Genomic DNA, 63,848 nt, shown 5'->3' on the forward strand with positions numbered 1-63,848 from the left:
GTCTAATAACTTACGCTCGGCTAAATAATTATTCGCCGCTCACTAAAATAATAAAAGCCAATTAATAAATAAAATAACATTCAATAAAATATACGAATACGAAAAATGGGTCGTTACAGTTGTCGCGTGTGTGTTGGCTATATCCTCGTCTGGATTGTAGGGTGTCTTCGAGCTGGGACTTGTCTGCCTAGGTTCTCATTCTACCGTTGTCTCATCGGCTTTTAGCCTGAAGGGCTGTTTTTTGGATTCTTATTGGCCAATCACTTTTGATTCAAGATCGGGAGTTAGTGTCGATCTAGTGACAACTTTGGGGCTGGGTTGGTGGTCTGAAATCTGAGGGGTGCCTTTCTGATTTTGGGATTAGAGGGTGGATGTCTGTAGGTGGTGTTTGTTTTGGTGTTTATTTTTGGCGTTCGCATATATACGGCGCCCTGTTATGTAGTTACTTTTTTTACCCGTCTTTGTTCGTCTTGTGCAGAGACCTGATTAATAATATATTCGCTGTTTTAAAAAAAACATTACCATATATTAAAAAAAAATAATTAAGTCATTAAGTTTAGTCTAGTGGTGAGAGACTTGAGTAATATGAATGAGGTTCTAGGTTCGATCTCCATTGACAACATTGTAAATAAATAAATAAAAAGATAATTAAGAAGTTCATGTGAGTTTAGCTCAGTTCATAGGGACATTGACAACATTGTAAATAAATAAATAAAATGATAATTAAGATGTCCATATGAGTTTACCTCAGTTAATATGGACATCGCATATATTACGGAGGAGCTGAGGTTTGAACTCCAAACACTCCACTTATTTACTTTAAGGCGGGATTTCTAGTCACCGATTACCGGGAAAAAGAAAAAAAATTAAGAAGTCCAATCCCAAAATTCTGCTAATTGTACAAGTGAATCATCATTAGAGCTGGGTATGCGGGCTAGCCCGCCCCGTTTAACCCGCCCAGCATAAACCCGCATATTAAACGGGGCGAACAAGCTCGTCGGCAAATATAAACGAGTTATAATATTAAGTCCGAGTTCGGCCCGCATAAGCCCGCGGGTTAAACGGTTAACCCGCGGACTATTACCAAAAAAAATAAAAAATCACTTTTTTCAAAAAAATAAACTAAATTAGTAAAATATTGATATAATGAAAGCTTAAAAAAATATATTATTAATAATTTTATGTTATAACATATAAATTGTAACTAACAAATAAAAATAAATAAAGTTTAAAATAAATAAAGTTTGTGATATCATTGAGTTTATCTATCTTCTTTTTGCAAGTAATGCAACTAAAATCAAATTCAACTGATTCACATCGTCATTTTGTACCGTCCATTTTAGTGAGAAAAACTTTCTACATGTACCCAAAAAAGCATAAAAAGATTAACAGATTCAACTTAATTAAATCACATCAAGGTAACCAAATTATTCAAAACATAATAGCGGAAAATACCCCCAAGAAAAATAACTACCCATTTGAACATGTATATTTTAAATACTAGCAAATGTATATACAGCTAAGACAAAGTAATAGATAGTGAAAAAGAACAAAAGATTATAAGTAGAAGAACATGTCTGAATCCTGATGTTTTGTGTTGTTGTCTACTTGATTAAAATTGGAGTGCATGTGTTGTTGCTTTTTATAATAAGTGTTTAGACTAAGTCTTTTTTTTTTTTTTTGTGGTTAAAAAAGGTGAATTTGGACATGGACCAAATTATTTATATCTGATAAATTTTGTAATTAAGCCTTAATTATATAAAAAAAAAAGCGGGCCACGGACTAACCCGGGAACCCGCGGGTTTAACCCGCATAACCTGCGATTTTAACGGTCCAACCCACACGGGCAAAAATGTAAACGGGCCAAAAAAAATTGGTCTTAAGTCCGTACGGACTGCGGGTTAAACGGGTCGGTCCGCGGACTTTGGTCCGTATACCCGGCTCTAATCATCATGATTACCTTAATAAACTGAAAAAACAAAAGTCAAGCTTAAGGTCTTAATTAATCAATTAAACTCAATAAACCTCTTCCTACTTTATAGCCAATATTTATGACTTTCTCTCTCTCACTCTCAATCAAACACACTCACATTACATATGCTCAACCCCACCAACTCTTTTGAATAAGTTACTCATCTTTTGATGCTTAAAGTATAGTAGCCTTATACTTTTTTGTTTCATATGTTTCTTAGATTTTTCTCTCAAAAACAATGATCACACTATTTTCAGTATTTTCACACTTCTCATATCTTCAAAGATTAGAACTTTAGTTCTGAAAAAACTATGAAACTTCAGTGTTTTCCTCAAAAATCATTCTTGTACTATCATTGAGCAGTCTTAAAACTTATGTTTATGTTTTTACTGTGACATGCATTCATGTTTCTACTAGATTCTCTTCAATTTGTTCTGTCATTGGTTTTTTGGTGAAAGCTGAGAGATTTTCTCTATTGATCTAGCTTTTCTTTAGCAGAAAATGGGATTGATGATAATTTTTCTGCTATTTAAGCTACATTTTGTTCTCAGTAATCAACAGCTTCATGAATTTGCAGGTATGAATAAGTATAATTCATGTGTTTTTAGTTCTTCATTTATTGATTAAAATGTAATGTTCTTCCTAATTTTGGTTCAAAAGTTGTTGTAGTTAACATATTCTTATAAAATTTGGGTATTTATAATATTTAATGAAATGGGTTATATTATGATGTTTTGTCTTTAAGATTAATGTTAGTTTAATTAAGTTGTTAATTTATAGTTTTATACCATCCTTTTATTTAGTACAGTTTATTTTTTATTTTTTGGTTTTCACCCCCTGTTCCTAGGGGAAGGGGCCTAGTAGTCCAGAGTTCAGGGGCAGAGTTCGGGGCGAGTTCTGACATCAAGTGTTTCCAGTCCCCTTCCGAATATAGTTGCGGGGATCGAACTGTGGTCCTCCTACCAAGTTCAGCGTCAATCACCACTGAACCAACTAACATTTGGTTTATTTAGTATAGTTTAGTATGAAACATTTCAACAGCATTGGACAATTTTATTAATTTATTACATAGATTTTAAATTACTTTAGAAATATATTTGAAGTGAAATTGAATCAAGATCAAAGATCTAGTTGGTTTGAATCCAATGCTGTCAATTGCAAAAACAACGTTTGTTCAAATTCTGTTAGGCATTCCTATAATTGTTGTTTGACAATATTTTGTACTAAATCGCGTATCATAGAACAAAAGCTGTTTGTTAAAATTCCTCTATACTATAGCGCTATGTCGCCGCTATGAATATGATATGACCACTATTTTACAACATTGGTTTGATCTTTGACTAACACCATATGCTTCACACATGTATTCTAAGAAAGAAAATTAAGGGTAATCTAATCGCTGTAGTACATTTTCGTATTAGATGTATGCATTTAACATTAGGCTTCAGAACCAGGTTGACGATCATGAATAAGGTCGAGAGAAGCTGATGAATTTTATGTTAATGATCATAATTATCCAAAATTAAAGTTAATTTGTATACTTGTAGATACCAATCTACCCCATTTCAGAACCAGAAGTCATTTAAGTATTGCAATTCCACCGTCAGTGTCATCTTCTTACGCTCCTTCAAGTATTGCACAACCACCCACTAAGTCATCGTCAAGCGTTCCTACAAGTATTGATTTACCACCTTCCAAGTCACATGACAGAGCTCCTACAAAGATATGGAAACATGGTTTTGTGGATTCTCCAATATCACATCATAAGCATCACTATTCCGGAAGAAAGAACCGCAATCCAACTCCACTGCCGACAGCCCCAATCCAGGCTCCTACATACAGCAGTCAAGGTTTGATTCTCTCACCTTAAGTGTTTAATGTAAAAAATTATACAAATTTTACTTTGAATCTAAAATGTTGATATTAATTTCATTTATGAATAATAGGTCCTTCAGTTTTCAAAGCACAACCTCCTTTCTCTTCACCAAAGATCAAGTTTATCCATGGACCTGCACCTGCACCATCACCAGCATTTCGGTCAAGCCATCTGGGTGGTATACATCCTTATTTGTTAGTGTAATTGCTTTTGATTGTACTCTTTCATTTCATCTACCTTTTCTTTTAATCAGCACCTGATTATTTGCTTATCTTTGTTCATCAATCATCAGTGCCGTCTCTTTCACCTAGAATTTCACCTCTAGGTTCATCATTGGACAAGATTAAGACTCCACCACCAGCATATACATTGGTTCTTCCCCCTCCACCTCCTAATAAAGGTATTGTAAACATAATCCTGCATCTATATTAGCTCAAAGTATTATTTTAATAACGCTCGCTATCTGATGTTGATCTTCGTGCAGATTGCTTGTCCATTACTTGCTTAGAACCGTTGACATACACACCTCCTGGATCACCTTGTGGTTGTGTATGGCCACTTCAAGTTAAACTCCGCGTCAGCATTTCAATATACAAGTGTTTTCCTCTGGTTTCAAAGCTAGCCAAGGAAATTGCAGAAAGTGCTTTGCTGAACCATAACCAAGTTCGTATTGTGGGAGCTGATGCAGCTAATCAGCAACTAGAGAAAACCAATATTCTCATAAACTTGGTACCTAAAGGAGTTAAATTTGATGATGCCACAGCATTTTTAATATACAAAAAATTCTGGCATAGGGAGATTCTAATAGATGATTCCCTCTTTGGTGCTTATGAAGTACTATATGTTCATTATCAAGGTATCAAGGTTATACATTGATTGTGATTTGCTAGGACTATTTGTGTTATAAAGTGAATTATTATTGTATTCTTGGTTTCATTGGTAAATATATCTCGAGATTAATGCCTTTTGGAAAATGCTTGCAGGTCTTCCACCATCTCCACCTTCAATTCCCTCAGGTATTTCTAGTATAGATGATGGACCAAATCCAGGTCGTGACAACAACGGAATGATGATGAAACCTTTAGGAGTAGCTGTACCAAAGAAAGAGAAAGAAGGGAGCAACGGAAGAATGATTTTTATAATTGCAATGTCATCAATTACTGCTTTTGTTCTATTTCTTGGACTGGCTTGGCTTTGTCTGTTGAAATTCAGTTCTTGTATTCATCAACGTGAACAAGTTTCAGATAGCTTAAAGTCATTGTCTTCAAAACCGTTAAGTAAGTCCAATTACCGACTCGGTAAAAGTTTTATTGATAGTTGGATACAGTAAAAAATAAAGATATTGTTTTCTTTAAGCATCATAAAAATGGAAGCAATGGATGTTATTTGATAGAAGTTAGTTTTAATGTGGCAGGGATTGCTGGGCCGTTGAATAATGGGATTGTGTCGGGATCTGGACTGAGATCCTTCAACTCTGGAACAATAGCATATACAGGGTCTGCCAAGAATTTTACCTTGAATGACTTAGAGAAAGCAACAAATAACTTTGACTCTTCCAGAATATTAGGAGAAGGTGGCTTTGGACTTGTTTACAAAGGTGTTCTAAATGATGGGAGGGATGTAGCAGTGAAGATTCTCAAAAGAGATGATCGGCGCGGTGGCCGTGAATTCTTGGCAGAAGTTGAAATGCTTAGCCGCCTGCACCATAGAAATTTAGTTAAATTGATAGGTATATGCATCGAAAAACAGACCCGTTGCCTAGTCTATGAGCTTGTCCCGAATGGAAGTGTGGAATCCCACTTGCATGGTAAGAAAAAGCACACTTCAAGAATTTCATCCACACTTATGTAAGTCATTGGCCATCGCTTCTTTTCAGATGTTAACTTCTGAATAATCTCTATTTTACCAGGTGCTGACAAGGAAAGTGATCCACTGGATTGGAATTCCCGGATGAAGATTGCTCTTGGTGCTGCTCGAGGATTGGCTTATCTTCATGAAGATTCCAATCCATATGTCATACACCGGGACTTCAAGTCCAGTAACATCTTGTTGGAATATGATTTTACAGCCAAGGTTTCAGATTTTGGATTGGCTAGAACAGCACTGGAAGATGGAAACAAACACATCTCCACACATGTCATGGGTACATTCGGGTAAGAATTGATCCCTTGCTAGCACTTTCATGTTGATACTTTGATGAATGAAATATTTATACATGCTTGCAATGTACTCATTTTATTTCAGTATCTTGGGTGTTTATCTAATCACTATGAATTTTTTTTGTATTGGCACATTACATTTTGTCATTTTCTGTAGGTTTTTAATCCCAAATTGAGTTAATAACTATACACTAGTAAATGAATAATGCTGTAAACTAGATCATAGTATGTAAGCACAAGTTGTACTCTGAAAATCGTAAGCTGTTAGTGATAATAGAAAGGTACTGCAACTCCTCTATAGTCAGAGTCTCAGAGACGTTGGCACAGTTGGACGAACTCCGTGATCAATTATTGTGTTCTATGTTTGAATTTTTCATATCTATTTACTTTTGAACCAGTGTTTCTGCTCTACCGCTCACTCTTTACACATAAGTTTCTAGATAAAAGCATTAGAATGGTTTTATTAGATTAACGATTCCTCAGGATGAAAGCTGAACTTATGCATTGGCATCTTATTTTTGCAGCTACTTAGCTCCTGAGTATGCAATGACTGGTCATCTTCTCGTCAAAAGTGATGTTTATAGTTATGGAGTTGTACTCCTTGAGCTTCTTACTGGTAGAAAGCCTGTGGATTTGTCACAACCGCCAGGTCAAGAAAATCTTGTCACATGGGTTCGTCCACTTCTCACGAGTAACGAAAGTTTGCAGACGATCATAGACCCAGTTGTAAAGCCAAGCATATCCATTGATACTGTGGTAAAAGTCGCAGCAATTGCATCCATGTGCGTGCAACCAGAAGTATCTCAACGACCTTTCATGGGAGAAGTTGTTCAGGCCTTGCAGCTTGTATGCAGTGAGTTTGAGGAAACAAACTATATAGAACCAAGTAACTTTCAAGAAGAGGGTCTTGTGACAAATGTGGAAGGCAAGTTTTTGGACTTTTCGGGTGAGAGAGAGCTTTCGGATTATCAAAAAACACTTTATGGCTATCAATCTGGCGAAGAAAAGGTAAGATTATCAGCTTCAGAACTACTAAGTACTTCAGGCCAAGAATTTGAGTCATTTAGGAGAAAATCTACTTCAGGGCCTATTACCACTGAGAAGAAAAGACACTTTTGGCAAAATTTGAGAGGTTTGTCTAAAGGTAGTACCAGTGAACATGGATTTTCAACTAAACTATGGCCTGGATCTCATTAAGGTTCCACCTCTTCCTGAAAACAAATCATGATGAAAATGGATTATGTTCGTTACTATAACTAAACATCAGGGTCCAACGGAAGTGGTTGGTGCGAGTGTCATAAACCCTGGGGTACCGAGTTCAATTCCTACTCATAAAAAAAGAAATAAAAAAGAACAGTAGTCTATGATTTGTTTGAGTAATATATGATTTGGTTGCTCTTTCTTAATGTTCTAAAAAATGGCAATTTTTTTAATTCTCAAAACCAAGAAGTAGCTATCTTTGTTGGTTACATACTTATGGAGCAAAATGAATAAAGTTGTTTCCATGTTACCATTTAAGTAAAGAAACTTAAGGTGTGTTATGTATTTCCTGAGTTCTTGAAGTAATAGTCAGATATGAAACACCAACAAGTTTATTCTTGAAGTACATGTTTGTAAGATTTAATTCTCTAGAACTTCTTTAAATATAGGCAAACTTGTTCAAAGGAGTTCAATTATACATAATGCAGATATGTTCATAAGATTTTATTCATGCATACCTTGCCATCATTGTTACAGTAACTTGAGGATTTGTTCCTGATGATTCAGTAAATGTCAAGCCTTCGACAACTCGGAGTCTATCAACATCAAGAACCTTATGGGGTCGGTTGGGTAGCTCAACTGGTTAAGTTAGTTGAGTTAAGAGTTAACGAGTTGGAGGTCCAGGTTCAAGTCCTGACAAGGAGAAAAACTAACATAACATTGTAATATACTAACAATTTGCTTATAAAATAAAAAAAAAGTTGAATGGGTAGCTCAACTAGTTAAGCTAGTTGAGTTAAGGGTTAAAGAGTTGCAGGTCCAGCGTTCAAGTCCTGGCAAGAACGTTATCTCACCCTGACAGACATCGACCATCGTAGTGCCAAATTGGGATAACAATGTTTATAGAAACATTCAGAGTTTATCTTCTGATGATTCAACAAATCAACGTTACATAACTACTTATCATTTCAAACTCTCCAAATTCATTCTGATTATTTTGTTTCAATGTTTTTGTCATTTGAAATGTACGTTATGCTGGATATGTATATTAATTTGCAGACCCTAATGGTTAATTAGTTCGTTTTGCTTATGGAATACCCTTGATTAATTACATTTTTATGGATACATATTTTTTTTTTTGTCAAGTAGGCTAGTGACTAAAAATTTCACTCTTAAGGTGGATGAGTGGGATGACCGGTGTTCGAACCCGGCCCCCTGCATATATAAATAATACAATGTGGTCATTTCCGTGTTGGCAGACGGTCATTCGCCAACATTTAAATCTTTGCATTGTGGTCGTAATTGTTGGTAGTTTGTTAGGATTGATTAGGGTGGGTTCCACTTGTGCTTCAGGTAAAATTTCTTAAGAATTTATCTCTTAAGAAGTTGAAGGTTTTCAGGTAAAATTTGCATTGTGGTTCTAATTTTCTGTTCAATGAATTGGAGAAGAGGCCTAACTGTTTTTCCCTCTTCTATCTTCTCTTGCTCTCACTCTCTCTGCTTGAAGTTCCTTTGGCTGGGTTCACACTATCTCTGATTGAAGTTCCTTTTGCTGCTTGAAGTCTCAGGTAAATTTTGCATTGTGGTTTGGTTATTAATTTTCTGTTTAATGATTTGATTATTTATTTTCTGATGAATTGATGATGATGATTTTAATTTTATGTGATAATTCTAATTCTAATTGATGGCAAAATTTGCTTTTACTTTTTTCAAATCAATGTAAACAGTACTGTAGCACTATAGGTCTATAAAATCAAGATAAACATCACTGCTTTAGAGTCTTGACTTGTCAAAAACCATCTGCAAATTAACGGAACAGGATTTCCTGCTGTAAATTTTTCACGCTGTGTTAAATAAGGACCGTCCGATCTAATCTGAATGGTTCAGATTGATTTGGACTGATTTTGTATAGATTCAATATGAACCGACTGATCTGAAATGGACGGATGAGATCTAAAACAGCGTGTAACTTTGTGATTTACAACTGCAGAGAATCTTGATCCCAAATTAACCACATGATGCATACACTATATATACTACCTTCATAACATGTACCAAAAAAAGAACACACCATCAGCTAGCTTAAATCATCCGAATCTTTTTTCAATCTCGGCTTGGAGGTAACGAAAACGTGCGTTCACGTAATCATTAATTTTAGCTCTCTCAAATTGCACCAAGGTACCAATAATCTGTCCGCTGAACTTCAACTTTTCAACTTCAGTTTTCGCCTTAATCATTTCATTTTGTAGTTTACTATATATGTGTTGAAAATCCTTGATTTTCTTTAATGACGTTTTTCCGAATTAAATTTATGAAAAATGATAAACAAAATATATGAAGTTATAATTATAAGTAATTAAAATAATTTCTTACTTTACTAAAATGGATTTTGGATGAATAGATCGGAAGAAGTATGGCTTGTATAAACGAGTATAAAGTATTGTGGATTGATTTTATTTTAAGTGTGCTTTAAAGAAAAGAGTTGAGAATCTAAAAAGTGGTATCATTACATGTCTTGTATGTTTGCATGCATGTTGCTTGTTATTGTGTTGTTTGTTCGGTTCTTCTTGGTTATTGACTTTGTGATATGATTTTTGGTATTAAACTATTTTAATCTCTCATATTTTTGAAGCAATTTCTTTATGCTAGAATCTTGTTGAAATAAAGCGTGAACTGTGAAGAGCCATTTTCTTGAACTATATCAAATTTTTATTAAAGTATTTATTTTATTTATATTGAGAACTTTGTCAAAATTTATTTATAACTTATCTTATTTTCGCGAATTATTTAGCGGGTTGTGTTGTGATGCCTTTGATTTCTATTGGATTTTTGGTAAAAAAATAAATAAATTTAACCAATTTTTTTTATTTTTTTCATCAGAGTATGTGGCTGGAGCATGGAAGTTTGTTTTAGGTTTTACTTCATTCTTAAACTTTCTCATTTTTATTTATTTGAAGGAGTACTGTCTTATTTATTTTCATCCTTCGAACAAAAAAATTTCAACTGTGAATTTAAATCCTACTTGAATCTTTTGTTAATAGTTTCGGTGACAAAACTAAATTTTGGTGGGTAGAATGAAAGACCCGCGGATTTTACTCTACTTACATGTTAGAATATTTTAACTTCAATTTTAATTAGAAAGTGGTTTTCTTACTCTATAATTTATTTAACGAGGGAATTTATTGAATCGTCTTACATTCTAGTTTCGAGGAAGAAACTATTTTTAAGGGGGTAATAATATAACAACCCAATATTTTAACATGCTCTATTTATTTATATTATTTAATCCACTTAGTATGATAATAATAGAATAATCATTTATTTATGGTTTAATGATTTATTCTTATTTTAACCATCTGATTATCTACCTTTTTAAATTCAATTTTTTATAAGTTACTGTCATTTAATTATTTAACTTTAGTAGAACCTAAATTGGAGTATGTGGTGTAATAGCCACACGTGATTAGCAAGCCAACAAATCCACACATATTACCTTTATTTAATTGACCAAACGTTTCCTATGTTCAAGACTCAAGAGGCACTACCATCATTGCACCTTAATTTTGCTTAGTGCATTGTACCGTTTATTATCGCTCATGATCGGACTTCTTTTACTTCCCATATATATATAAGGTTTCTTTGCCTTGCCAAGTAATGGTAGTCCTCCCACGATACAAATATCTTGATGCCTCACAAATACAATAGAGTACCACACCTCTCCTTCAATGATTCACACAATTTACTTGCAACTCCCTCTATAATTCAAATGATTATCAAGCTTTATTATAAGTTTCATTCTCCTTTGATTCAAATTGTGTAAGTCCTCTTTTATCGGTCCTTCTATTCCATTTTTATTTGATTCATAAAAAATCCAATTCAATGAATCTGTTTTCGTTTTTCCAAAAGCTGTCATCGTAAAATCTCGATTTCTCCTTCGTTCACCGTGGTATCGTATTTATTTTTGGACAGTAGCTTCTCGACACATAGTACTCCATTTTCAACCATCGGATCGTCGAAAGTAACTTTGGAGTAAGATATATCTACACTAGGCTTAAAGTATTGTGCTTGGAAGGAAATCGGCCAAGGTAAGGGTTTTTCCCCATACACATAGGGTTTATGTTATAGATTAATAATTGAATATTTAACCGTTAAGAAGGAATAATAATAGAAGGAATGAAAGAACTATTTTTATAACAATTCTATGTCATTTCATTACATTCTGAGTATGTGTTCGTGGCTGATTGTATATTTAATTCTATGATTGTTGTGTTTGTGGATTTGAGTATTTGGTTGGTGTTTGATAAAATGAATATTTGGTGTGGTTTAAAAGAGAAAATTGATTTTTAATTTGATCTGGTGGAAGTAACGATGATTTTGAAAGAAAGTTTATATCTTAAGTGCCAAATGGGGCAATTGAATAGTTGTATATATTAAAGCGTGTATATGAAGCATAACATGACATATAGTTGAGTCATAGGTGCCAAATGGGCGACTTGTTATTATGTGCCAATTGGGGCGATTTTATTAGTAACTGCCAATTGAGGCGATTTGTTACTATGTGCCAATTTGGGCGATCTTATTAGTAACTGCCAAATGGGGCGATTTGTTTTCTAGGTGCCAAATGGGGAGAATGCTACTTGCGGCATTAAATTCTAAGTGTCAAATGGGGCGATATTCGGATCATGGTCTAGTTGCATTTCATGTATTATTAATTAGTTTTTATAAGTTGGTATTAAATAGAGTTTCTTGCATCGCTTTTATTTTATTACTTTTTATGGACGAGTATTTTATTATTATTTTATTTTATCTTCCGTTCGGCATGATTCAATTTGGATAAGGAAATTGACTCTTACATTAAATATGGTTGTAGGTACCAAAAGTGAAATATGAAGTATGTGTTGCTTGTATGTGCACGGGGATAAACAAATCTGAGTTTTATTAATATGTAATTTAAATGAAATATTCTTGTCATTGTATAAATACTTATAAGGGTAAATAATAATTATTCTTTAGAAAGAAAAAATAACGTCATCACATTTTTTTTAAAAAAAAAAACAAAATTTTCTAAGTAATTTCTTTATTAAAATTTCTGGTGGTTACATGCTCCTTCTCCGATGATCGTAGGTTGAGCTCCGACGACAGCAGGTTGAGGGTGAATTCCTCTGACTGCGGTGACATGTTGAGGGTGAATTCCTCCTCCGACGGTGGCAGGTTGAGGGTGAATTCCTCCGACGACGGCAGGAATATGTATTCTAATTAATATATGAGTCTTGCTAATGAGTGTCTCACTCTTTAAGCATTCAATTTAAAAAATTTATTTATTCAAAAAGTGAAACATTTTAATTCTCAATGTGTTAGCTTCACACATTTTCATAATTTCACAATTTTTTTTTATTTAAGATGCTTAAAAAATGCCTTGGAAAAAGTGAAATATTTTAATTCTCAATTGTTAACTTCACACATTGTCATAAAAATTTCACAAATTTTTTTACTCTCTCCATTTCAAAATATAAGTCACTTTGGCCAAATTACACAAATTAAGAAATATAATTAATGTTGTATGGAAAAGAGAAACTATGAGTTAGTTTACAAAATTGTCCTTCATTAATGGTATAAGAAAGATAAATTGAATACCCCCTCTCTCCCAATATATAAGACTCACTTTAACTAAATGTACTATTCATTTATTTTGGTTTGATCGTATTTTTTTAATAATATATAGATGTAAACATTAGCATATGCGATCTTGTTTGATCTTTTTTTAATAATATATAGATGTAATTTTTATAAATAGAAAATTTAAGATATTAGTGATTAAAATTATGCATTGACATACGTGCATAAGTCAACTAGGTCTTATATTTTGGGATGAAGGGAGTAATTGAAAGAAGAGAGAGTAATAAATAGTTAAGGGTATAATAGGGAAAATAACATTAAATGTTTTATTGGTAATGTAAAGTGATTTATAATTTGATACAATTTTTTTCCTCAAAGTGACCTACATTTTGGAACGGGTGAAGTATTTAAAATACTTAAAAAGTTCCCCGGAGCACTCGTTATCATTTTCCTTAATATATTTATGGTAGTGTGCGTATAATAATTGATTGTATGTTTTGGTGATTGATATGCATGATTCAAAGAGTCATATTTATTTAATACATGACAATGAAGAATTTGTGTATAATTTATTAATATTAAAAATAAAAAAATTTAAACTTCATAATTTATTGGTGCATGTAATTGATTGGTGGTATTCTTGATGATTGCTATATATGACTTCAAGATTCATATTTAACACATGAACATCAGAAAAAATAAATTGGGTGAAATTTATCTAGTTTGGTCTTCTTCATTTATATCTTGCTCGTTTCTTCTTCAAATTGTGTGAAATTTATCTAGTTTGATCTTCTTCATTTCATCTTCATTTATATCAACTTCATTTTTTTAATTAAAATTTGTAATATTTAAATTTCTAAATTAAAAGTAAAATTCGTAATTTTAGATCAAGTTCAAAATTAAATTGTCAATCAAGAGAATTAAGTTTGATCCCTACTAAAAAAACATTTTAAAAAAGTTTGCAATACTTGGATTTTTTTTAAAGATATAAGATATCGAAAAACCAATAAAGGAAAAAAGATATAATATATTTAATTTGTTGAGATATTTATGCTATTAAAAAAAATATATATATATATATATATATATATATATATATATATATATATATATATATATATAGGAGGGATCAAATTACACCGATGTAACATTTGAGTAATGTTACACTACTCAATAACGCTTAAAATAGAAATTATATCTTGAAATGCATGCATTCAATGTCTCAAAAGTATAACAAGTTGTATTTTCTGTAATTTCTGGCACACAGTAGACATGTGTTGAGCAAAGTGTGTCAACACTTGTCTGTCACGCAGTAGACATGTGTTGAGCAAAGTATGTCAACACTTGTCTGTACACAGAACACAAATAACAAAGACAGTAAAATAAATAACACAAGATAGTTGTTAACCAAGTTCAGTGCAACGTTACCTATTCTGGGGATACCAATCCAGGAATGAATCCACTATAATAGTTCTAGTTCAAAGCCCTCAGCAAACACTGTTGTAACAAATGGCCAAGCTATCTCATTAACACAAGCCAAGAGGCTTATATAGTTTGGGTACATTGGGCGTAGAACAAACTAACACAACTTGGGCTTGAGCTTAAGGCCCAATCCAACACATATACAACATACTCTCTCCTAATTGAACAATTACACAACAATTAGAGGGCAAATAAATCAAAAGAAATAGATTACACAAAGCAAAACCAGAACACACTTCAGTGCTCATGCACGCGCCTTGTAGCCAAATTGCAGGCCTCACCCTGCCTTGAACCAGACAAGCAATGCTGCATTGCTACTTGACTCGTGCTCCTATCATTCTGAAACCAATTTTAAGCTTGAGAAATGATTCCAACTTCAATGGTTTAGTCAGTAGATCAGCTAGTTGATCCTCAGACTTGCAATGAATGAGCTCCATTGTTTCTTCCTTCACAAGGTTTCTCAGGAAGTCAAACCTTATGTCTATATGTTTACATCTTCCATGCATAATGAGATTCTTAGACAGCTTAATTGTGAAACTATTATCACAAAAGATTCTAGTAGAGCCAATTTGATTGTGTGTCAAATGCTCCAAAATATTCCTCAGCCATATGCATTGACTAGCACATGAGGCAGCTGCAACATATTCAGCTTCTGTGGTTGACATTGTGACAATGGCTTGTTTCTTTGAAGACCAAGAAATAGCAACTAAACCCAACATAAACACATAGCCAAATGTAGATTTCCTATCATTCAAGTCTCCAGCATAGTCAGAGTCTGACCAACCAACCAGCTCAAGTGATTTCCCTGCTTTACTTTGGTACATGATTCCATCAGTCAGAGTACCTTTTAAGTACCTTAGAATTCTCTTCAGAGCTGCAAAATGCAATTCAGTAGGTCTATCCATATACCTAGCAACCAGGCACACAAAGTAAGCCAGATCAGGCCTTGTTGCAAGAAGATACATTAAGCATCCAACCATTTGCTTAAATTCCTTGCATCAGTAGCTTTTCAATTTTCATCTTTTACTAACTTGCAACCAAGTACAATGGGGATACTTACTTTATTGCAGTTTTCTGTACCAAACCTACTCAAAATCTCTGAAGCATACTTGTGTTGATTAATGAATATACCCTTCTCAGATTATGTTACTTCTACTCCAAGGAAGTATTTCAATTTTCCTAAGTCTGTCATTGCAAACTTTTTTTGCATTGAATTTTTAAATTCATCCATCATCAAGGTGTTATTGCCGGTATATATGAGATCATCAACATATAAACTAACAATGATTACCTTTCCATTGTCATCATACTTCACAAATAAAGTGTGTTCAGAGGAGCATTTTTAAAAAAATTCAAGCTTGAACCAATTTTCAATCGTACTGTACCATGCTCTAGGGGCTTGCTTCAAGCCATAGAGTGCTTTGCTTATCTTGTACACTTTGTTGTTTTCTTTCTGGTATCCAGGTGGATGCTCCACATAAATGTCTTCAAGTAATTCACCATGTAAGAAGGCACTCTTCACATCTAGCTGGAATATATTCCAATTCTCCTGAGCGGTATTTCTCGATACTGTATTTGAAGTAGTTGTTCAATTTCCTTATGATACGCAAGTGAAACAAAGTTCTTGCTAATGGTAAAAAAGCGCTTTGAAAGTGGGTGCCGTTCTTATGCTCCAAACCAAACTTATGGAGCAGAATGAATAAATTTGTCCTTGTATAAGCTATTTTATGTTACCATTGGAGTATAGAAAGCTTAAGGTGTATTATGTATTTGCTAAGGTCCTGAATAATTGTAATCAGGTTTTTTATGCCAAATTAATAAAAAAATTACAAACTCAAAATGACTATTCCATTTACCTTGAAACAGAAGTAAAAAACTTCATAAAAGTAACTTTTTCCTCTTCAAAAAGGTAAGAATTAATTTCTTGATTACTAATAATAATAACTGTTTTCTAGAAATTACAACAAATATACTACATTCATTTCCAAAATTCTACAGCCAATTTTTTTTTTTTTTGCTTTTGATGTGCAACAGCTTTTCTTATCTTCATATTACACACATTTGTTGGTTTTTTTTTAAGACTTGAATTTATCTTCACACAGCACAATTATTCCTCCTTATATACCAGCCAATCTCCCCAACCTATCTCTCAAAATCTTCACTCCCATGTACCTGTCACAAATATAAATACATTATTCATAATCATATCCAACTTCTGTAACATGTAGCATAGCTCGTATAATTGGATTTTAGGGTTAAATATGTTTTTAGTCGCTATAATTATCTCGATTATTTTTTGTCGCTGTATCCATTTTAAGTCCCTTACACATTAAAAATTGTATTTGTATGTTTTTAGTCCCTTTAAGCATGCAATTTCATAACACAGGACCTAAAACCAAAAAACGTACGTAAATTTTATAAGGACTAAAAATATATTTAACCTTAGATTTTTTCTAACACGTGTTTATTAGTGTTGTGAATATGATTCATGTATGCATACCTTCCCATCATCATTACAGTGGCTTGAGGATTTGTTCCTGGTGATTCAGTAAATGTCGAGCCATCGACGACTCGAAGTCTTTCAACATCAAGAACCTTGTAATCAGGATCAACTACCTTCCCCACATGACATCCACCATGATAGTGCCAAATTGTGATAACAGTGTCTTTGCAAAACTGCTCTAGTGAAGTTGTGTCATTGGCATGTCTTGGTATGAAGTTGACATTAGCTTTCACACTAATGTTAAGAATTTTCTCTATGCTTTCTTTCTTACACAATGTATAGTTTGTGAAGTGTTCCGATTGAACTACTTTAACTGCCATGCGGACCCCTTCGACGCAGCGCTTCAGATCGTATGGATGACTGAAGTAGTTGAAGGTAATAGTAGGATTGTCATCCACATTGGTGTTATTCAACTTGAGCTCACCTACTGACCAAGCACTGCCTACTTTTGTTAATACAAAGCCTCCGTTAAATGCTTCGACCGGTATATCTCGCTTGCTCTTTACGTAAGCTTGAATTGCTTCTATTGATCTTTGCTTAGGAGGAATTGTAGAAAGTTGACCAATCTGGTTTATCATTGAAAAATATAAAGTTTTCATCTATTTGTTAACAGCATATTAGGTTTGAGAAAACGTTTCCTGTTTTCATTTTTAATTGCGAAATAGTCCTATTCGTACACGAAACAGTGAAAATGACAACTACTAGTCATTGAAATCAAGAAACAAAGCGAAAAATGAAAGTAGAAAATGTTTTCGCAAACCAAACAGACTATAAGGATTCCAAAGTGATCGACGGTATTTAAACTCTATTTTGTAAATTTAGAGAAATATTATCGCGTACCTCAGCTGACACGATACCATGATGGCAATGAATGCTGCTATTGGACTGACTAAACCCACTGCTAGCCTCAATGTACACACCTTTCTTGGTGATACCAACAGTTTGTATGAGTGACTGATGAACTGGCCTATTAGAAGGAACAAAAATATTGTTCATAGGATTATCAATCATTCCCTTCCCAACAAATGGATTGTTAAGGACCACTGATATGTTCAAATTTTGAAGTTCATCTTTAGGACCAATTCCACTTAGCAATAGCATTTGAGGACTTCCAATTGCTCCACTAGACAATATCACTTCACTTTGCATATCATTTCCAAGCATTGCTTCATGTTGTTTCCCATTTTCATCATTGAAAATAACTCCTATAGCTTTTGGTCTTTTACCTACAACATCAGCATAGTACCTATATTAGTCATAAGTTACTTTCAATGGCCTAATTCGCGATAACTTTGTATTTGGATCCTCTGCAGTCAGAATTCCATGTTTTCATCGCAGTCGGTCTATCTAAGCCATTGATAGATATCAAATGGCTCGCGTCATGACTTTGACCGAAAAGAAACTTGAAATCTCATGATATATTATATATACCTGTTGTATCGAAAACGATCTTTTGGACAGTGGCGTGGACCAAAACTGTAAGTTTGTCAGGGTTTCCAGAAGCAAGAAGTTCTGCAGTTGTGTGACGGCGACCAAATCTGTCGAAAATTGTTCCACCAACCTTTGTTCCATAAATATGATCATAGGTAAAGCCATTATAAGGAGAGACACCAGTGTCTATAAGGCTATCCCTCAATGCTCTCTGAAATGGCGAAAACTTCGGACGATGAACAATTTGCTTCTCAACCCAAGGGTATGACTCATTTACTAGCTTTGTATCCCATCCTACCTTGTTTATAAACCTGCATTTCATGTTCCATATTAGTTTTCTAATTTTTTTTGCAAAAGTATAAATTTTCTAACCGATGAACGATATCATAGTATAAAATTTATACGTTGTAAATCAATTATAACCGTTGGATCATTAAACATATTTAACTATAATTAAAAGTATCTTACAAGTTAAAAGTCATATATACAATTGGTTGTGATTCTTTGACAAATTAAAGTTACAATTATAATATAACAAGATTATTATTAGATTATGACAAGATTATTGCTTCAAAATAGGAGTTTGGAAGTGTAACATTCTATATTTGGAGAAACTAATTAATAGGTATGAACTACATACATATGTGCTTAAGTTGGAAGTATATGAGTTGAATTAATAAAGAAGATTTGCCAAATAGTTAATGAATTAAATTAATTTTTGTAGGAAAATTGTTGCAATTAATTATAGCATAGACAAGACACTGAAGACAGCAAAGACTGGGGGACCTTGCTTGGAAAAATTGGAGACATAAATTACTCAAAATGCCTTCTATCTACTAAACCACAACATGTGTTAGTTACATGCTTGTAGCCTCTAATTAATACTCCCTCCGTACCATAATATATGTCACTTTGGGGAAAAATTTTGTATCACAATATATGTCGCTTTATATTATCATTGAAGTATTTAATGTTATTTTTCCTATTATACTCTTAACTATTTATTACTTTCTCTTCTTTCAATTTTTCAATTTATATTTTCTATACCATAAATGAAGAACAATTTTGTAAATCAACTTATAAACTCTCTTTTTCATACAACATTAGTTACATTTCTTAATATGTGTAAAAGTGTGAAAGCGACGTATATTGTGATACGGAGGGAGTAAACCACTGCTGCTAAAATAAAAAATAAAAAAAATTAAAGTCACACTAATGGTTGTTTTACAACTACTCTGAGGAAATTAAACTTTGGATGTATATAAGACCAAAATGTTACTATTGACTTAGTATGAAAAAATTTACTTCAAAGCCCCCCCAAAAGCCATGTGGGCTAATGGTGACCCACATAAGAAAATATTTTTTATATATAAATTAACCTCAAAATATTATGGCTACAAATAAGATAGCTTATCTTTTCACTCCACGTTTCTCTTTTTTCTTTAATTTTTATTTCTGTTTTTCAATAAAAAATTTGGAATGTGTTTTCCGAATTTTTTTACCTTTATAAAAATTTCAGAATGTGTTTTCCAAATATCAAAGACAAAATTGAATTTTCTGAGTTCAGCATGAAGAGAAGCTCTCGACAAACAAAAGGGATAACGAAGTCCCTAACCCCGGCCCACAGAAAAATAAATTTTGGAGTCAAAAAGTTCTCTCAACATGGGACCATGATTAATAGACTTAGTAGATGGGTTAAGGGATTTTGGACTTATTATTAGGCATACAAATACATATGATGTAAGATAGTATAATTTAATGTATGTATAAATCTTTTTTTATAATGAAGCAATATTTATTAAAGATACTCCTGGTGGTTCAATTTTCCTACATATAGATCATGATATCTAATGAGCATCCTTAATGACTTTCACCAAATTTGGAGGTTTTCAAATGCAAATTGACAATCAATGTATTTCATCAAATCTGACCCTCCTTGCTACCTAATCGATCACAAAGGACCACAAGTAGCATTTAATTCAATATGAATGAATTTAGAAGAGTTCCGTCTAAGAAAGATGCAAACATAAATGTCCCTAAAATGAAGGGGGGTTGTTACTAGTATTTACTACTAGTACTCCTATATTGCAAGGATTTGCAACAATTTTTTTGGGATCGAAATTCTCCACCGTGGAAAACGGCCACAAATATACATTGTTGGCCATCGATTTGAGATTGTACGGTTGACATTGCATTTTCACAAAATAAGACAAAATAATCTCTATATATGGTTTAAGATTAGATTGCATGCAGTTCCCGCATGCAATCTACTTACATTTTTTCTTTCTTAATGCCTATTTTGGTGCCCATTTTTTTCTTGCTAGTAGTCACTCTTAGCAAATTAATTATATAGGTTTTTATTTATTAGATCATATCTAAACTATCCCAATGTTACCAAAAAAAATATAATCTAAATCTATCCCAATAGATCTTTCCACAAAATATGGAGATAATAATCTAGAAGGCCAAATTCTAATGATAAGTGAAGAAATTAGTATAATGTTACTTGGAAATATACTATAGTACTATATTTTATTTCTAGAATACAATTGCACGTGGTGGTGGTGGTAGCAATATTTCACAATTTCAGGTGTTAGTTAGAGAGGGAAAATTAGTGTAAAGATTTGACATGTGGATGCAATGCATATTATATGTATAATACTACCTAGTTGTCAACCTTATATTAAACATTTCAATCACCTACTTTGGATCTTATTGTGATGTTTTAAATTCGACCGAAATATTAGTTAGGTTACTATTTTAAAAAATTGACAATAGATTATTTAACTTAAAAAACATTAACAATTTTATACAATAATCATTCACTACAATTTCAGTAGGAACTAGCTACGAAAGTAATTAAACTGTTGGTTTATTGTTACCTAATCTTTTTTTTTTCTTTACCTAATTAATCTTCTTTTTACCACAATTTGATTTTTTTTTTTCTCATGTAAACAACTTTTTCTTTCTTTTCTTATATGTGAAACAAAGATAGTTTTAATATTATATTTATAATGAAAGTGCAGCTATATTCATTAAAAAAGTAAATTTGAATAATAAATAAAAATTTAACTTTTGTATGTATTGTAGTATTTTTTTATTATTATTAACACAGAAGAATAAAACACTGACAAATAGTTAATACATCACCATATGCCACAATACCTCAACTAGATGCAATGTATTCCTCTGGAAAAAGTATTAATAAAAAATAGATAGCAATAATGAAATGTGGAAAAATGAATATGAAAACAATAAATAAACAACTGAAAAACACAAGTAGTTAGCTTTTACGTCCGGAGAGACATACTCAAAATTAATTTTAATTCGAAGTTGGAATTTAGCTTTTGACTTAAAATATCATTCATACATTCAAAATTAATTGAACTCATTTTCCAAAATTATTTTACATTCAAATCACTTTTCAAATAAAAAAATATTACTTGACAAAAAAAAAAAAGAAATATTAACGAGTAACCTTAGACCATTGATTAAGAAACCAAATATAAAATTATTTCGGTGAAAATTGGTGAATTCAAATTTTTAAAAGTTTAAAAAATTAATTTATTTTCTTTAGTAAAAAAAAATATTTCCAACACAAAAACATTACTTTTGACTTCCTTAATAAGTGTCCTTAAAACACTTGTTAACATGATTGGTAAATTTTGTCAAAAAAAAAAAAAAAAATTGGTAAATAAAAATAATTTTATAAAATCAGTTTATTGAAAATCAATTATTATAGCAAGACAACCAAACACACCCTTAGAAAAACCAACTTATATGAAAAATTGAATTACCTTGAACTTGCTCTAGTATAGAAACCAGCATTGATAGCACTACCACCACCCAAAACTCTTCCCCTTGCATTAAAAACTCCATCAGTTGAAAGAAAATATTGAGAAGCTGAAGTTGATGAAGTGTCTGCCAAGGTAATGTGAAAATTTTCAAGAAATGTTACATTTGGATTAGTGAAAGGAACACCTCCTCTTTCAAGTAATAAAACACTGAAATTTTGAGATAATGTTGCTGCTAATGGACACCCTGCAGTTCCACCTCCAACAATTATGTAATCATAAGCTTTGTTGAGTGATGTAGTTGATATTGATGGTGATGAAAATGAACTTGCTTTTTTTATAAATGGATACACTTCTTGTTTACCTACAAAATCAAAATTTTGTTGCTCCAATTTTAGTCTCTTGTTGACTAGTAATCAAATTTCAATCAATTATTAATTAATGTTGTAATTTGAGAGATAATTAAGTCCTTTTCTACACAAAAGAACACATAAAAGTATTAAAATGCAATAATAGTAACTAAATCAAGATATTAGGCTCAAGTGCCTAATGAGTTTTCCCATAACAAATCTTTCTGGAGAACTCGAGTTCGATTTCTGGTAGGAATAGCCAATTTTAACTTACTCCATGGCTGAACTCTGGATTATCAGGACCCTTTCCCACGAGAATTAAAGGATTACTAAAAAAATATAAAAAAAATACTATTTTCATTTTGTGGCCTAACTAGTTGAAGAGAAAAAGATAGTACTATTTTCATGACCAACAAAACAAATTAAATTGCTCAATAGTTCAATCAATAACTAGGAAGCTGAGTTTGAGATGAACAACTTAGTTAAGATCATATAAGAGCTATTGTGGTGTTTTCATAAGCTATCGTGGAAAGTTTATAGAAATAAGCTGAAAACAAAACTTATGAACACAGATCATAAGCTCTGTGTATAAGCTCTCACAACACAAATGTTTATGCCAATTCAATGAGCCAATCCAAATTCCTAACAAACCCTTTTGCAAGTGAAATGAAATTTTAGATGAAAAAAGAAGAAAAACAGAACCCCTAGTTGCCACATACTACATTTACAAATTCATCCCAAAATGGCAACCAGAAACACATAGAAGGAGATTATAACTTAGATGCAATGATCTAACCAAAAAATTCAGATGCAAAAGGACACTATAATTTAGCTTCTATATGGTAGCTAGAAAGGAACAAAAAAAATTGATATGAAGAAAATGTTGGGAGATTGATGACAAGAATGAACCTTGACAAGGAGGTAGAAAGTTGCAGTTCCAGAGCCATAGAACAAAGCACAATAAAAATTTGACTGTACCAACTGAAGCCATTAGAAGAACCTTGCAGGCTATAGAAAAAGCACTCACTCACTCAATAAGTTTCTTCTTTCCCAACCTATAAGTGTCTGCCTCTGGTTGGTCTTGTTTTGTGTGTCCATCCTATAAATACTTTAAGAAAATACTGCAATCCTAACTACCGTGTAACATAATTAAGGATAAGATAATCTATTCACTAATGTGAAATGTTAGGAGGAAAAGTAAAGTAACAACATATGGACCTCTAATTCCTCCTAGAAGGTACCATTTAAAAGAATTTGAGTTCGATATTTGGTGGGAATATTCTCAGTCAGACTATTTACTTACTTCGCGTTCGAATTCTAAATTATTGGGTTCCTCTTCTCCTTGAAATCAGAGGATTAAAAAAAAAACACATGTAGCTCTTTATCACATGCCTCTTTTTTTCCTTCTGCTCTCTAAACCTAACCGTCACTGCTTTTTTCTTTTCCCATATGTATCGGAGCAGGCTGCTTTAAGTCAATGTTGATCTTGAATCACCCTTTCAAATTATTTTTCCTATCCGTTAGTTAAAAAAGTGAGATCCATATATATTTAGTTTTTTTTTTGTATTTTTTTTTTTGTGATTTCGTTGTCTTAACGTGACATTGCATTGTTCATTTGATTTAGGTCAAACGATTAATTTCGATCCCAATGCAGACCCAATCGATTACTTGGCATCGTCAAGTTGCAAAATCGAAGGAATGAGTCTCGAATATAGTCATATTATATTAGTAGACTTATACATTTTTCCAATTTATGCTATTGACTTGTATCTTGTGAGTTTGTTTGCAAATTCATCATTTTTATTTTTAGCGACTTTAAATTTGTGTTTAATCAATGTACCTTATCATATTTGAATGAATAAATAGGTTTATTTTTAGCTAAAAAAACATATTTAGCTCCCTACCATACGAATTCAGTTTCTTGCGATCATAAAGTTCCCAACAAACAACTATACAATAGAAACATCAGTGATCATTTGATGCTAGGTTCACGCGTTAGTTATCGCAAAGGAGGAATTATACTAGAAGACAATAAAAGAGGCGGAATATAAAACTGTAAAAATAAAATACTTCATTCATATCCTCTAAGGAGGCAGCTTGTACAATTATATAGCTAGGGTTTTTCTTTCTTAGCTGCTAAGTGGACCAAAAGCTAAATGGGCTAAAAGCCTCTTGAAGGAAAGTTAAATGGGCCCAAGGCCTCTTGAAGAAAATTCAAATAACAATAAATTACTGATTACTAGACTCACTTAGAAACATAGTCCTCATCCCAATAGGGCTTCGATTTCATCCTATTGGGCCTTTGATTTGTGGGCTTGCTATCAATACTATCCGCCCCACAAGAAACCTTGTCCTCAAGGTTGGTGTTAAGTGAATGGCTGTGATTTAGTTTGAAGGGCGGTGCGGATGGGAGAAAAGTTGGATCACAAGGAGGAAAATTTGTCTTGGAAGTAGGGATTTCCAGCTGGCCTTGGGAAGTGGTGTTGTCTTGATGGGAGCGATAATTGAGACCGTTGGAAGGCATCAACGGTGAAGATGATCTTGTGACGGAAGTTGGAGGGGAAAAGAGTGCGCCACGTGGATCCACAACATGTGAAGGAATCTGCTTTTTGAGACTTGCACAGTGATCCAACGGTGGGGAGGTAACATTGGAATTCGCTAATAAATCCAAGGGCAGAGGGTTGGTCTTTGGTGTTAAAGTATCTGCTGTAAGATCTAGTCCCTTATCTAACGCGGCTGTACCAGTAAGAGGGATAGAAGTTTTCCCTTTCTTCATTTGGTTCTCTAAGTTAAGCTTTTGTACTTCCTTCTCTTTAGCTCTGATAGTTCCAATCTCTGGCTCCTTTTGGGTCTCATTCTCGTGAACATGGACCTCTTCTAAACACAAATCATCGTCCAACTCTGGAGGAAAAACGGAAGGTTGAGAAGAGGTTGCAGTACCATGGTAAGCACGAAGTTGGGAGACATGAACAACAGGATGAATCTTTGAGGATGATGGTAGGTCCAGTTCGTAAGCAACAACACCGATGCGACGAGTGATAGGGAAAGGTCCAAAGTATCGTTGTGATAGCTTTTGGGATGCGCGACGGTGGACGGTGTGTTGGCGGTATGGCTGTAAACGGAGCCAAACCAGATCGCCGGTAACAAAGGTACAATCTCTTCTTTTCTTATTAGCTTGAGCTTCCATCTGTTGTCTACTGCGTTTAAGATTTTCCTTCAGTTCAGTGATAATTTTCTGTCTTTCTGCTAGTGTTTGTTCGATCTCTGAGTTGCTTGACGAGCCTTGCACGTAGTCAAGGACAGAGGGAGGACTGCGGCCGTATAGAGCTTCGAACGGAGTCATCTTGATAGCTGAGTGGAAGGAAGAGTTGTACCAGTACTCTGCCATGTGTAAGAACTTAAACCACTAACGAGGATGTTCACTGGTAAAACATCGTAAGTATGTCTCTAAGCTTCTGTTGACTACTTCTGTTTGTCCGTCGGTCTCCGGGTGATAAGCTGAGCTGTATTTCAGGGTCGTTCCTTGAGCTCGAAAGAGTTCTTTCCAGAAGTTGCTGAGAAAAAGAGGATCGCGGTCGGAGATGATGGACTTTGGAAGACCATGGAGGCGACAGATCTCGGTAGAGAACCGCATGGCTATATCCTTGGCTGTGAATCGTGCAGGAAGGCCAATGAAATGAACATATTTAGTCAAACGGTCACAGATGACCCAAACCACAGTGTGACCAAAGGAGTTAGGTAAGTGAGTGATAAAATCCATAGTAATTTCCTCCCAAACTCTATCGGGTATGTCTAATGGTTGAAGTAACCCCTGTTTCTTTGTTGGCATATATTTATTTTGTTGACACACGATACACTGCTGGATGAACTGTTTGACCTCACGATACATGCCGGGCCAGAGAAAAGATGCTGAGATACGAGCCAGGGTTGGTTGGAGACCAGAATGGCCTGCTGTTGGTGTTGTATGGAACTCGTTGAGGATGGTAGCTCGTAGATTAGTGGTGTCTGGTACGTATAGTCTGTTCTTGAAATAAACCAATCCCTCTTTGTAACTGTATTGCTGAGTGGGCTCCTTTGTAGTAAGAATTTGAGACACCAGATCTTGACCTTGTTTTTCTCCTTTGTAGTACTGTCTGTGTAGAAAGAAGGACCGGAACTGAAGACGAGAAGGATAACAAGAGGCCGTCTGAAACTGTATCAGTGTCTTTGCGACTCAAGGCATCTTCAACAAGGTTAGTTTTGCCCGGTTTATAAAAAATATCAAAGCTAAAACCTTGTAGTTTAGAAGTCCATTTCTGTTGTTCTGTTGTCTGTATTGTTTGGACCAATAAACTTTTCAAACTCTTTTGATCTGTGTATATGTGAAAATGTCTTCCGATAAGATATTGACGCCATTTTTTAACTGCTTCAGTGATGGCAAACATCTCACGAACGTACACCGAGGAAGCCTGCAGTCGATTGCACATCTTTTTGCTGAAGAACGCAATGGGGTGACCATCTTGTGCCAGAACTGCTCCAATGGCTACAGCAGAAGCATCAGTCTCTACCACGAAGGTTTTGGAGAAATCTGGTAGCACCAACACCGGAGTAGAAGTCATTTTTGTTTTTAATGTTGTAAATGCTGCTTCGGCGTCTGTATTCCATGTAAACTTAGTGGACTTTAACAAATCGGTGAGAGGAGCGGCGTGTGTGGCGTAGTGGCGGACAAACCGTCTATAAAAACCGGTGAGGCCGAGAAATCCCCGAAGTGCCGTGAGTGAACGTGGCGATGGCCAGTCTAGAATAGCTTGAATTTTATCTGAATCCGGGGTAACACCATCAACAGAAATAATGACCTAAGTAATCAACCTTATGAACAGCAAACACACACTTAGATAATTTTGCAACAAAGAAATTTGAAGCAAGTAAATCAAGCGTAAGTTTTAAATGTAATAAATGATCAGAATAACTCCGGCTGTAAACAAGAATATCATCAAAGAAAACTAAAACAAACCGTCGTAAATATGGACGAAACAAGTCGTTCATGGCTGATTGAAAAGTAGACGGCGCATTTGTTAAGCCAAATGGCATAACCAGAAATTCATAATGGCCATCAAAAGTGCGAAAGGCTGTTTTGTGTGTGTCTTCCGGTATAACCCTAATTTGATGATAACCAGAGCGTAGGTCTATTTTCGTAAAAACAGACGCTGAACCTAACTCATCAAGTAGTTCATCGATGGTAGGAATAGGGAAACGGTCTCGAACAGTCACAGCGTTTAGGGCACGATAATCAACGCAAAAGCGCCAAGTACCATCTTTTTTTCGAACTAGTAGGACGGGAGAGGAGTATGGGCTATTGCTAGGAACAATAATGCCCTCTTGCAGCATGTCATGTATAATGGTGGTCGTTGCTTCCTTTTGAGAGTGGGGGTATCTGTATGGTTTCACATTGACTGGGGGTGTATTAGGTAGTAATGGGATGGAGTGATCATGTTGCCGTGATGGGGGAAGGCCGTGAAGAGTGTCAAAAACCGATGGGTATTTTTGAAGTAATTGCCAAATGTTAGGGGGTACGGTATGGGAAATGGAGTCCAAAGTCTGTTGGGTTGTGGAGGTTGTGGCCTCTGCTGTTGGGATGTATGAGAGCAGGTGCATTGAGGCTATTGAGTCAGTGTGTAAGAGGTGACAAATTTGGTGGTAGGTTGACTGTTGAGGGAGGTATTGAGGGTCCCCTTGAAGGGTGACCTTGTTATTGTCATGGGTGAATGAGATGGATGGGATAGAAAAATCGGCAAATATAGGGCCTAATTTGCGTAGCCATTCCATACCGAGAACAACATCTGCTCCTTCGATAGGAAGTAGGTAAAAGGGTATGTGAAACAATTTATTTTGTAGTGTAATTGGGACATCTTGGCACAACCCTGAACACTGAATGTGAGATCCATTGCCCACCATAACTGAAAAATTTGGGATAGGTTGAGAGGGAATTTGTAAGTGCGATGCAATGCGAGGTTGTAAGATATTATGAGTGCTGCCAGTGTCTATGAGAACAGTAACTAGTAAACCATGCAATAGACCTTTGAACTTCAGGGTTTGAGGGGAAAATTTACCCGTAAGAGCTTGGGGTGATAGCTGGAAATACGTTTCATCTGCTGTCACAGTTGGTTCTGGTTCTGGATCAGATTCCACTTGTTGGTTACTGAGATCCATTGGGTCCTCAGGGTCAAGAATTAGTAACAGATAATGACCCGTAGCGCAACGATGGCCTACTATCCATTTTTCATCACAGTTGTAGCAGAGTCCCAATGCGCGTCTTTCTTGCATTTGGGCTGGGGAAAGGCGTCTGATTGGAAGCCTTGGTGGGGTGGAGGGGGTGGGTTTAGCTGTGTTAGGTGTGGTGGATGGTTTAGCGTAATTTGGGTTGAAAGTGGTGGGCTTATTGTGCTGGGATGGGGTATTTGTATTAGTAGTTGGGATGAAGGGTCTTGGGTATTTTTGTCTGCTGTCACGTAACTTAGCTTCCACCAATTTGGCTAAACCAATGGCTTGAGAAATGTTGTAGGGTCGTTGGATGGCTAGCTCGTTTTTTATGTCATGTTGTAGTCCGGAAATAAAACAGTTAAGCATAGCATCTGCAGGTAAACCCAAAACTCTGTTTACTAGTTTTTCAAAATTTGCTTGATATTCCGAGACAGTACCAGTTTGTTTCAGTTTGAATAATTGTGCCTGATGGTTCTCATACGTTGAGGGACCAAAACGTAACTCAAGATCTCGAGAAAAAGAATGCCAATCAGATAACTGTTGGTTTTGGAACATCCATTTATACCAACTAAGAGCTTCCCCTTTCATATAGAAAGCAGCCATTGTCATTCGATTTTCTAACGGAACATTATAAAATAGGAAAAATTGTTCTGCTTGAAAAAGCCAATCCAAAGCATTTGTTCCATCAAAAGTACTCATTTCGATCTTAGGGTTACGAAATTGGGGTTGTGGGCTGTTATGTGAATGCGGTAAGGATGAATGATGCAAAAAATTTGGGTAAGGTGGAAATAGTGGTGGTGGGGGTGTGTAGTTTGGTGGGGGTGTGTAATTTGGGTAAGTTGTTGGTGTGGAAGTACCCTTAGGTTGTGAAGGTGGTGGTGGAAAAGGTGGCGGTGGGGGGTAAATAGAGGTGTTCATGATAGGTGGGGTATAAGTACCAATTTGGTAAGGTGGTTGTAATGGAGTGGTAATGGTTGTAGTGGGAAAAATTGGGATATTAGGAATGGTTGGTAGGGTAAAAGGAATGGTAGTGGTGTGCAGAGGTGTTTGAATGGGAGTTGAAAGAAAGTTTTGAGTTGTGTGGTTAAGTGGTAGGGTGAGTGGGGGAGGTGTGGTGTGAATAGGGATGTGTATGGGTGTTGGGGTAGGGTTAAGAATAATTTCATAACCAGGCGGTACTGATGGAGAAGGGAGGATACCTGCTTCGGTGAAAACGTTGGTGGTGGTAGTGCTGGTCGCGGCGGCGGTCACCGTGACTGCTGAATCCGGTTCAGTTGTGTCGCAGACTGCTGCGTAAACTGTGGATGTTGCTGCTGGTGTAGTGGTCGCGGTTGCTGCAGGAGTAACAAAAGCTTTGAATGCGTCTGCAATGAATATTGCTGAAAAGAGTGTTGTTGGGTGTCAAACCTGGTGTGTAGAACTCCCAACTCTTCAGCTAAACGGTTGTTGGTGTCTGCAATGGCTGTGTTCACCTCACCCAAGCTTGCGGTCAAGCGGCTGTTTGTTTCTTCGAATTGTTGAGTGACTGCCTGAATAGATTCATCAAGGTCTTTGTTGGTGGGATTCGAGGTTCTAGGCATGGTTCAAATCGATGAAAGCACCAATGATGCTAGGTTCACGCGTTAGTTATCGCAAAGGAGGAATTATACTAGAAGACAATAAAAGAGGCGGAATATAAAACTGTAAAAATAAAATACTTCATTCATATCCTCTAAGGAGGCAGCTTGTACAATTATATAGCTAGGGTTTTTCTTTCTTAGCTGCTAAGTGGACCAAAAGCTAAATGGGCTAAAAGCCTCTTGAAGGAAAGTTAAATGGGCCCAAGGCCTCTTGAAGGAAATTCAAATAACAATAAATTACTGATTACTAGACTCACTTAGAAACATAGTCCCCATCCCAATAGGGCTTCGATTTCATCCTATTGGGCCTTTGATTTGTGGGCTTGCTATCATCATTCCATCAGGATCAGACAATCTAAATTCAAGTTTATCGAATCTTATCCAAACAGTAATTTTTTTTGTCAATAATTTTTTTGTCAAACAATATTCGAACGGTTATTGATATACCGAATGCGTGTTTCAAAAATCAGAATTACATTTCTAATTATACTCAAAAAAACGAGTTGAGATCAGCTCCATTAGTATATCCTCCTTTTCCTCCATTAGTTTCCTAGATCTGTGACATGTGGCAATAAAACAAATCAACGGTTCAGGTTAAAAAAGAAAAAAATTGAAAGAAACATGTAAACTCTTTGCTAATCATTCACCACTATCATCTCCTTATTCCTTGCTAATCAATCACGTCCATCTTCTTCTTCTTCTTCCCTTACACAATTTCACTATTAGGATTCCTTGCTAATCATTCACCGCCGTCATCTCCTTGCAACTCGCCGCTGAAATCAAACTCTCCGTCTGTCTCAACACCATTCTCCGCCATCACCTCTCTTTGTCACTACCAGCACCGCTCGCTGTCACCCTCTCTATCCGTTTCGCCGTCGTCGCCGTCATTTTCACAGTTTCAGTTTAACGGTAAATGGTGATTGATACATTAGTGATTTGATACATTAAAATGTTAATAATGTTGGGGATTAACCCAAAACAAAGAGCACTGAAGGATGATAGATGAAAGATGAATGAATAATGAATTTAGAATAAGCAGAAATTGAATAAAGGAAAAAGTTAAATCTTATTCTTCCACAAAGGGCCTTATTTGTTTATATACAATAGGTGGTTACTTCAAATGCAAGTAACTGCATAACTACCTAGGACAAACAAAACGTAACTGAATTATAACTGTACAAAACTAACTAACTAACTCTAAAAAGCTAAGTAAAACAGAAACGCGTATCAGAACAAGCAAAACAATGCTTCAGAGCTTATGTCAGCTTCAGAGGTTGAAGCATTGGTTGAAGCACCGGTTCAGAGGTTGAAGCATTGGTTGAAGCACCGGTTCAGAGGTTATAATGCTTCAGAGCTTGAATTACCAATCAAACCAATACTCCTCCTTAAGACAAGCTATCGAAGCATACAATCCCTATTTCCCTCCTGAGCTTGAGAAACTGATCTCTCTTCACAGCCTTAGTCATTATATCAGCTTGTTGATTGTTAGTGGAACAATACTCCAAGCTTAACTTTCCTTTGTTGACTTGGTCCCTAAGGAAGTGAAATCTTGTCTCAATGTGTTTACTTTTACCATGGCTAACAGGATTTTTAGCCAAGTTAATTGCTGATTTGTTGTCAATCTTCAGCATTACTGTGATGTTGTCAATGATCTTCATTTCATTGAGAAGTGATTGTAGCCAATTAGCTTGACAAGCAGCCAAGGATCCTGCAACGTATTTTGCTTCACAGCTAGAGAGAGCAATCACTGACTGCTTCTTAGAACACCATGAGACTGGTGCATTTTGGAATTTAAACAGATAACCACTTGTACTCCTCTTGTCTACTTTGTCTCCACACCAATTAGCATCAGAGAATCCATTTAATTCAAGTTTCACACTATCTTTTGAATATGGAAATAGCACACCATAGTGTATTGTGCCATTGATGTATCTGAGTATCCTCTTAGCAGCCAGTAGATGAGGCTTCAGTGGTTTGCTCATAAACCTGCTTACATAGCCAACTGCATAGCTAATATTAGGTCTAGTTTGACACAAGTACCTTAGTGAACCAATCAATTGTCTGAATATAGTAGAGTCCACAGTATCACTGTTTTCATCTACTTCCAGCTTAAGTCTTGTGTCTGCAGGTGTAACTGATGAATTGCAATCAAGCATTTCAAACTTTCTCAAAATCTCAATGGCATATTTTGCTTGATGCAGTATCACCCCCTTTGCAGTATATAACAGCTCCATTCCTAAGAAATAGGTGAGTTTTCCCAAGTCGGTCATTTCAAATTCACTCTTCATCTGTGATTTGAAATTTTCAATCTCTGCTAGTGAGCTTCCAGTCACTAACAAGTCATCAACATACAAACATATGATTAACATATGCTTGTTCTCACTGTATTTAACATACACACCATATTCCACACTACATTTCACAAATCCTTGTACAACAAAGAATTGGTCAATTCTCTTGTTCCAAGCTCTTGGAGCTTGTTTCAAACCATACAAAGCTTTGTTCAGTTTCAGCACTTTATCTTCTTTACCTTTCAATTCAAAACCAGGTGGTTGCTTGACATATACATCTTCTTCCAATGGTCCATTTAAGAATGCTGACTTTACATCTAAATGGAATAAAGGCCATCTTCTGCTACAAGCTAGTGCAATAACCAGCCTTATAGTTTCATGCCTTGCCACAGGAGAGAACACTTCATCATAGTCTAGGCCTTGCTTTTGCAGAAAACCTTTGGCCACAAGCCTTGCCTTGTACTTGATTACTTGGCCCTCAGGATTTTGCTTCACTTTGTACACCCACTTCACATCAATTGCTCTTTTATCTGAAGGTAGCTTGCACAGGTCCCATGTCTTATTCTTTTCAATTGACTTTAGCTCATCAATCATTGCTTCTAACCACACTTTACTCTTTAGTGCACTCTTGACATCTAAAGGTTCAGTGTCTGCAAGCATAGCATAATGCACAATGTCACCCTCATTGTCTACAGCATTATCTGGAACCATCTCACAATCTGCTAACCTTCTTGGAATCTGAGTAACTCTGTGAGGTCTTGATGTCATATGAACTCTATCATCATCATCACTTGAGGTGTGCATATTTTATTCATGATTAGTACCTTGATTTGGATTAACAAAAGTAACTGGTTCATCTATGTTGCTCAATCCATCATCCAAGTCCACTTCACAAGTTTTCTTAGATACAGATTTCTGTTTCCAATCCCAGCTTTCATTCTCAAGTACTTTCACATCTCTGCTGATCTCTATCTTGTCTGATGTGGGATTGTACAGTCTATATGCACCAGTTCTATGATATCCAACAAATATCACAGGTTCACTTTTGTCATCTAGCTTCTTTCTCTTTGCATCTGGCACATGCTTGTAACTCAAGGAACCAAACACCTTTAAGTGTTTCACAGATGGAGTTGAACCACTCCATATAGCTTCTGGCACTTTGTCTAAGCATTTGGTAGGACATCTGTTTAGGATATATACTGCAGTAGAAACTGCCTCACCCCAAAATCTATGTGGCAAACCCTTCTGCTTTACTATGCTTCTAGCCATATCCAGGATAGTTCTATTCCTTCTCTCAGCAAGACCATTGTGTTGAGGAGTGTATGGTGCTGTAATTTCATGAATTATGCCATGCTCTTTGCAATAATTCTCAAATTCCTTTGATGTATATTCTCCTCCACCATCAGTTCTCAACACCTTTATTGACTTGTCACTTTGTTTTTCAACCAGTGTTTTAAATTTCTTAAACACTTCAAATGCATCACTTTTAGCCTTTATATGATATAGCCATATCATCCTTGAATACTCATCAACAAATGTGATAAAATATTTGTTTCCACCAGTTGATAACACATCAATTGGTCCACAAATATCAGAATGCACAACATTTAGCACTTCACTAGATCTCATAGGCAAGTTACTTTTAAAAGATGATCTAGGATGTTTTCCTAACAAACATACAGTGCATGTATCGACTGGAGGTATAACACTAGGCAGTCCTAACACCATGTTCTTTGAATTAAGCATAGACAAGCTTTTGAAATTCAAATGACCATACCTCTTGTGCCATAAGTCACTGTCTTTACTTTCAGCAGTTGCAACTAAGCATTCAGCTTCAATTGCTTTGATTTGACTCTTGAAGGTTCTATTCTTGCTTTGTGCTGTTTTCAGAATTAATCTGTTCTTTGAATCAAAGAGTTTCAGTGCTTCATCTTCTAGCACTACCCTGAACCCTTTCTCAAGTAACTGACCTACACTCATCAAGTTACATTTCATACCAGGTACATATAGAACTTTCTCAATCATTGCTTTCCTTCCATTATTTCTCTGTATCACTACATTTCCAATGCCTTCAGCTGCAATGGAATTGCTATCTGCTAGCCTGATCTTTGTGTTGAGACACTTGTCAAAATCAGTTAAGATGCTTCTATTCCCTGTCATATGATTTGAGCACCCTGTATCAAAGTACCAAACCATGGAATCTGCTGCTTCATCAGTAATTGTCACCATGAAATTCACATCATCTTCTGATGTTGAATCATCCTGTGCCACATTTGCTTCTTCTCCACTGTTTTGACTTTGGTTCTTCTTAGGAGCCTTACATTCTTTAGCATAGTGACCATATTTGTCACAATTGTAACACTGAATGGTGCTCTTATCCTTCTTTTGATAATTCTTCTTTTTCCCTCCTCCTTCTTTTGAGGATTCAGGCTTGTCTTCAACACTTTCTTTCCCTTTCTTGAACTCTTTCTTTTTCTGCCATTTCTTTTTGTCATCTTGGTACTTTTTGAACTTTACAAACAAGGCTTGCTCATCTTCTTTGCCATGGTTTCTTCCACCATGCTTCATCTCATGAGCCTCAAGTGTGCTTTGCAAGTCTTCAATCTTGATTTCACTTAAGTCTTTTGTTTCTTCAATTGTCACCACAATGTGCTCAAATTTTGAAGTTAAAGTTCTAAGTACCTTTTCCACTGTTTCCTGTTCAGCAAGATTACTTCCACAATTCTTCATCTGATTGGTGAGAGTCACCACTCTTGTGAAGTAATCTGCAATTGTCTCATCATTCTTCATCTCCAGCAGCTCATATTGTCTCTTCAAGGCTTGCAATTTCACTTTCTTGACCTTTGCATCACCACCATAGCTCTTCTGCAAAGTGTCCCAAGCCTCTTTGAACGTTGTGAAATCTGCAATCTTCTCAAATACCTTGGCATCAACACATTGATGAATGAGAAATAGAGCCTTGCTATCTTTCTTCAGTGCTTCTCTGAACGTTGTTCTATGTTCTGCTGTTGCATTTGCTGGTAATGGATCAAGAACTGTCTTCACTTGTTCATCCACTTCTTGAACAATGAATATCACATTCATTTGTTTGACCCATGTATCCCAGTTCTTTCCATCAAGAATTGGCAAATTCGCATGGAAATTACTCTTCCCAGCCATGATTGAATCACTGCAACCTTTGATTCTCTTTCTTGGTGAAAGATCCGAATCAAGATCCCTTGGATCGTGAAAGCTCTAGATACCACTTTGTTGGGGATTAACCCAAAACAAAGAGCACTGAAGGATGATATATGAAAGATGAATGAATAATGAATTTAGAATAAGCAGAAATTGAATAAAGGAAAAAGTAAAATCTTATTCTTCCACAAAGGGCCTTATTTGTTTATATACAATAGGTGGTTACTTCAAATGCAAGTAACTGCATAACTACCTAGGACAAACAAAACGTAACTGAATTATAACTATACAAAACTAACTAACTAACTCTAAAAAGCTAAGTAAAACAGAAACGCGTATCAGAACAAGCAAAACAATGCTTCAGAGCTTATGTCAGCTTCAGAGGTTGAAGCATTGGTTGAAGCACCGGTTCAGAGGTTGAAGCATTGGTTGAAGCACCGGTTCAGAGGTTATAATGCTTCAGAGCTTGAATTACCAATCAAACCAATAAATAATTTGATACATTAGTTTCACTATAATATTTTGATACATTAGTTTCACTATAATATTTTGTTCTTCTTCACATTCTTAGTTAAAATGTTAATAATATGTTTACAAATGTTGGTATAACATGTTATTACGATGTACATGTTTAAAATATTGATTTCACTATAATATTGGTTTCTGCTATAATATTGGTTTCACTATAATATTAGTTTCACTATAATATTTTGTTCTTCTTCACATTCTTAGTGATTTGATACATTAAAATGTTAATAATTTCACTGTCTCCTCCTCTTCTTTTTCTTTCCCAGGAGATTACCAAAGAATCTGAACAGTGAAATTTTCCGTACCAGCACCGCTCGCTGTCTCCCTCTCTATCCGTTTCGCCGTTGTCGCCGTCATTTTCACAGTCAGTGTTACGGTAAATGGTGATTTGATACATTAGTGATTTGATACATTAAAATGTTAATAATTTGATACATTAGTTTCACTATAATAATTTGATATATTAGTTTCACTATAATATTTTGTTCTTCTTCACATTCTTAGTTAAAATGTTAATAATATGTTTACAAATGTTGGTATAATATGTTATTACGATGTACATGTTTAAAATATTGATTTCACTATAATATTGGTTTCTGCTATAATATTGGTTTCACTATAATATTAGTTTCACTATAATATTTTGTTCTTCTTCACATTCTTAGTGATTTGATACATTAAAATGTTAATAATTTCACTGTCTCCTCCTCTTCTTCTTCTTTCCCAGGAGATTACCAAAGAATCTGAACAGTGAAATTGTCAGTACCAGCACCGCTCGCTGTCTCCCTCTCTATCCGTTTCGCCGTTGTCGCCGTCATTTTCACAGTCAATGTTACTGTAAATGGTGATTTGATACATTAGTGATTTGATACATTAAAATGTTAATAATTTGATACATTAGTTTCACTATAATAATTTGATATATTAGTTTCACTATAATATTTTGTTCTTCTTCACATTCTTAGTTAAAATGTTAATAATATGTTTACAAATGTTGGTATAATATGTTATTACGATGTACATGTTTAAAATATTGATTTCACTATAATATTGGTTTCTGCTGTAATATTGGTTTCCCTATAATATTAGTTTCACTATAATATTGGTTTCTGCTATATACTAACATGAAGAAGACTATACTTTTACAGATAACATGAATTCATCATCAATTCCGGTAGTCGATTGTGTCGATAAATGGGTGAACAATATCCATGAACAAAATGTGCAACTTGGGCAAGACAGTATTGTCGATAGCGAACCACACTTGGAAATGAAGTTTGACTCTGAGGCAGCTGCTTATGATTTTTATAATGAGTACAGTAAAAAACTTGGATTTGGTATTCGGAGAGAATATGTAAACAAAAGCAAAAAGGATGGAGTCTTAACTTCAAGAAAATTCACATGCTTCAAAGAGGGCATACGAGGTGTTGACAAAAGACGTCAGCCGACGGGGGAGCGCAATAGAGCAGAAACTAGAACGGACTGCCAAGCGCGTATGGTTATTCGACTTGATTGGAAGATAGGGAAATATAAGGTTGTTGACTTTGTAGCTAAACACAACCACCCTCTTCAACCACAAAAGTATGTTCACATGATTCGCTCTCATCGGCGCATATCTGAGGCACAAGCATCACAAATTGTATTGGGGGATCAATCTGGATTAAGACCAAAAGGTTTAATGAATATATATCAAAGCAAGCTGGTGGGTTAGAGACAGTTGGTTTTACAAAACAAGACCTTAAGAATTACCTTCGAACCAAAAGGATGCATTCACTAAAGTTTGGTGAAGTGGGTGCCTTGATTAAGTATTTCAAACATGAAAGTGAAAATCCCTCATTCTTCTATGATTTTCAAATGGATGTTGATGATGAAATAACAAATATATTTTGGGCTGATGCACAAATGATAAATGATTATGGGTATTTTGGTGATGTCATCACTTTTGATACCACGTATAAGACAAATAAGGATTATCGGCCATTGGGAGTATTTGTAGGACTTAATAATCACAGGCAAACAATCATTTTCGGGGCAGCATTGTTATATGATGAAACAATCCCTTCTTTTCAGTGGTTATTTGAAACTTTTCTCAAAGCAATGGGTGGAGCAAAGCCTAAAACAATTCTAACAGATCAAGATGCCGCAATGGCGAAAGCTGTTTCTTTAGTTATGCCGGAAACATTTCATGGACTGTGCACTTGGCATATAAGACAAAATGCTATAAGGCATGTGAACTACACGAAGAGTTCACAATTTGGTAAGGATTTCATGGTTCACATAGTTCAAATTGTGAACTCTTTCAATTGAAGGAAAAATGGGCATGGACTTATGTTCGGAAAACATTCACAGCGGGTATGAGGTCTACTCAGTTAAGTGAGAGTTTTAATGCTGATTTGAAAAACTATTTGAAGTCGGATTTAAATTTGGTACAATTTTTTACACACTTTAAAAGGGCTGTCAATGGTAAACGAAACAATGAGTCAGAAGAGGAATATGCGTCAAGACATAAGTTGCCTAGATTGATGAACAATGCATGTATGCTTGTACAAGCTGGAAAAGTTTACACTCCAAAAATATTTGAGGAATTCCAAGCGGAATATCAGGAATATCAAGACACTTGCATAAAAGAGGTGAAAGAAGGTTTGTATGTTGTTACAAATTATGATAATGCAAAAGAGAGGATGGTGATGGGAAATATTCAGGAACAAGGAGTTTCTTGTGATTGTCGAAAATTTGAGACGCATGGAATCTTATGTAGTCATGCTCTGAAAGTCTTAGATGTCATGAATATTAAGTTAATTCCTGAACACTATATACTAAAGAGATGGACAAGAGATGCAAGGTTGGGAAGTAATAAAGATTGGCAAGGGAAACACGATTTCATGAAGCGATACAATGAGTTATGTCCTCGAATGATTAAGCTGATCAACAAAGCTTCAGTTGATCATGAAACTTACACATTTTTGTCCAAAGTTTCTGAAGAGTCCAACAAAATAATCGATGATATATTGGAAAAAAAGCATGTGGACAAAGAAGCAAGTGGAGTGGTTCATGTATCCATATCAATTGCAAATGATGAAATTGAGAACAATGTGGACACTGTTGGTGGGGCAGCCGGCATAAAGAAGCGAGATTGTTCACATAAGAAGAAAAAGCGAGCTAAATCTTGGGTTGAGAGATTAGATAGAAAGAGAAAGACATGCTTATCATCAAACAAAAAAAGACAGTCGTCGCATGTAAGTTTATCATCAATTTATATAATTTTAGACATATTTATCATTTATTTAACTTTTCTTATATTATGATGCAGCAGCAAGCAATGTTATCACAATCCAGTCAAGTTGATACGTCGAGACTTGAAGCTATGTTGACACCATCAGACCAAGTTGACACATTGGGTCTTCAACATCAAGCAACAAGTCAATTTGGCACATTGGGATTTCAAGGCTTGTTGACACCATCAAGCCAAGTTGACACATTAGGTCTTCAACATCAAGCAACAAGTCAATTTGGCACATTGGGATTTCAAGGCATGTTGACACAATCAAGTCCAGTTGACATATCATGACTTCGCAATTTCTTTTAGACTTATTTTGTATGGCTTTTGATGCAGCTGAATTTTATTACTTTATAATCCAGATTTTGTAGCAGATTTGTGTTACTTTAATATGCAGACTTTTGTTACTTTATAATCCAGATTTTGTAGCAGATTTGTGTTACTTTATAATGGAGATTTTTGTTACTTTATAATGTTGTTACTAAGTAATGCCGAGTTTTGCGCACAAAGCTCTGTCCCAGGCCAAAACCTCATATGCAGCAGCCCTTCGCAAACCAATAGCTAGACACTTAATAGCTTTATAGTGATTACAATTCAATACAACTTGTATCAATTCTTGTATGATACTGGGTTCCTGTACATCATCTGGTATATTATTATTACAATTGTTAATTTTTCTTTATTATAACAATATAGTAGTACATCATCTGGTATATTATTATTATTACAATTGCTAAAATTACAGTCTAAAATTGAAAGTTAAAATTACAGCTACAATTGATTATTACAACAAAACGATCCTAAAGTTGAAACATAATCGCTCATGGCGCTCGTTTGTCCTAAAACTGAAGTTGGTAATAATGGTGAAAATGACGGCGAGCTGCGATGGAGAGAAAGAGTGAGCGCTGCGAAGAGGAACAACGAGCAAACCATGTGGTATCAAAACTTTGGCGGCGAACAAATCGAAGTAAAAGCCGGCGGCGTAGTAACCGTGTCTTTTTCTTGCTCTCTTGCTGCAAATTTTTAATGTTGTTGAAATTACTAATGTATCAATCACCATTTACCGTTAAACTGAAACTGTGAAAATGACGGCGACGACGGCGAAATGGATAGAGAGGGTGACAGCGAGCGGTGCTGGTAGTGACAAAGAGAGGTGATGGCGGAGAATGGTGTTGAGACAGACGGAGAGTTGATTTCAGCGGCGAGTTGCAAGGAGATGACGGCGGTGAATGATTAGCAAGGAATCCTAATAGTGAAATTGTGTAAGGGAAGAAGAAGAAGATGGACGTGATTGATTAGCAAGGAATAAGGAGATGATAGTGGTGAATGATTAGCAAAGAGTTTACATGTTTCTTTCAATTTTTTTCTTTTTTAACCTGAACCGTTGATTTGTTTTATTGTCACATGTCACAGATCTAGGTAACTAATGGAGGAAAAGGAGGATATACTAATGGAGCTGATCTCAACTGCATAAAAACAGGCGGTAACTATAACTGAAAAAAGCATTTAATGAGGAAATGAATGCTGCGGTTAGAGTAAAGTGTCTCCAGCCGTTGGATTTGACAACATATTTTCTGATCAGTTTGTACAAAGACAGCTCATTCACCAGCTTATACAATGTGTAGTAAAGTTCTGTATTTAATATGCAACCAAAACCATACAATTATTTTATATTTTTTCTTTTATTATTATGGTGATTTAATTTGAGAACACTGTGTACATTATGTCCATTCAACCAACCATTGTGTACTTGGCTATTAACAGCCATGAATTTCAACTTTCATATGTTCATCAACTACTAAAGACTATAATGAAAACAATTAGAAAAACAAAAAGTGGTTTGAATAATTAATTGTATAGATAGAAAAAGGAAATATTTACCCTTTTGGTTGTGTTTTGACACAGCAATATAAATTTATGTTGGTATAATGTCCACTACTAAAATTATTCCTTTGATGATTCTTTGTACCATAAATTTGTTATCCATGCAAAATTGATAATTAATATGAAAGTGCAAATGACTATGTGTCTGACAAATGCCAACTTGATATATCCTACTTGACAGTTTTATTAGGATTATATGGTGGAATTTGAGATCAAATTTTCAGGTAAATTCTAATATGGATCACTTCATCAAGTGGTCCATGGTGGACTAGTCATGAATAACGTTATAACAAATACGAATTTTATAAAATCAACCGTTGGATTGAAAGTTTATATCATATAGATCATCCATAAAAAAATTTAGAAAAATTGAAAATCATTTGATATGTTATTAAGACACATCAAGATTAACGGTTTATTAAACAACGTAAATCTTGATGGTCTCAAAAACATATCAAATGATTTTAAAAAAAATTTAAAAAATTTATGGATGATCTATACGATATAAACTTTCAATCCAACAGTGAATTTCGTAAAATTCATATTCGGTAGATCAGTTGTCCACGGTGGACCACTTGTGAAGGTGGTCCACCTCTGTTTTTTTTTTTTTTTTTTTCTTTTTGATTTATCATGATATTGGTACGAAGTTTCTACCGTCGTTAACGGTGACTAATCTCCATTGAAAAATTTGCGGGACACATAAAGTGAATTATATTCTTCCAACCAAAATTTCTCCATACAAATGAGTCAGGAATCGAACCTCTAAACTTAAACGAACCAATATCTTTATTACTTGGACAATATCCCTAGTATCATTTCCACCTACCAATATCCCTAATTGCAGCAGATGTAATAACTAATGACTAAAGAGTTTGGTTTTACAATAGGAGATATGATTTTGCGAGTGCGATAAAATATCGGTGAGTATGGGTCATATGCATTAGGAAGAGGTTGGTGCAGCTTAGGAGCTGAACTAGCGGGGCGTACTATTCAGGGGTATTTGTTGTTGTTACATCTTCTGACCAAATTATTAGTTATAAATAGTGCTTGTAACATTGAAAACATAATTCATTGATTCATCTAATAGAAATGTGTTGTAGCGAATTCTACGATAAGAGATGTACGTACCCATTACATGAAGAACTTTGTTATCACTTATTAAACTTTTTGTATGTTCGTTATTATTTGCGTTTATTCATTACTATTTCCTTTTGTTACTAGTTTTTCTAATAAATATTAAACCAAAAAGATATCCAATTAAATTTTTCTAGTTATAAATTTGTCTGATTTATCTAGAAATGCGAAGAGGTGAAGAAAACGAAATATTCATTCATATGAAAACTTTGGGATGTGTATGTATGCACCTTTGTGTCAGCTTCAGAAAATGAAAGCCACATCAACTGAAAATTAATTCAAAACATAAAAACTGAAGATAAAAATAAGAGAACTTGAACTTGAACGTTACTATTACTATGGTAAAATGTGGTCATGAAAATAACACAAGATGAAGGAGAGTTGGCAATACGTGGAAGCTTCAACTTGTTTGCATCACTTGGTAATGCCAAATGTGGTTTAATATTTAATATTGAAAATATTGAAATCTTTTTTATTTCATTGACAACCAAGTAACATTAATTTGCACATGCATATATGACATAAAAATATGCTACATACATGCATATATTTTTTCCTCATTTTAATGTTGAAAGTCCAAAATTGAGCTATATTTGATATATAATACCAACCAACTTTAATGTGATTTGAAGAATTCGTAGATCAAAAATCCATATTCCCCTACATTCAATTGATGAGCTGTATTGTGTCTATGTTGTATATATTTGTACCTCATTCTCTAGCTGTAAAGGTTATGTAACTTATCCTCATGCTGCCAATTGGTAGGCAAGTAGTATGTAAATGGATCATAGTTTACTGTTTTGTCGTGTAATGAGAAAATTTCTCATCCCACTACCCACTTTTTCACCACATCCCTGAAAATTCCATTTTTGCCCTTGGTCAAAAAATTCGGAACGCGTTTTCCGAATTTTTTTAGTTCAAATTTGAAAAAAATTCGAAAAACACATTCCGAAGTTGTTTTTAAAGGCAAAAAAAATTCGGAAAACGCGTTCCGAATTTTTTGACCAAGGGCAAAAATGGAATTTCCAGAGGTGTGGTGAGAAAGTAGGTAGGTGGGATGAGAAATTTTCGTGTAATGAATCTCCAATTTTCATGACATTAGATAATTTAGTCCATGAAATTATCCTAATATGTGAAATTAAGGTTCTGTTTATTTCTGTTTCAAAACAAAAAGGTTCTGTTTGTTTCGTTTTAAACATTAGAAGATAAGTTTGTTGCATAGTTTGGGAGCATTGGAGCATGACCCATATAATATGCCAATGGTCCGATTCTAACAACGGTGGTAATAATATGCCAATGGTCCATGACCCATATAAGATATCTTGACGTAATTTCTCTCCTCAAAACCTTAAAGGAATGATCTGTTTGATTTACAAAAACATAAGTACTAGACATAATAATGACCTGGATTTGCTGTTGTACAACCAGCACGCAGTTTCACGTAGTTTTAGATCTGGATCGTTGATTTTAAATCAGGCGGTTCAAATCACACAGTTGTGAAATCAACCATAAACAGTTGTAAAATCACACAGTTTTAAATCAGATCGGACGACTAGGAACAGTTACTGCGTGATGCAGTTACTGCGTGTTATCCAATCCCAAAATAATACATGATAAACTTTTCAGATATAGAATAATTTTTTGTCTTGTACAATGTTTGGTAGAGACCGTTATTTTAGTATTATAGACAATTTGTACTTGAGACAAAAAATTGTCTTGTGATTTAGTAAGAGACTAGAAATTTAAGCTCTGTTCGGTAAAATTAAGCTATAAGCTAGCTTATGGCTGATAATTGATAGGTACGTTATAGCTGAAAAACTAATATATTGAAATAAAAGTGTTTGACAAATTTAGCCGTTGTAAATACAAAATGATATAAAAGTGCATGGTTGGTGGGTAATTATTATATTTTTAAAAATAAAGAAATAATAAAATGAAAATAATAACGATCAGAATGGAATAAAATGTAAAAAACTTTAAGTTATAAGTTCAAACACTAGCTCGTTTGGATTAGCTTATTTTTGAGCTTATGCAAACAGCGTATGCAATATAAATCAAGTTTTATGCTATTTTATAAGTTCACACTAGTGAAAATTGTATTTTTATAAGCTATTTTATCATAAACTACCTTGACAAACTTATAATAATACATAAAAATTGCATAAGCTCAAAAATAAGTTAATCCAAATGGGTAGTTAAAAAAGATCGTTACCAAACGCGTCTATTTTTTCCAAACAAGCTTATAAGCTAGTCCAATAAACTATAAGCTAGCATATTCGACTTACCAAACACACTTAGTATTTCAATCTCTTGTCTCATACCCCACCCAATTTTGTCTAGTCCCAAAAACAATTTTATAATTAAACACAATTGGAGTCGTCTTCTTCATTCTCTTAGCATATCGAAGACACCTTAAACCATTAGGTCTATTAATGGGTCAATATCACTCTTATATATCCAAAATTTAACTCATTTATACTTGATGTAAAAGTAGCTACCCCGCACTTGAACTCCAATAGTCTCTCCTTCAAGTGTGTGATTGTCTCACATCTAATATATGCACCGCTTATTACCACCAAAACATGTCTCATGACTACACTGTCTAGAAAGACTTTCGATACAACGATCTAACACCAGTATTTCACTCTTGCTCCTCCTTCAAGCCGAACTAGGACCTTGATATCACTTATTGGGGAGTGTGGAGAAGAGCTGAGAGGAACAATTGATCAATGATCTGAGACACATAAAAGACATTCGCATCAGACATCTCCACCTAAAACCTTAATAATGTTGGCTACCATTCTTATATATTCAATAATTAAGTCATTAGTCGACACAAGGCTAATCAGTCACACTTAAAGTCAACAAAGTCGAAAGAAAATAAACATAAGAAAATTTAGATTCAATATTTATCTCACAATTTTCTCTCATAATTTTAGCATAGATCTAGCATTTTTAAAATGTCCAAACACTAATTTTATATTCTCACAATTGTTCACTACATGAGTCTTTTTTTATGAACCATGTATCATCTGCGTGTAATTACAAAGAGTAACTCCTTAAGTCAGATAGGACCACAATATGTGGCAAAATTTTCCCTCAAGATTTAACATCGTTATTTTTAGGGTTTAAATAGACCACAAAACCTCTGATTAAGTTAGAAGATATCATTTATCATCTCTCATCTATATCTTCAATCACTACATGAGTATTCTATCTCTTGTTATTAATATGCCCTAAATAAGTTTTTAATTACATTAGTCACTCCATTTGATATAATTTCAATGACTAAATTGATTGATAATGTGATCCAAGATTAAGTACTCATTTCAAACTTACTACAATTTAGGTAATCAAATTATCTTAAGGCTCACGATTCTTGGAATTAATTTTACCAACTAATTTCAGTACTTTTCACCATCAAGCAATATTCATGACTTTTTTTTTGACAGTCAAGCAATATTCATGACTATAGTTCAACTTTCACAATCATCACAAAAATAGATTTTCACTTTCATCTACTTTTTATCATGAGTTATTGAATCACAACTGAACAGCACTTTGAATCTTTTATGAACCGCTCAAAAACCTTACACAAATATATGTAGCTGTCGTTTATTTTTCTTGATTAGATCAATTCATCATCAACCACATTGTTGTATTGTGTGTCACATTTCAAACTTCAAAGGATGAAACAATTTGCACCATTACTATATATGGTATGTATATATGCATCAAAACTTATGAGTTAGGCAGCTAGGTGTTGGCTTATTTATGATAGTCACGTTCGTCCTTGATTTATAAAGTCACATTATCAACATTAATGCCGTTATGGTTCGTTATATGAATAATGCCAATAATTCTATATATGTATCATTATTTATTAATGATAGAGATTGTGTAGAAAATAAAGGCCCAATAATTCATTTAAACATGATAGAGCCAACAAATACTACTTAATTATACGATAAGTTAGGAGTCTCTTTGTCAAAGTAGGATATATAGTTTACTTTAGGAATTTGGTTTCTCTAGCTAAATGATTTACTTTAGGGATGGCAATTGGTAGGGTATGGGTAGGGTACTATAGTACACATCCCCATACCCGCAGTTTGAAAAAATACTCGTACCCATCCTCATACCCGCGTGGGTAACAACCTTTGTATCCGTCCTCATACCCTATGGGTACCTAGATACCCATACCCGTACCCGTTACTCGCAATTTTACTAAAAATAAATCGATCAATTATAAAATATCATATCGTTTTAATATAATTAATTTTTATAAAAAGATTTTAATGTTGACTCATCAAAATTATAAAAAAAATTTACTAACCTCATGTTAAAGTTAATTTCTTTGTTGACATATTCACATGGTGTTTGTATTATGTTATAAATAAACTTTTTTATTATAAATGTGTAATAGTTTAATAGTATTGTATTTTTTAAAATTGATATACATATGTAATTTATACAATAATATATATAAAATAAATAAATATATATTATGCGGGTATGGGGCGGGGTGGGTACTAAGGTACCCGTACCCGCACCCGTACCCGCACCCATACCCGTTCATTTTTGCGGGTAATTACCCATACTCATGCCCGTACCCAAAATGCGGGTTTTTACCCTACCCGTTATGAGTATTTTTTGCGGGTGCCCGCTGGGTATGGGTCAAATTGTCATCCCTAATATACTTTAAAATGTAAAGTGAAATAGTGAATAATATTAACGGTTAATTAATAAATTAAAGGTAAATTATAATTTATAAGTACATCATAATAAAACGAGGTTGTTATAATCACAACTATTAATTTCCTTATTCTACACTTTACACGGGTACATATTATTCTAAAATATTTACTAGTCTTACCTAGGTCTGCATGGTCTAGTTCAATTAACAATTACAAATGATAATACAATTATACTGAAGATTTTTACTCTGATTCAAATTCAAAATCTCGCATTTATGTGCGTGAATTTTTTATAGTGATTGCCGTTTCATCTTAAAAAAAAAAAAAAAAAAAGATTACCTAGTACCTACTATACATTTGTCGCAAAAATGACCGATTTGGATCCTCAGCTGCAGCCTGTCTGCTAATCCTGCTGCATAATCCTAGCTCTTTATTTAGTCATTCACGCTGATCTATATTAATACATATCAAGAGTATCCACAGATAATTATAAGAGAATCAAGCACATTAATTCCATTCCATATAATTCTATCATTCCATATTAATCATTCCATACTATTTTTTACTAATTCCAAAAGAATCACACGCTGTTTTCTTTGTTTGTTTATTCTGTTCCTGCAAAGTCTCTTTGTCTCTTTGTTCTGTTCACTTCTATATGAATTATCTGCATAAAAACTACTCTTGGCTTATCAATTCACTTCTATACAAATTGTTTTTTGAGAAAGGTTGATCATAACTAGATGGATCTTTGCAACATAAATCATTTTGGAAGATGTTTCAGTTGAATTTTCTTGTAGTGGAATAATAATCTAGGTCAGTTATATCACCAACTTTTATATTGATCTGATCCACTTTGAAAGGTTAAGCTCAAGTATTGACCATAGATTACTCTGAAAGGTTAGCTCAAGTATTGACGAAGAGAGCTCCTATTTTCAACAGGTCTTTTATTAAAGTATGTTAACAATGATTGATTGCTAAATTCACTTGTGCTAAGTAACGTCGTCTTACCAATGTGTTCAAAATGTTTATTTTACAATGCATATATTCATATAGTTAGTACTTTACATTTAAGGCTTCACCAAATAATCATCGATCATGAGGTTATGGGAATTTGGTTTCTCTAGCTAAATGATTTACTTTAAAATGTAATGTGAAATAGCGAATAATATTAACCGTTAATTAATAAATAAAAGGTAGATTATAAGTACATCATAATCAAATGAGGTTGTTATAATCACAACTATTAATTTTTTTACTCTACACTTTACTTAGGTCCATATTATTCTAAAATATATAATACTAGACTTACCTAGGTCCAGGTCCGTAAGGTCTAGTTCAATTTTATTTTTTTACAATAAGGTCTAGTTCAATTAAAGATTACAAGATAATACAATTAAACTGAAGATTTTTACTTGGATTCAAATTCAAAATCTCGCATTTATGCGTGTGAATTTTTTATAGTGATTGTTGTTTCTTCTTAAAAAAAAACTATCTAGTACCTACGATACATTTGTTGCAAAAATGACATGTCGAATTCTTAATTTTATCCAAATTCCGAGGATCAGTGAAAAATTAATACAATATATTCTTATGATAATTAGAACATATATGGATGAAAAAATTACAAATATAATACAGTATATTCTTATGTCAAATTTACAGATATAATAAATAATTGGAAAAATTACAGTTTTGGTTATTTAAGTTTGATCATTTTTTCAGATTGGGCATTTGCATTTTATTTTTCCTGATTTTGTCTATTATACATTTTGTTTACACTGTCTTTATAAGAAGTTTGTTTCAAAGAAAACACGTGTGATATTAAAGATAACTCACATTGATATGTTTAGATTAGTCTATTTTTTTCTTCTTCTTCTTCTAGTGTGAGCTATGATGAATGTGCACCTGAATGTGATTCATATTTAGTTGTAGAACAAAAATTGTGGTTCTCAAAGTTACACATATAACATAAAAAATAACATTGCAAATGAGCATAAGTTAAAGGCCAAGATTACAAACGGAATGTACCATAAATTACCAATAAAAGAAGAATTAGTTAACAGAACCAATCTAAATTTAGGTTAAATTAACGTAATTTTGTTTAAATAATTTATTGAACAAATTAAATACTACTTATGTCCCAAAATATAAGGGAAAATTGGTCAAACAAAGTTGATATATGTATTTAGCCTAAATTTTTAATCAAATACATCAATTTTCTTTGACAAATTTTCTCTTATATTTTGGGATGGAGGAAATACTTTTATTAGATACGGATTGCGTGTAGTCAAAACTGCATGCATTCATGTAGTCAGAAAATATTTGGTCGTCTAATTAAGATCGAACGTTCCAAATATATGAAAATTCAATCAAATTGTATGACTGATTTATATTTGTATATCATCTGATCTTAATTGGAGAGTCCGATAATCTCTGACTGCATAACTACATGCAGTTTTGACTGCATGCAATCCAAATTCTTTTTTTGGATACTAAAATTTACAACGTTCTAGGAAGCTTTTAGAATCTACAATGTCCACACAAACTAACATTACTTCCTCCGTGATACTTTATAAGTAAAATTCACATTTTTATCTTCATTGCATAATTAATAGATTTGGTCTATAATTTTGAATAATTAATGTATCTGGTCTATGTATTATAAATCAGATACATTAATTACGCAATGAACCTAGAAGCTTAAATTTTGCTTATAATATCACGAGAGAATAAGGATTAAGGAGTACCAACAATGCACATTCGAAAACGCACTACTTCCTCTTGTCATAATTATAAGCAAAACTTTATTTTTTATATTTATTGAATCAATGATATATTTTATCTATATTACCATATACATAAGTTATTCAATGAATCTAAAAAGTGTAATTTTAATTATAATTCTGATCGGAGGTAGTATTTTGTATTGGTTAAAATTTATGTAGATCCCATCAAATAATGCGGGTTCCATATAAATTTGGTGGAACATATATAATTTTTTTTGTCAACTAACCTTATATAATATTTTTTTTGGTCAAGAGTAACCTATATAAGTTTTAACCAATAAAAAAATGTATTAAAATATTTTTTAACCAATAATCCACTAGGTTTGTTCTAGTAGTGAGATACTTTCATAATATATATGAAGTCCTAGGTTGAATTCTCATTAGTTTCATTATAAGCAAATGTATTATAAATTTTTTTATGCATGTATTGGAAATATTTAAAAAGAGTGTATTTCTAATATTATTTGTCCAACATATATGATTTTTTTTATTAAATATATGGGTTGTTTTTAGTGTGTTTTATCTACACACAGTTACTTAAATTTGTTTTTAAAATGTTCAAGGGATCGACAAGTATATAATCACAAATAAAAAATCAATTTTTTTTAATATGTTTACAATTAATATATAAAAGGGTAGATAGGGTTTTACCCCCTGCAAAATAGGTCAGTTTTGCGTTATCCCCTGCAAAATTTTTTTTTTGTGATTACCCCCTTGTAAAATGAAGATTCCATTATTTACCCCCCTCAGTCGATAACATGGATGTTGACTGGACAAAATTGATGACGTGGCACATAAAGTGGAATGAATTCATTTTATATTTATTTTTTTATTGTCAATTCATTAATGATTGTATAATTAAAAAAAAACTGAAAAAAAAGAAGAAAAAAACGATAGTAATTGGGGTAGAAGGTTCATCTTCTTCAATATTGCTATAATTTCATCATTCTCTCCAAAAAAAATCAAAAACAACATAAACCTGTCATCTTGAACGAAACCAACATAAACCTTCATCGTCACCTTCGCCGAAACCCACAGAAACCTTCATCGTCACCTTTGATTTTTGTTTTCAGATCTGGAAAATATTCATTAAACCTAAAGTTCCGGAAAATATTCCTTGTTAACACAAAAAAGTTCATCAAACTGTAGATCTGAAAAATATTCATTAAACTTAAATTAATAACTCAAACCTTCATCCAAGAATCGAAGAGTTTTGGAAAGTTTAAATTTTTTGTTACTTTGGCTTAGTTTTGTATCGTATAGTTGTGGTTATAGAAGAGAAATAATTTAGGGTTGTTAATAAGATGTGAAATTTGAGAGAAATTTGGGTAAGAAGATTTTGTTGATTGTGTGGGATTTGATTTGTGATTACACCGAGAAGAAGAAGAACTAGAATGTTTATAAATAAATTCTATTAACAATTTTTTTTAATTTCTTTTTCTTTTTGAAAAATTAATAATTATATTAAGTTATTTATCTACGTGGCACAAAAACTTTAATAAAAAATGAATGAAAAGCCACACATGCATCCCACGTCATTAATTTTGTCCAGTCAACATCCATGTTGTCGACTGAGGGGGATAAATGATGGAATCTTCATTTTACAGGGGGTAATCACAAAAAAAAAAATTGCAGGGGGGTAACGCAAAACTGACCTATTTTACAGGGGGTAAAACCCTATTTACCCTATATAAAATGGAAGTTTTCACCTAATTCAACTTTGTTTTTGTTGACAGAACAGAACCTTAGTCTGCTTTTTGGGTTGGGGAAACCTTAACCATATCACTTTTCATTATTTTAATTACTACTATAGTTCAACGGTGCCAACATTCTTCGTGTGAGAATAAACTGAGAAAAATTAAAGTGCGAAGAGAAATAACTTTTCACCTTTTGTTTCCAGCATATCATAGGATTCATGTTTTTGTCACAGAAAAAAAAAACATTTACTAACAAAAAATGACAATGAATTTATCAAACATGGATGTACTTTTTGACTTATTAATTATCCACTTTTTGTCTTTATTAATTTTTCACTTTCATTGTTTCCAAGTAAAGATAATTATAATCGAGTTAATAAACTCTAAATTATCATATCTTTTTTCTCCAGAATAGAAGGGTTAAAAAAAATCGATCATTAGTTACTTTAATGGTGATTGAAGCTGAATTTGGTAAGGAAAATCAGAGTTCGATCCTCGTAACTGCGATCGGGAGGAGGCTGGAACCAAATTAGGTGGTCTAGTGGACCTGGTGGTGAAAACCTAAAAAAAATAATAGAAGGGTTAAAAACAAATTAATCAATCTAAATTCTTGCATTATTATTACTACTTCCTGTAATTTTTATATAAACAGTTGATATTTTATATTCGTTGAATAACTAATGTAATAGATCATATATGTCATTTTTTTTATCAAATAGTCTAATGGCTAGAAATTCCACCCTTAAGATGGATAAGTGGGGTGTCCTGGATTCGAACCTCAGCCCCTACATATAAACTACAATGTCCCCATCAACTAAGTTAAGCTCACGAGGACTATATGTCAACTGTTTAATGAATATGAAATGAGAATTGTTTCTGATCTTAACTGTTGATCAGAACAGGTAGAAGGCCAGCTGGAAGTCCGTTGAGCAGGTGGTAGGCAGCAAGTCCGAGCAGATGATCCACGGAGGGGGGGTTGTACCTGCAGGTGCTCCGATGCCTAAGTCAGTAAGGGTAGAGAGCAAAAGAGATACTAGAGAGAAGTTAGAGAGAGAGAGTAATTGTGATAATGAATAGTGTTCTACCTTGCTCTCCCATGAGGGAGAGTATTTATAGCCCCCAGCTCTGGGCCAAAGGTCCTCTTAGTGGGCTGGATTAGCCAAGGCCCATTAAGAGGGACTGCCAAGATATTACCCTTAGATAGTGGGTAGAGTAGTAATTATACCCTATCTTGGTTGAGAGGTTGTGTCATGCTGACATGGAGGTGATTGGGCAAGTCATGTGGACTTTGTGAGGGTCTAGGTGGACTAGCATTAGTCTAGTCCAGAACAGGAGCCCCCCAAGTCGTTGCTCCTAGGCATAGGAGTGATGACTTTAGATGTGTGCCCAAGTGCAAAAGGAAATTTCCTTGCAACCTCTCTTGAACAAATGTGGACGAGGAACTTGCTCGTCAAGGCCTTGCTCGTAGCAAGTATCTGCAATGTTTTGCTCGAAGTGGTTTTTCGAGGATATTTAGTATTCTGCTCGTATCTACTGCGAGGAGATAACTACGAGAGGGACTCGTTGCTCGTATCTATGACGAGGAGATAATTTATAAGAAGGAATTGTTGCTCGTTTCTATGACGAAGAAGTTAGCAACGAGGAGGTTTTCTGTAAAGCGCAGCCTTTTGCTTGAGGGCTTGCTCGAGTGAAATTCGAGCATCCTTTTTCGTTGGGGATGTGAAAGGGTGCATTTACTGCTTTGATTTTTACGAGGGAGTGTAAGGACCATTGGATCAAAGCGTCTCTTCACTTTCCTGGCTTGATCTATATAATAGAGGAGAGTGAATTTCATTTTTACTCTTCACTCTCTCTCTTCAATTGTGAATCTCTCTGAAGTTCCAACTTACTAGTCAAATCGTTCTTCAGATTTTCTTCATATTCAAGGTAATTCTTCTAAATTTCGTTATTTAGATCTATTTTTTGTTGTTCCTGCCCAGCTTTGGGCGTTTTTACATGAAGAATGTATGAATTTATGAACATTAGGATGGATGTGCCGGGCACCTTCTTAACTTGGTACCGGGGAGCTTTCCTCCCCTTTGAAACTCTAGGTTAGATAACTAGTGACGGGGAACCTATCTCCCCGTTTTAAACTTTAGATAGTTTATTTAAGTGACGGGGAGCCTATCTCCCCGTTTCAAACTTTAGATAGTTTGAATATGCCGGAGAGCTTTGTCTCCCCTTTTTTAAGAATTCTCATGAAATTTGTTGTTTAAATTTCATGCCGGGGAGCTTACCTCCCCGTCTTTAACTTAGAAGTTTTGAGGAAATTTCGTTATACAGCCTTAGTGCCGGGGAGCCTACCTCCCCGTTTTTGCCTGGCTTACCCTCCTCGGTTTGATTTTGATTGCCATTTGAAAAGGGCTTTGGTCGGGGACAGCGTCCTCGTCCTATCTTGCGCCCTTTCACTTGAATTGTGGTGAAAGGGTGGATTTGGTCATCGAATTCACTTTGTTTTTACTGCATTTCAGGTTTTAAAATGTCAGAATCCGAGGAGGTTGTGGAAGCGCAGGGTGCAGAGAAGTATATGTTGGTCGACTGTATAACCGATCCTGCACTGGATTGGGTTGCTCCAGAACCCCGGGGAATAGCTTCGGCGCTTACTCCCAAGGATCCTAGGTTATATACCACTGTCGAGCAGCGGAGGGCAAACGAGCCCCAACAGTGGTCGACTCGTCTACCCAGGGAGGATGAACGGGTGTGCTCGTCTTTTGACGGGCACGATTTTGCTATGTACGAGTTTGTTTTTAAGGAGATGGGGCTTAGACTGCCGTTCAGCCCTTTTGCGGCCAGTGTACTCAAAGCCTTGCAGGTGGCTCCGTCGCAGCTGCACCCTAACTCCTGGTCATTTATAATGGGGTTCGAGCGTCTCTGCGTGTACAAAGGTGTTCGTCCCAGCCTTCCCCTCTTCTTTAGGATCTTTAAAATTCAGCGCAAGCCGACGAAGGAAGTAGGACAAGCACCTCGTCAAAATTGGGTTTCGTTGAAGCATCACGAGGATGTTAAACTCTTTAAGATGTTTGTGGATTCCGTTAAGGATTTCAAGGAGAGGTACTATGTCGTCCGGCCAGAGTCTCCATCTGCCCGGGATAGTTTAATGGAGCTGGAGGAAGATAGGGACGAGCAAGGTGTTGCTCGTAAGGATGCCAGCGGGCAAGTTATAGTTCGGGCAGTTCCTAAGTTCCCGTTAAGCTGGTCGTACACCCACTTCCAGAAGGAGCCTAAGGAATATACAACCGGGGACGCAGATTTGTCTCCCGAGGACATGGCTGCCTTCGAGAGTTTGAAGGCCTTTGTGGCCGGTTTTACTCCCGGGGTCTGGACGACTCGTAAGGGAGTTACAATAAGAGATGAACACGGGGAGCCTAAGGCCTCTCCTCGTTTTATTAATACTAGGACCCTCCTCAAGTGCAAAAATGCCGGGGAGGTTAAACTGTGCTTGGGTATTGCTTCTTTTCTTTTTAACTTAGAAAAATTTATGTTATTGTTGTGTGTATTCCTCGTCCTTTACTAACGTGCTCGTCATTTATTTGCAGACGAAATGGAAACTATTGCCGAGCGCATGTTGAAAGCCAAACAGGATGAGAAGGCGAGCAGGTCTGGCCGAGGAAAAAAGAAGATTGTTGCCAGAGTTTCCCAGGAAGTGAGGCCGGGGACCCCTTCCTTGCAGGTTATTGGGACCTCGGGTGGTGGTTCGGGCACCCCTACCTCAGCTCCCCGGCCTCCTCCAGCGAAGAGGACAAGAGAAGAAGATCCCCCGGTTGAGGAGGCGGGCATGGGTGCATGCAGCAAGTTTCCTGTTCCTCGGTGCTTTACCGTGGATAGATTTTTTGAAAAATATCCTCCGGAGGTCTTTGAAGCTGAAAGGACTGCTATTCTCGACCAGGAACCAGAGGTCCGTAAGCAGCAGCATGCTCGTGACATGGCTGCTGTGGTGCGAATGGTCTCGAGCTCCCTAGTCCTCGGTGACGACCGGGAGTCTTTACTCGAGCAGCTGAACAATGCCCAGGCCAGGCACGAGCGGGCCAAAAGTCGGATCAACCAGCTCAAAATTGATGTGGATGACCTTAAGGAGAAGCAAAAACGATGGGGTGACCAGCTGGATGAGCACCGTAAAAGGAGAGAGGAGTTGGAAGCTGCTCGGGCTGAGATTGAAAGGCTCACTGCTGCTATGGCGCCGGGCGAGAACGAGCACAAGGCTGCTGAGGGCTTGACCACCCGAGCAGACTTGGTCAAGGTGATTGCTCAGCTGTCCCATGACTTTGTAGAGGGCACTGAGTACGCTTTTGAGAATGCCGTGCAGCAAATCAAGTGCCTTAATCCTGACGTGGAATTGGTGACCCGGGGAATGCATGTGAACGGGCAGGTCAAGGATGGGCAGATTGTTATCCCGGCTGGTCTGGCCGACTCTGATGAAGAGGAGGATGATGCTGAAGTGGCGTTCGAGGAGGGTCATGAAGACGAGCTGGGTGACGGGCACGAGCAGGAAGATAGGTGCGAGGAGTAGATGTCCCCGGCCTTTCTATTGTAATTTCCTTTCTATTGTAATTTATTTTGTCTCTTTGAATTTTTGGGGCCTTTGAGCCATGGTTTGTAATTTTGGAACAAGTGGGCTTTTGTCCCCGTTTGATTTTTATGATAATTCCGGGCAGGTGCCCGTTTTATTTATCTATGCTTGTTTATAACTGCTCGTCTATACCTGCTCGCATGTATGTTTACATTTTCTGCTCGCGTGTATGTTTCCTCATTTTTTAACTTAGAAAATTTTACGAAATTTTGTTGTTTTAAAATTTCAACTGGGGAGCCTCCCCGTCTAATACTTAGAAAATTTTTGATGAAATTTTGTTTAAAATTTCAACCGGGGAGCCTCCCCGTCTAATAACTTAGAAAATTTTTGATGAAATTTTGTTGTTAAAATTTCAACCGGGGAGGTCTGGTCCCTACCTTTAACTTAGCCAAATTTTTATGCTAATTTCTTGCTCAAAATCTGAGCCGGGGAGCTTGTCCCCATTTTTAACTTAACGAAATTTGTTGTTTAAACTTCGTGCCGGGGAGCTTACCTCCCCGTTATTGAGGTGCTCGTCTGGGCATGCTGGTATGCTCATTCGAGCAAGTTGGTGTGCTAAGTTTTGCCTGTTTATTTTTTATGCCTATTTTGTATGCTTATCATATTTTTGCATTTATGAATGTTGCGCTCGTTGTTATTTTGCCGGGGAGGTTTCCCCTGCTTGATACTGAGCATGTTTTATTGAGGGTAGTCTCCTCTGTTTTGACTTAAACAGTTTAGAGAACTGTATAAGCACTTAGAGTTGTTTCTAAGTTACGCGAATACAAGCACGCTAGTGTACCTTTCTTCGCAACCTGAACCTCCCATCGCGAGCTGGGTGCTAGGTCGTGGCACAGGGACGATGGGCTCGTTTCAAGAGTTATCCTCGTCTAGCAGGAGTTCCATTTCCCTTATGGTGAATTAGTTCCCCTGCTATGGTTTTAGATGAGCACGTGTGCCATGGTGCCCTCCGTTGTTTAAGGTGCTCGATTCGTTGTGTTCTGAAGTGCGAGCAGCCCTTTTTTTTTTTTTTTTTTGGTGTGGCAATAACTTAGCTGTAATACTGTTTCAATTTCTGAGCGTTCCAAGGTCGAGGAAGTTTCTTTCCTCGAAGGTCCTCGAGATAGTATGCACCATTTTCTGTTTTGTCAATGACACGGTATGGTCCTTCCCAATTGGGTGCAAGTTTGCCATCCTGGGAGTCTGCATTGCGTCTTAGGACGAGGCTGCCCACTTCGAATTCTCTTTTGATGACTTTGGTGTCATGCCGGGCAGCTATTTTCTGCTTCAGGGTGGCCTCCTTTAAGGAAGCTCCTGTTCGAATTTCTTCGACGAGGTCAAGCTCCTCTCGAAGTGCTTCGTCATTCTGTTCCTCGTCTAGAGGTTGCTCAGTCCGACGAGATGGTTCCCCAATCTCTACGGGGATAACTGCCTCCGTTCCATATACCATTCGGAAGGGGGTCTCTCCAGTTGTGGAGTGTGGGGTTGTTCGATAGGCCCAAAGTACATTGTCAAGCTCTTCGACCCATTTCTTTTTGTTTTGGTCAAGTCTTCTTCGTAACCCTCTTAGGATTACTCTGTTGGCTGCTTCAGCTTGCCCGTTGGTTTGGGGGTGCTCGACCGATGTGAAGTGCTGCTTGGTGCCCAGGGCAACAAGGAATGCTTGAAAATCTTTGTCTGTAAACTGTGTTCCGTTGTCTGTGACTACCACCTGTGGTATTCCGAATCTAGCTAGCACATTTCTTTTGAAGAAGCGCAGGATTCTGAGCGACGTTATGTCGGAGAGGGGTTCGGCTTCCACCCACTTTGTGAAGTAGTCCACTGCTACTATTAAGTAACGATTTTGATAAAGTCCTTTGGTAAAAGGACCAAGTAAGTCCATGCCCCACCAGGCGAAGGGCCAGGGGGAAGACAAAGACTTTAGTTCTCGAGGGGGAGCTAAGTGCATATCCCCATGCCTTTGGCATTTGTCACATTTTTTTACGTGGTCTTTGGCGTCCTGTTGCATAGTAGGCCAATAGTACCCTGCTCGTAGAGCTTTCCTGGCAAGTGACCTTCCTCCCAGGTGTTGGGCGTTAATGCCCTCATGGACTTCGCGTAGGATGTAATCTGCTGTGTCCTCGTCCACACATTTTAGGAGATGAATGGAGAATCCTCTCCTGTATAATTTTCCATCAAGGATGACATAGGAGCAGGCTCTTCGTCTGACTATAGCTGCTTGTTTCTGGTCGTCAGGGAGAGTTCCGTGCTCGAGGAAGTTGTATACTGGAGTCATCCAACAGTCTTTGTCGCCAATGACGTTTATGTCCACAACCTTGCTTGGTTTTTCTATGCTTGGACGAGGGAGTATCTCTTGGATGACAGATTTGTTTCCGCCCTTCCTTTTTGTGCTTGCCAGCTTGGACAGGATATCTGCCCTTTTGTTGTGTTCGCGGGGAACATGTAATATTTCAACAGAGTTGAACTTTGTGATCTTTTCCTTTACTAGCACTAGGTATTCAGAGAGGTTATCATTTTTGGTCTGATACTCTCCTAGCACCTGCGAGGCGACTAGTTGTGAATCTGTGTAGATTTTTATCTCCTTGGCCTGCAGGTCCTCGGCCAAACGTAGTCCAGCGAGGAATGCTTCATATTCTGCTTGGTTGTATGAAGTTGGGAAGGATAGTGCTAGGGACACCTCGATTAGTAAGCCATTCTCATTTTCAAGAATGATACCTGCACCTGCTCCTGTGGCGCTTGATGCTCCATCCACAAAGATTGTCCATTTATCTGCTCCGTCCACTGTAGGGGAGGAGCTCGTCATCTCTGCGACGAAGTCAGCTAGGACTTGGGCTTTTAGAGCTTTTCTGCTCTCGTAACGAATGTCGAATTCTGAGAGTTCGAGGGACCATTTGAGCATCCTGCCCGCCATATCTGGTCGGCCAAGCAAAGACTTGATTGGTTGGTCTGTTCGGACCACAATTGTATGGGCCAAGAAATAATGTCTTAGTCTCCTCGCAGCATAAACTAGTGCAAGGGCTATTTTTTCAATTTGTTGGTACCTTAGTTCAGGACCCTGCAAGGCTTTGCTCGTAAAGTATACTGGTTTCTGCCCTTCGTTTGTCTCACGAATAAGAGCTGCACTTACAGCCTCTGAGGCGACGGAAAGGTACAGGTATAATACCTCCTCGTCATTTGGTCGTGAGAGGACAGGTGGCTCTGATAATGCCTTTTTCAGATATTGGAGAGCTTGCTCGCATTCATCTGTCCATTCGAAGACTGCTTCTATCTTTAGTAGTTTGAAAAATGGAAGTGCATGTTGTGCTGATTTGGATACAAATCTGGAAAGCGATGTTAGCATTCCATTAAGAGTTTGTATGGACTTCTTATCGCTCGGAGTGGGGAGCTCGGCGAAAGCTCTGCACTTGTCAGGGTTGGCTTCAATTCCTCGCTCGGTTAGGTAAAACCCCAGGAATTTTCCTGCTCGGACCCCGAAGGTGCACTTCTCTGGATTGAATCTCATGTTGTATTTTCTGGCCTGCTCGAACACCTTTCGAAGGTGCACGACATGGTCGAGTTCCTCGGGGGATTTTACGATCATGTCGTCCATGTATACCTCGAGCATGTCTCCTATTTGTCCTCGGAAGACTTTGTTCATCATTCGCTGGTATGTAGCTCCTGCATTTTTGAGACCGAAGGGCATTACGTTGTAGTAATAGTTGCCCGACTCGGTCATGAAAGCTGTTTTTTCTCTATCTGCTACTGCCATTGGAATTTGGTTATAACCTGAATAAGCATCCATAAAAGACAATAATTTAAAGCCAGAAGAATTATCAACAAGTCTATCAATGCAAGGTAAGGGATAAGAGTCTTTAGGGCAAGCCCTGTTAAGATCGGTATAGTCACAACACATCCTCCACTTTCCATTAGATTTTTTGACGAGTACAACGTTGGACAGCCAGGTTGTATACCTGGCCTCCGAAATGAAATTTGCCTCTAAGAGGTCTTTTACACATTTTTCTGCAGCCTCCGATTTCTCAGGAGACTGCCTACGCCTACGTTGTACAATGGGAAGTGCAGCGGGATCAATAGTCAGCTGGTGACATGCTATGTTGGGGTCAAGCCGGGCATCTCGGAAGCGTGCCAGGCGAACAGATCAGCATTTTCCTTCAAGCAGGCTTCAAGTTGCTTCCTAGCAAGCTCGGGGAGCCCAGTCCCAATCTTCGCTGCCCTGCTCGGGTCTCTTCCGAAGGGCATCAGCTCGAACTCCCCGTCTGGAACTGGACGACGGTGCTCTTGGCTTGCCTCGTCGTCTTCCTTCTTCTCTTTGCGGAGCTTCTTCTCATCCTTGTTTTCCTGTTTGGAAAAGCGGCTGTCGAGGTCGATGGAGCTGATTTCTGGCAAGGGTAGGGAAGTTGTTGCCTTGGACTTCTTGGACTCGGGGAGCTGCCCGATATATTCATTTCCTTTGGAGGACGCATTGAAGACTCTCCTTGCAGCTTCAATGTCTCCATGTAGTGTCGCGACTTGGCCTTTATGAGTATAATACTTCATCTTGAGGTGGGCAGTTGAAGGGACAGCCATTAAGTCAGCAATAGCTGTCCGGCCCAGGATGCACTGGTAGAGAGAAGGGCAGTCTACTACCAGGAATTTCACTTTGATAGTTTTTGAAGTTTCTTCAGAGCCTACGGTGACTAGCAGGTCTACATAGCCCCATGGCTTAGTTGTTGCTCCATTAAATCCGGAGAGATCAGATCCAAAATAAGGAGTGAGGTAGGTTTCATCTAGTTGCAGAGTCTTGAAAAGTTGGGAATACATGATATCACAGGAGCTTCCTTGGTCGACCAGTACCCTGCGGACGTCCATATTTGCCATGTCCACTCTGATGAGCAGGGGTATCTGGGAGTTTGCAGTTCCACCGGGCAGCTCTTCCATATAGAAGGCTAAGGGCTTTGATTGCCCTTTCGGTTTATCCAAAGTTGCACTTAGGTTGGAGGAGCCATCTATCAATTCTTCAAATTTTCTCTTGATGGATCCCACAGTCTGTTTGTCAAAACCTCCACCAGAGATAACCATAGCTTGGGCAAGTGCGTCCCATTTGCTCAGCGTGGGAGCAACATAGGTGTCGTCCAAGTAGTCAGGGACAAAGAAGTCTTCAGGTCTGGAGATGGCAAGGGCAACTGGCTTGTGCCCGGATTTTTCTGGTGCAGCTTCTTCAGTGTTGCTGGTCTCAGCAGCTTCTGCCCGGGGAGCATTGCCCCTCTTCACGTATTGTTTGATTTGCCCATTTCTAATCAAAATTTCAATTGCGTCTTTCAATTGGATGCAGTCGTCAGTCAGATGGCCGTAGCCTTTGTGGTACTTGCAGTATTTGTTCTTGTCTTGGCCAGGCTTTGAGGGTTGTTGTCTTGGAAATTTAATTCCTGCTTTAGTGAACTCAGCTGAGTTGCACTCTTTCCAAATTTCTTCCCGAATTTTACTAAGGGGAGTATAGTTGTTGAATGTGCTGGGAGGTCCACGGGGTTCTCTAGGCCTTTCGCCTCTTCGTCTTCCTCCTCCTCGGCTGGACTGTTCAGCATTTGAATGAAGAGCAGGCTGGTTGTTTCCTGCTCGCCCATAACGGGCAGCATCTGCAGCTTGTTGTTCCTCATATTGGATGTAGGCTTGAGATTTAAGGAGGAGGTCGCTAAAGGTGCGCGGTTTTTCAATTCCCACGGCTCTTGCAAAGTCACTGTTTGGCCTAAGGCCCCTTTGTAGCAGGTACTTCTTCATGTCATCAGTTGTTTCTACTTGGACGGCTTCCTTGTTGAACCTCTCTATGAAACTGCGGAGAGATTCATTATCAGCTTGGAAGATGGCGTCCAAGACTGCCTCAGTCTTTGGTTGCTTGCGGGAAGCAGTGAAGTGCCTGCAGAATTGGTCGGTCAGATCCATCCATGAGATAACGGAGCGAGGAGCTAGGCTGTGGTACCAGGCCATAGCTCCCTTTCTTAGTGTAGTTGGGAAGATTCTGCATCTAATTGCTCCGTTGACCCTTAAGAAGTTCAGGGTAGCATTGACTGATGCGATGTGTTCGTCTGGGTCAGTAAGTCCATCATAAGCTGGGAGAGGAGGTGGTCGCTCACATCCCTTTGGAACGGGTGCTTGAAGGATGTCGTGAGATAAAGGGCAGCGAGGATCCTCCTCGTCACTCTCTTGTGAGTTTAGGGGAGGTGAGCCCTCACGATCAGGAGTTGGGCTCCTGGAGAATTGGTCAGTGTGATGGCTGCGGCTTACTGGCTGCCCTTGTTTGGTCATCAAGCTGAGTCCCTGGGGAGAATGACGACGAGGAGGTGTTCGGTCCACAATTTTTCCTTTTTTCACATTTGGAGAAGATATACCCTCGCGGGGAGGGGAGACATGGTCTCTTTTCTTGCCAGGTTGCTCAATCCTCTCAAGGGCAGGTCGTCGTTGTCTGACAGTTTCCTGACGAGGAGGGGATTGAGAAGTAGGAGTTCTCCTCGGGGGAGAGTTGTTCCTTGAGAATCGCTGATTCCTTTCCAAGCGATCGAGTCTCAGATTCTGCTCGTCCATTCGGCGATTCTGGCCTTGGAGAGCTTCGGTGGTTTGTTTCAGGGCAGCAATGAGTGTTGCTAGTTCAGCATTGGTAACTGAAGCAGCGGACAAGTCGGTCTCTGCTGATTTGCCCTGCTCGGACTGAGGGCGCTTCCCTGCCTGCTTCTCAGTCAGGACGACCAAGTCGCCATCCTCAGAAGTCCAGGAAGTTTCCTGCCCGTCTCTAGGGTCTGACTCGGGGAGGGCCTGGAGGTCAGTGATGAGAGCAGGAGACAGACGGGGAGAAGATGGAGGAGCAGCGTCCTCAACGTCATTGTTGAAATGAGATGAACTGGCCATGATGAAAAAGTGATTGATTGGTTTTGTTCTTTGGTTTTCTTGCTCGAAACAAAGAAGGGGAGAACTCAGTTTCCCACAGTCGGCGCCACTGATCTTAACTGTTGATCAGAACAGGTAGAAGGCCAGCTGGAAGTCCGTTGAGCAGGTGGTAGGCAGCAAGTCCGAGCAGATGATCCACGGAGGGGGGGGTTGTACCTGCAGGTGCTCCGATGCCTAAGTCAGTAAGGGTAGAGAGCAAAAGAGATACTAGAGAGAAGTTAGAGAGAGAGAGAGTAATTGTGATAATGAATAGTGTTCTACCTTGCTCTCTCATGAGGGAGAGTATTTATAGCCCCCAGCTCTGGGCCAAAGGTCCTCTTAGTGGGCTGGATTAGCCAAGGCCCATTAAGAGGGACTGCTAAGATATTACCCTTAGATAGTGGGTAGAGTAGTAATTTTACCCTATCTTGGTTGAGAGGTTGTGTCATGCTAACATGGAGGTGATTGGGCAAGTCATGTGGACTTTGTGAGGGTCTAGGTGGACTAGCATTAGTCTAGTCCAGAACAGTTTCTTATAAAAAAAATCGGAGAAAGAACTATTATTTTCAAAACTGATAAGATCATACATTATCAATCATCAATCAGTCTAAACAAATCATTTCCCTTATGGTTACTGGTTAGTGACACAATTTCTACTTAGT

The 63,848-nt window shown here is 36.4% G+C and overlaps 3 protein-coding genes, 1 long non-coding RNA gene and 1 pseudogene across 5 annotated transcripts; 3 read left to right on the forward strand and 2 right to left on the reverse strand.

Moving 5' to 3' along the window:
• Positions 1 to 1,992: 1,992 nt before the first annotated feature.
• On the forward strand, positions 1,993 to 7,552 carry LOC123884468 (receptor-like serine/threonine-protein kinase ALE2). 2 transcript variants are annotated; one of them, XM_045933564.1, is made up of 9 exons: positions 1,993 to 2,549; positions 3,520 to 3,822; positions 3,919 to 4,026; positions 4,141 to 4,248; positions 4,333 to 4,704; positions 4,832 to 5,125; positions 5,263 to 5,655; positions 5,758 to 6,001; positions 6,532 to 7,552. In XM_045933564.1, the coding sequence occupies exons 1-9, from the start codon at positions 2,474 to 2,476 to the stop codon at positions 7,202 to 7,204; spliced, it is 2,571 nt and encodes an 856-aa protein (XP_045789520.1). In that variant the 5' UTR covers positions 1,993 to 2,473; the 3' UTR covers positions 7,205 to 7,552. The 2 variants fall into 2 exon arrangements, with proteins under 2 accessions (XP_045789520.1, XP_045789521.1); XM_045933565.1 differs by lacking the exon at positions 1,993 to 2,549 and having other exon boundaries at positions 3,791 to 3,822; positions 3,919 to 4,042.
• Positions 7,553 to 8,638: 1,086 nt separating this feature from the next.
• Positions 8,639 to 12,189, forward strand: LOC123883133. Its single transcript, XR_006800118.1, has 3 exons — positions 8,639 to 8,775; positions 11,177 to 11,292; positions 12,078 to 12,189. It is a non-coding gene; the product is annotated as an uncharacterized LOC123883133 (long non-coding RNA).
• A 2,430-nt stretch (positions 12,190 to 14,619) lies between these two features.
• LOC123886770 (secreted RxLR effector protein 161-like) lies at positions 14,620 to 15,285 on the reverse strand. Its single transcript, XM_045936060.1, has one exon. It carries the CDS (start codon positions 15,283 to 15,285, stop codon positions 14,620 to 14,622), a length of 666 nt encoding a protein of 221 aa, XP_045792016.1.
• Positions 15,286 to 16,205: 920 nt separating this feature from the next.
• LOC123884151 (protein HOTHEAD-like) lies at positions 16,206 to 23,804 on the reverse strand. The gene is made up of 6 exons (XM_045933171.1): positions 23,293 to 23,804; positions 22,037 to 22,397; positions 18,240 to 18,550; positions 17,649 to 18,034; positions 16,806 to 17,374; positions 16,206 to 16,477 (listed from the first exon to the last, which is right to left on the reverse strand). Exons 1-6 carry the CDS (start codon positions 23,372 to 23,374, stop codon positions 16,423 to 16,425), a joined length of 1,764 nt encoding a protein of 587 aa, XP_045789127.1. The 5' UTR covers positions 23,375 to 23,804; the 3' UTR covers positions 16,206 to 16,422.
• Positions 23,805 to 37,391: 13,587 nt separating this feature from the next.
• Positions 37,392 to 56,256, forward strand: LOC123886771 (annotated as a pseudogene).
• The last annotated feature ends 7,592 nt before the right edge of the window (positions 56,257 to 63,848 follow it).

This window comes from Trifolium pratense, linkage group LG5 (genome assembly GCF_020283565.1).
Source record: "Trifolium pratense cultivar HEN17-A07 linkage group LG5, ARS_RC_1.1, whole genome shotgun sequence".
Taxonomy (NCBI): domain Eukaryota; kingdom Viridiplantae; phylum Streptophyta; class Magnoliopsida; order Fabales; family Fabaceae; genus Trifolium; species Trifolium pratense.

Bases quoted from the DNA above. Each gene is read 5' to 3' on its own strand.
- LOC123884468 (XM_045933564.1), top strand. From the start codon at position 2,474: ATGGGATTGATGATAATTTTTCTGCTATTTAAGCTACATTTTGTTCTC. The intron at 5,126-5,262 runs GTAAGTCCAATT...TTAATGTGGCAG, and splicing joins ATTGTCTTCAAAACCGTTAA to GGATTGCTGGGCCGTTGAAT. The intron at 6,002-6,531 runs GTAAGAATTGAT...TTATTTTTGCAG, and splicing joins CATGTCATGGGTACATTCGG to CTACTTAGCTCCTGAGTATG.
- LOC123886770 (XM_045936060.1), bottom strand. From the start codon at position 15,285: ATGGTTGGATGCTTAATGTATCTTCTTGCAACAAGGCCTGATCTGGCT.
- LOC123884151 (XM_045933171.1), bottom strand. From the start codon at position 23,374: ATGGCTTCAGTTGGTACAGTCAAATTTTTATTGTGCTTTGTTCTATGG. The intron at 22,398-23,292 runs GTTCATTCTTGT...TTGATTTTGTAG, and splicing joins CTTTCTACCTCCTTGTCAAG to GTAAACAAGAAGTGTATCCA. The intron at 17,375-17,648 runs GTACGCGATAAT...ATGATAAACCAG, and splicing joins ATGGTATCGTGTCAGCTGAG to ATTGGTCAACTTTCTACAAT.